This window comes from Pteropus medius, unplaced genomic scaffold (assembly GCF_902729225.1).
Source record: "Pteropus medius unplaced genomic scaffold, Ma_sr-lr_union100, whole genome shotgun sequence".
Classification (NCBI taxonomy): domain Eukaryota; kingdom Metazoa; phylum Chordata; class Mammalia; order Chiroptera; family Pteropodidae; genus Pteropus; species Pteropus medius.
Window position 1 is genome coordinate 68062 of NW_024351091.1, and position 72089 is coordinate 140150.

General features: G+C 37.8%; 3 protein-coding genes and 5 pseudogenes across 3 annotated transcripts; 7 read left to right on the top strand and 1 right to left on the bottom strand.

Moving 5' to 3' along the window:
- Positions 1–214: 214 nt before the first annotated feature.
- LOC120586540 (olfactory receptor 7D4) lies at positions 215–1162 on the top strand. Its single transcript, XM_039842914.1, has one exon. The coding sequence runs from the start codon at positions 224–226 to the stop codon at positions 1160–1162; it is 939 nt and encodes a 312-aa protein (XP_039698848.1). The 5' UTR covers positions 215–223.
- Positions 1163–20456: 19294 nt separating this feature from the next.
- Positions 20457–21531, top strand: LOC120586529 (olfactory receptor 7D2-like; annotated as a pseudogene).
- A 6875-nt stretch (positions 21532–28406) lies between these two features.
- Positions 28407–29553, top strand: LOC120586541 (elongation factor 1-alpha 1-like; annotated as a pseudogene).
- Positions 29554–33890: 4337 nt separating this feature from the next.
- LOC120586530 (olfactory receptor 7D4) lies at positions 33891–34845 on the top strand. Its single transcript, XM_039842908.1, has one exon. It carries the CDS (start codon positions 33891–33893, stop codon positions 34827–34829), a length of 939 nt encoding a protein of 312 aa, XP_039698842.1. The 3' UTR covers positions 34830–34845.
- An 18175-nt stretch (positions 34846–53020) lies between these two features.
- LOC120586542 (uncharacterized) lies at positions 53021–53139 on the bottom strand (annotated as a pseudogene).
- A 2182-nt stretch (positions 53140–55321) lies between these two features.
- LOC120586531 (olfactory receptor 7D2-like) lies at positions 55322–56259 on the top strand (annotated as a pseudogene).
- Positions 56260–62854: 6595 nt separating this feature from the next.
- LOC120586532 (elongation factor 1-alpha 1-like) lies at positions 62855–64205 on the top strand (annotated as a pseudogene).
- Positions 64206–67250: 3045 nt separating this feature from the next.
- Positions 67251–68297, top strand: LOC120586533 (olfactory receptor 7D4-like). The gene has a single exon (XM_039842909.1). The coding sequence runs from the start codon at positions 67356–67358 to the stop codon at positions 68295–68297; it is 942 nt and encodes a 313-aa protein (XP_039698843.1). The 5' UTR covers positions 67251–67355.
- Positions 68298–72089: the final 3792 nt, after the last annotated feature.

A 72089-nucleotide genomic window follows, 5' to 3' on the forward strand; every position in this document is an offset into this window, starting at 1 on the left:
CTAAATCTTATGTGTCTCAATCTAATGTGTCTTCTTATTTTTCTTTCTAAGAATGTGGTTACTGCTATTATTTTCTTTGTGAGGTTTAAATATCATGGGCATCAGAATGAGTAGAGCATAAAAGCTGTAAAGGTAGAATCAAAAGGTGATGATTAGCGAGGTGCCATTTGGCTGTTCATTGAACGTTGCTTTTGACTCCTTCTTCAGCATACACATCAGCTACATGGAAGCCGGAAACCACACTGAAGTATCAGAATTTCTCCTCCTGGGTCTCTCAGGTGATCCTGGATTGCAACCCCTCCTCTATGGAGTGTTTCTGTCCATATACCTGGTCACCATGCTTGGAAACCTGCTCATCATCCTGGCCATTAGCTCTAACTCCCACCTCCACACCCCCATGTACTTCTTCCTCTCCAACCTGTCCTTCGTTGACATCTGTTTCATCTCCACCACTATCCCAAAGATGCTGGTGAACATCCTGGCAGAGAGCAAAAACATCTCCTACATCGGATGCCTCGTTCAGACATGTTTTTTTACAATTTTTGCTGGAATGGATGATTTCCTTCTGACCGTGATGGCCTATGACCGGTATGTGGCCATCTGCCAGCCCCTACACTATGTGGTCATCATGAACCCTCGCTTCTGTGGTTTTCTGGTTCTGATGTCTTGGTTCATCGTTTTCTGGGTCGCCCTGCTTCATATTCTACTGATAATGCGGCTGACCTTCTGTATGGGCACTGAAATTCCACACTTCTTCTGTGAACTGGCTCAGATTCTCGAGGTAGCCTGCTCTGATACCCTCGCTAATAAAATCTTCTTGTATGTAACCACTGTCCTCCTTGGAGTGTTTCCTCTCACTGGAATTCTGTTTTCTTACTATCGGATTATCTCTTCACTAGGGAGGATGGTCTCCACTAAGGGTAGGTATAAAGCATTTTCCACCTGTGGGTCTCACCTCTCTGTGGTCTCCTTGTTCTATGGGACAGGCCTGGGGTTCTATGTCAGTTCTGCTCTAACCCATTCTTCCCAGAGAAGTTTGATTGCCTCAGTAATATACACCGTGGTCACCCCCATGCTGAACCCCTTCATCTACAGCCTGAGGAACAAAGATGTAAAGGGTGCCCTGAGAAGTCTCTTCAGCCGAGCAGCCTCTTGTCCATGATGGGTCATTGGCCTGAGAGCTAAGTGGACATTGTGGTCCCCAGAGGCAATAGCTGCACATTCAAATATCCTGGTTCTGTTTTTCTCCTAAAAGACATGCTTGATTTCCTCTATTCCCAAAGCACCTGTGACCTTATTTTTATTTTTTTGTGTTAGTTTCTTCTCATCAATTCTCTCCAAATTTTCAAAAATTATTCTTCCCTATATGCTGTCCACAGTTCTGCATGTTTGGTCAGCTTTCTTAAAGACATTCTTAAGATTTCTAACTTTAGATTTAAAATACTTTTTACATCAAGTGCTTCCTCGGTTTGTACAAAACTGATACTCTCAAATACTGTTGTTCTTCACCTTAATTTGACTGTGCTTGTCCTTTGAAAATCATAACAAATTGCTTAAAGCCATATCACAATGGTGTTGTTTCTTCACATGTATGGCTTTTGATCATTATGAAAATACTTCTTTGAGATATTTTCTCTAATTCACTCCATTTTTTTCCAAAGAAGAGACTGAGATTGAGTTGGACTATAAGCTGCCAAGCTAACATATATTTTCCTTTCTTACTTTTGATAAGAACTGTGATGAGATTTTCAGCTTCAAAGTAAAAATCTAGACTTGAAAGTTGGTTTGTTCTGATGATTCATAGTAATATGCTGTCTAGAATAATTCTGAAATATAAATTATTGTTTGTGATTTTTCCTTTCTTTAATCTTTCTTCACATCCTTTGTTTCCTCCTTTTATTTGACTTTTATTTCCCATTTTTGCAGCTTTAAAATAACCTCTCTAAAATTCTAAAATGAATAATAATTAATACAATAGAAGAAGAGTTGTTTTCTTACAAGGTTTACTTTATTTCTGAGATTCTTTCATGGTGCCATTAAGAATGAGTCACACACTTGTGCAATTTTTTCAGAACATTGTTCACTTTTGAGAAGAGTGTGAGAGAATTGAGTCAAGGAGGGATGAGGTAGTACATGCCCTCAACACTCCTGCCACGTTCCCTGGGATCCTCTCATCATCTCCATTGCATGACTGTCAACATCCAGCACCAGCTCAAACCTACTTTGCCGCATATGCGGTGGCGGAAGTGACAGGGTATTATGCTTCATCAGAGAGACCTCTTGGTGGAGAGATGTGAGGCGTATCATGCCTCTCACCTGTTAGCTGCGACAATGCTGAAGTTTGGATTTTGTACCAGTTACTAGAATTTCCTCACAGGATAAAACTGCTTATTCACTGTTGTAACTGACTTAGTGCAAGCTTTATTGGATGTGTATTCTTCCCTTATTCACTCTCCTCTCTCCAACCTGTGTTCCTTGCTCCTTTCAATAAAGTGTTTGCACATGAATACTGGCTGAACACCTTCTACAGGAACCAAAATAACACAGGCGATAAAGATCAAAGAGCTATTAAGACAATTCCTAAAAGGAAGTGGGAACTTTTGAGAAGAAAAGGAATCAGTTGCTGAGGACATAGTAAAAACTGCAAAATTACTCAAAAAATTGTTAGAGGAAATTCTTACTTCATGTCACTTTATATCACTTTGATTTTATTACGTTGAAGCCAATGTGCATGTCTTGTCTGCTGTATACATTGGAGACAGTATCTTGGAGATAAAATTATTGCATTGTAGAGTGATAAACATAGCAATATTTGTTTGTAGTAAATCCTGTTGAAAAACTAAAGGAAAAGTCTTTAACTTATCTCAAATAATTCCAGAAAAATCTTCAAATTTTTATTTTTTAAATGTTTTTATTGGGGTATAATTTACATACATTCATTAATTCATTCACTTATAATGAAAAACTCTGATTTTAGTAAATTTATAGTATTGGAATTTTTACCAACAACCAGTTATAAGATATTTCTGTCACCTCAAAAAGTACCCTTGTGCACATTTGCAGTTAATTGCCATTCTTATCTTAGTCTTAGAAAACCACTTACAATTTTCTGTTTTAGAAATTTGCCTTTTCTAGTTTTTTTTTTATAAGTGGAATCTTGCAATATGTGGTTTTTGTGTCTAGATTTTCACTTAACACGTTTTGAGCGTCATCCATGCTGAAGTATGCATCAACATTTTGTTCTTTTTAATTGCAGAAAATTGTTATGTGGTCTTTATATACCACAACTTGCCTATTCATTTACCATTTAATGGGTACTTGGATATTTCTAGTTTGGGGTTATTATAAATAATGCTGCAATGAACATCTGTGTATTTGTCTGTGGGGAGCCGTGGGTCTTCGGGCCGCGGAGGCTTGGTTGCAGGACTGGGTGTTTTGCCTGCCTCCGACATTGCGGAGCCCTACTTCCCTTAACTTTCATCACTTCCTCCCCCTAAGCACACACCCCTTAGGCTGTCAATAACCCTCACCCCATCCCCTTAGACCCAATGGGCGTGTGGCACCGCCTACTCGGACCAACCAAGAGCCAATGCGCTTGTCTTCTGCCAGCTAGCCCCGCCTCCCTTTGTTAGCCCTGTATAAATATCCCCGCTGAAAAATAAAGTTTGAGGCTTGATCAGAATACTGTCTTGCCTCCGTCTCTTTGTGTCTCCTGTCTCGCCTTCATCCTCCATAGGTTCCTCCTCGTCCTGCGTTGTTTTGTCCTGCTGGCTGGGACATTTGTCTTAGTAGTGATGTGTTTTCATTTCTCTTTAGTGCCTTGGAGTACTATTACGGAGCCGTATAATACATTTATCTTTAACTCTTTGAGAAACTGCCAAACTTCCATCACCATGTGTTTGACTTTGGTTGGTGAACCAAATGCAAATAGAGATAATGCAATATAGAGATAATGAATTATTGAATTGTACACTTGAAACTTATATAATTGTATTAACCAATATCACACCCGATAAATTTAATAAAAAATAAAAATTAAAAAACTGCTGAATTATTTTTTCTAAGTGGCTACACTACTTTATATTTCCACAAGGAAAGCATGAAGTTTCCAGTTTTTTTTACATCACTACCAACACTTGGTATCAAGGAAAACCTTCGAATAGGAGAATATGTCTGAGTGTTGAATAACAGATAATGACTAGAAATTTAATGGAGAATGTGTTTGGGTGATATTCAAGAGACATTAAAGAGTGAGGTATATCAGAAAAATATATAGAACATATGACTGAGTTATTAAAAATAAAGTTTGATACCTAGGTGGGAACTGACCATTGAGAATCTAATTTGACATATTAAGGATTTTATAAGCAAATGAGCACTGGGGACCTGCCTTCATCATAGGCATAATGTGAGAACTTTAGCATTTTCCTGAGTGAGAGAAATTTGAGGCACAGGGAACAGTTAGGAAGCTGTCAGAGTGCTCCTGGAGATATCTGATGGAGACCTGATATAAGTCCATGGCAATGAGATGAATATATTTTGAAAGAGAGATTTAGTAGTTTCCTATTGCTGCTGTGACAAATTACCATAGGTCTCATGGCTTTAAATTATACACATTTATTATCTCACAGCTCTGGAGGTCAGAAGTCTATCATGTATCAGCAGGGCTGCTTTCCTTCTCAAAGATCTAGAGGAGAGTCTGTGTCTTCGCCTTTTCCAAATTCTAGGTGTCTCCTGCATTCCTTAGATTTTGTGGTGCCTTACTCCATCCCCAGAGTCAATAGTATAACATCTTGAAATTTCTCACTAGCCCTCCTGACTTTCTCTTATAAGAAAACTTGTAATTACATTGAGCCCACCCCGATAAGTCAGGATAATCTCCTCATCTGATCCTTAACTTAATTACACCTTCAAAGTGCCTTTTACCATCTAAAGTACACATTCACAGATTCTGGAAATTTTTGCAGAGATGTCTTTGGGCGGCTATTATTGATCTCGCCATGGGAGATGTGTGTGAGTTAGAATTTGCCAACAATCAATAAGTCCTTGAGCTGAGCAGGTGGTGGGTCTCACATGGCACTCCTTGCTGATTTTCATTGATCATGATCATCTCATGGTACTGATTTACATAAAGGTGAGGCTGCACTAGACAGTTGTGCTTTGGTGGCAAGTGGCATAAAAGAGAATGTCCGTATCCATCTGAATGTAGCTGAGCAGAGGCTCAGCTATACATGGGTACAGCTGAACATAGGGGCTCAAACACCGTGAGGGTTTCCTTTCAGATAATTGGCTTTACATTCTCAGACCCATTATCTACATAAAGAGACATGGGAAACAGCAGCTGTCACTACACACACCTGGTAGCTTTGCTACTTAATAGGAACTAGATAATTTAAGCTCCTATATGCAAAATGAAATCTCAGCAAGAATTCTGATTGGCATAACCATGTCCTCTTTCCACACTGGCCAATCAGCTATGATCAGCAGACAATGATCCTGGCAGCCCCTTCATTTATTTATTTATTCATTCATTCATTCATTCATTCATTCATTCATTTATTTATTATTCTATTTATTGAATCCACTTTACCGATTATTTGCTATGTGTTAGTCATTATTTTAGGCTTTATAGGATTTAGAGGATCAGGACATGAGAAAGAGGAGGTTGTCATATTACAAATGATGGTCTTAATAAACCTCTTTGAGAAAGTTACATTTGTGAAGATCGTGAATGACTTAGGTGAGTGCATATCTGGGGAAAGTGTGCCCCAGGCAGAGGCTAAGGTTAATACAAAGACCCTGAGGTGGGAGGTTGCCTAGCGGCAAGGTGGCTGGAGCAGAGTGAGTGAAGGGGAGCAGGGAGTGTCAGGTATAAGGGGCTGATCATGAGAGGCTTTCTCTGCCTCTGAAGGACTTTTGCTTTCATTTAGTCTGAGTGACTGGGGAGTCACTGCAAGGTTTTGAGCAGACACATGAGATAATCTGACCTAAGAGTTCAAAACATCATTCTGGCTGCTGGGTTGAATATGGATTGTAATGTGTAAGGCAGCCTGCTTGGAGCTGACTTATGCAAGCCAGGTGTGAGCTAGGTGTTAGGACCAGGGCGGGGATAGTAGTGAAGGGTTGAGAAGTGGTCAGGGGGGCTATAGTTTGAAAGTAGAGCCACCAGAAGTTGTTGCCAGGCAAGATATGAGTGAGAGATAAAGAGAGGTGTCATAAATGACTCTAGGGTTTGGGGCCTGAACAACTGGAAAAATGGAATTGCCTCCACTGAGTGGAGCCCAATTGCGGGGGGTGAGGAGGTGGAGGAGGAACATCAGAAGTTTACTTTTTTAAATGTCCAAATTTAAGATTCTAAATAGAGAAATATTATGTCATTCTACTTATATCAGGTACCAGGAGCAGTCAAATTAATAGAAAGAGAAAGTAGAATGGAGTTTGCTGGGGGCTGGGAGAATAGAGGAATGGGGACTTAGTGTTTAACATGTGCAGAGTCCTAGTTGGGGTAGATGGAAAAGTTTCTGAGACAGATGGTGATGGTTACCTTACCACTGTCTGCATTCCCTAAGCCATGCTCCCCATCGCCGTGACCCTCTATCAACTACTAATTTGTACTTTGACTCGAATAAACTCTTACAAAAATTCTTTACAGGTTTAAATTTTTTATACCAACAACCATTGTAATTAATTATGTGTATAATTTAATTATTTAGTTGTAATGATGTAATTACATAATCGTACTTAAGTAATTATTTATATAATTAATTTTTAATGACTGCTTCTTAATGCCCCACACTGGAACTTTGAATCTCATCACTTTCTAACTTTTGATGGAGCTACACATGCATTTATCTTTCTATTATTCTGTATATTCCAATGTCTGCAATGTTATCATGTCCAGTATCATGGGAACATCCATATTCCCATTTCTTCTAGTGAAAATGAAACTCACTCCTAGACCCACACTCCCCTTTCAGTGTTGCTCCAAACTTTTGGAGATCTGGTCTGTAGTTGTTACTTCAGTTTCCACACTGCTCATTCTGTCTTCAGCGAACTCATCTGGAGTCATTCTACCTCCATCACAATTATTCTCCCTGAGGGCTGCAGTGACCTCATGTGCCCAATAAATTCTAAGGGATATTTCTATTCAAAATGCTTGCTTTTTCAGTAGTAGTGGCATTCTCTTTCTTGATATAGAGACCATTTTCAGGCATTTCATTTTTTTTTACAATGGGATTCTGAGGGTCCTCACTCTTGGGTTCTTTGCAACAATAATACATTCCTTAGGGACTTAAACTCCTAGCTTTGAAATTAAACCTAATGAAGGTGAAGCAAGAATAGGGCACTTATTCTTAAGAAGCCCTAGGAGACATCTTTGAAGGAAAATAAAGGAACGTCTTTAATCTCCAGGAGAATTATTTTGTTGATGGCACATGCTTACAGGTACAAGATAAAGAAGAAATAATGGGAAGAAATAAAAATTTCCATCTCCACAGCTATCTTCAGGGAAACGAATGACAGAAAGTTTTGCTTCTATTATTCTCCTTCTACCCCGAGGGAGCTTAATTGTTTAAAGAGAAAAATGTCAGTAGTACAATTTATTTTATGAAGTCGTCTGAGAATTCAGTCCCCAAGGTACTGGAAAGTTTAAATGACCTTCCAGTGTCCCCAGATCAATCTCTCTTGGGCCTCCCATAGGTATAGGTTATGAATTCCCTGCGTGGAGAATCTCCTTGTACTTTCTGGAGAAAAGTCACTATAGGAGAAAGAGCCAGGGCAACCAGGAGTTTCCATGATGTCATGTGAAAGAGCCAGTGTATCCTGGTAAAGGCTAGGTGCGGGTAGAGGAGAGGAGGTATAAACAGTAGTGGAGAAACGTTATTAAGCAAGAGACCGTAGGACACAAACAAGAAGCGTTTCTCAAAGCACTGTCTCCAGTCCTGCAGCATCACATCACCTGTGAGCTTGTTAAGCATGCAGGTTCTTAACCCTTATGTCAGATCCACTAAACTCTGGGGTCAGGCCCAGCCATCTGTGTGTAATAAGCCATTCAGGTGAATCTTATGCATGGCTAAAATTTTTAAACTGCCACATACATATGGCAGTTAAATGGATGATGGAGGACCCTCACAAGGCTGTATCTGCTGGGATTTGGGGCTCTCAACCTCCAAAATCTTATCTACAAATAATAAGACATTTGTTTTTTACTTTACAATGCTTATGTCCCCTTTATTTTTTCATGTTTGCATCTGTTCCAATGATCAGAATGATATTAAGTCTTTATGGTTCATAGAGCGATTCTTATATGTTCATAAACTGTTATTTCTTAATGCATTCATGAGTATCACAATAAGGTTAGTTAGCACAACCATCCTCTCATTATTACATTTTTTTTTTTTTGTGGCGAGAACACTGACGATACAGTTTCTTAGCAACTTTCAAGTATACAGTACAGTACAGAAATATTAACTATTGTCACCATGCTATACATTAGATCCCCAGAACTTATTCATCTTAACTGGAAGTTTGTGCCCTTCAGCAATATTCCCTAATTTCCCTGCCCCACAACCCCTGGTAACCACCATTCTACTGTCTGTTTCTATGAGTATTTTAAGGTTCCATTCATAAAAAAGATCAGACAATATTTGTCTTTCTCTGACTTGTGTCATTTAGCATAATGCCCTCAAGGGCCGTCCGTGTTGCTGCAAATGGCAGGATTTCCCTTTTTCTCATGGTTGAATCATATTGAAAAGTTGAAATTATAGAACTGTCTCACTACAGAAATATATTTAAGCATGTTTTTTAACCAACGTTGTACTTTCTCCCTATATTATTAATTCATTCCTAATTCTTTGCTCGTTTACAAAAATTTACAATTTCTAAGAGGAAAAAACATCAGATTTCCTAGATATTTTCACTTTTTAATTTAGATATTATTATTTATGTAAGAAGAGCTTTGAAGATTAAATGAGATTGTTACACACATCTTTTTATAATTCATCTATTTGTACTTTCTATTTTTTTCTTAATTAAAACTTGCTAGGCCTTTATATTTCACTAGCTGCTAGTTTTAAAATGGGCACATAATTCAATTGAATAATATAGTGTCTGGTTTTTAATTAATTGATTTCTATATTACCTTGATTATTTTTCTTATGTTTCTTAATATTAGACTTATAACGTTTTACAAATTAAATATTTTTCTGGTGATTAAAATTATTCATGGTGAAAGTTAGAGAGGAATCAAAACCTGTTTAGAATAAAAGTAAAAATCAGTTAGTCTTAATCATTCCATTAAAAAATAACCATCATTATTAATTTATGTGTTTTCTCACAACTTTTTTCCTGTATATATAGTTAATAAAACCTTTATATCCTGAAGTTTTATACTAGTTATATTCCAAAGAGTAGAGTAAGAGTGTGTATTTATTCTTTTATGGCCAGAAAGGGAGATATTATGTTTCAATATTCTTACTGATTTCATATATGGAAATCGCATCTTTTTATATTCTGTTTAAACCTCTTCGATTATTAGTCATCTGAACACTTTCCCTATGTCTTTTATGAACTAGACGTTCATAAACTCTGCCCAGTTTAATATTGATATTTTCGACATTAGTTATTAGAGACCTTAACACCTTTACTTATATAAAAATGTAAACAATTGTCAAATCTCAAACTTGCCTTTTTATTATGATGCTTTGACACATGAGCATTTTGTACTTTTTACAGTTCAATCTATCAATCTTCTTGGAAATTAATTTCATTAATTTTTAAATAATTAATTTTTCAATTTATTGAAAACGTTCAATTGATTTTATTTTTCAGTTGTAGTTGGCCGGCAACATTATATTAGTTTTGGGTGTACAACATAGTGATTAGACACAAAGTGATCACCCGAATAATTCTAGTACCCCTCTGACACTATACATAGTTATTGCAATATTATTGACTATATTCTTTATACTCTACTTTATATCTCCATGACTATTTTGTAACTACCAATTTGTACTTTTTAATCCCTTCCTCCTTTTTCACCAGGCTCCCTCTATCTCCCTCCCAACTGATAACCCACAAAATCTTCTCTGTGTCTGTAAGTTTGTTTTTCTTTTGTTGTTTTGTTGTTGTTTATTTTGTTCTTTAGATTTCACATGAACATAAAGTCATATAGCATTTGTATTTATCTGACTTAGTCCACTCAGCATAATACTTTCTAGGACTATAAAATATTTTTCCATCCCTTTACTTTCTATCTGTGTATGTCTTTTATTCTAAAATAAGTCTCTCATAGTCAGCATATGTAAGGATGGTCTTGTTTTCTTATCTATTCAGCCACCGTATCTTTTGATTGGAGCATTTCATTCTTTTTCATTTGAAGTACATGTTGATAGATATATAGTTACTGCCATTCTTTATTCATAGTTTCAATATATTTTTCTTTTTTTAAATTGAAAAATTTTTTCATTTAGTTTCAAGTATACAGTACATTGGTTAGACATCTACATAGTTCATAGAACAGTTCCTCCAATTGCACCCTCCCTCCCCTGATCCTCCACCTAGCCACTGTATTACTGCTAACTGCATTCCCTATGCCGTGCTCCCCATCCCCGTGACCAACTATCAGCTAATAATTTGTACTTCTTTAGCCCTTCACCCCATTTTCCCAGACCCCAATCCTCTTACCCCTTGTCCGACAGCAAAGTGTCCACTATGCTTGTGAGTCTGTTTTTGATTAGTTTGTTCTTTTTATTCCTTAGATTCCTTATATAAGTGAAGTCATATAGTGTTTATCTCTCTCTGTCTGACGTAAAGAGTTTCTAGGTCCCTCAAAGCAATATCTTTTTCCATCCCCTTCCTTTTCATATGTAGGAGTCTTGTTTTCTTATCCTTTCAGCCACTCTACCTTTTGGTTGGAGCACTTAATTGTTTTCCATTTAAGGTTCTTATGGATAGGAATGTAGTTGTTACCATTCTTTATTCCTGTTTTTGATACATGTTGTTTCTTCTTAACAAAGTTCTTCCAACATTTCCCGTAATACTGGCTTTGTGGTGATAAACTCCCTTAGCTTATTTTTGTCCGGGAAGCTCTTTATCTGTCCTTCAACTCTACATGATAGCTTTGTGGGATAAATTATTCTTGGTTGTAGATCCTTCGTCTTCATCAATTCCCTTATTTTGTGCCATGCCTATCTGTCTTGGATAGTTTCTTTTGAGAAACCAGCTGCCAGTCTTATGGATGTTCCCTTGTAGGTTACTATCTGTTTTTCTCTTGCTGCTTTTAACATTCTTTCTTTGTATTTAACCTTTGGCATTTTAATTAAACTGTGTCTTGCTGAGGGCCTCTTTGGATCCCAGAGTTTGGGAATTCTCTGAGCTTCCTGGGGTTTTATGTTCATTTCTTTCACCAGATTAGGGAAGTTTTCCATCATTATTTCTTCAAACAGCTGTTCAACATTTTGATTTTCTTCAGATATGCTGATCAGACAGATATTTGGACCCTTAATAATGTCTCATATACTCCTTAAATTATTTTTATAGTCTTAGCATCTTATCTCTTGCCATTTTGATTGAGTGTCCTTGACTTTCTCGTCCTCCAGATTGCTCATTTCATGCTTTACTTTATTCACTTTTTAAAATTCCATTTAATATACTTCTCATCTCAAATAATGTGTTCTTCATTTCAGACTGGTTCCCTTTGATAATTTCTACTTCCATTTTTATGTTTTTTATCTCTGTGTTGAAGTTCTCACTGAATTTATCTACACTTCCTAAAAGTTCATTGAGCATCTTTATAACCAGTGTTTTGAACTCTGCGTCTGTTAGATTACTTGGATCTCTGTTCTGTTTTCCATATGGTTTCTGCTTCTTTGTCTTCCCTTTTGGCTGCCTTTCAATGTCTGTTTCTATGAACTAAATAAAATTCCTAAGTTGCTCGGTCTTATTAGTGTGGATTTGTGAAGTAGGTGTCCAGTGGCACAGTCCTGAGAGGGGTTCAGCTGCAAGCCAAATTTAGCCCAGCCACTTCCCCTCCGGGGCCACCTGTAAACATTCATGATGCAATCCACAGATGTTGTGCTTATAGTTGCCTCAAAAGGCCACAGCAGGAAACGAGGCCAGCTGGCTCCAGCGTGAGTCTAGGTGCTGCTCAGCAAGGAGCACCTGATTCGCTGAGGATATATCTGGATGTGGCGGGGTGGGATCGCTAGTATGAAGCAGTGGGATTTCAGGGAATCCTCTAGATGGAGCGACCTCTGTTAACCAGGTTGTTGAGGTCTTCGCTATGGCGGTGCTGTATCCACCCAGTGGGAGGGGAGAAGACTCAATAGGGAACACTGAATACCGCTGGCACTTCTGTACAGAGCAGTCTGGTCTTGGCCCTCTGACAATGTCTCCTTGTAAGTTTCTGGTGCCCCCCCTGCATGCATCCAAATTGGCACTGGTGCTCAGAGCGAGCAGGTCCGTCACCGGGAAAATCCGCTTGTGGATACGGCTCCTTTCAGAGGCGTCTATGGCTGCCACTGCCTTATTCTCACTCAGCTGCTCAGACCTGGCAGCCCCGTGTCCTCACCCTGTCCTACCTTCTGCCATTGCAGGGTGCTTTCTTGGATTTCTCCCTAGTTGTTTAGCTTCTTCTTCTAGATCTCAGGGGATTTTTCCTCGCTGCTTGCTCCTTGTTTCTGTCACGACTCTGATTTGGTCACCAGAGGGAAGAACCAGAGCCTCTATCATCTACGCCATTTTTTTTCCTCCTCTAAAAGATTAGTGTTCTTGATTATAGACTCTTCCAAATGAAAATGACTACACTTTTGACTTTTTGGAATAAACTTTTAAAAATTTATGAAGTTGATATCTAGAATGGAGAACCAACACTTTCATTACTAATGTTACTTGTGACTTCTGATTAAGACTGAAGCTGTTTGCTCTAGGATTTCATTTTTCTAATGGCTGAGTAATATTCCATTATATATATGAACCATAACTTCTTTATCAATCATATGATGATGGACATTCAGGTTGCTTCCATATCTTGGCTATGTTAATTGTGCTGCCATAAACATAGGGGTACACGTACCTTTACAAATTATTGTTTTGTTTTTCTTTTGATAAATACCGAGAAGTGCAATTGTGGGGTCAAAAGGTATATCCAGTTTTAATTTTTTGAGGATCCTCCAGACTGTTTTCCATAGTGGCTGTACCAATATGCAAACCCACCAACAGTGTATGAGGGTTCCCTTTTCTCCATATCCTTGCCAACATTTGTTGTTTTTTGATGTATTGATGATAGCCATTTTGAGAGGTGTGAGGTGATATCTCATTGTAGTTTTAATTTGCATTTCTCTGATGATTAGTGACCTTGAGCATCTTTTTGTATGTCTATTTTTGAATCTTGCCATAATAGAGTTGTTGCTCCCTAAGTCTATCTACTAAAAGGGATGAAGAAATTGCCGATGTAACATTCAAAGGCTTGTAGTTACAGCTGCAATGACTGTTGAATTATACCTTAATGTTGGATTATCACTGAGGTTTTAAGTGATATACATGTGGTAGAAAGCTGTTCATTTAATGATATTATACTTGGCGATGAGAAATTGCTTTTAATTACTCGCCTTGTATAAATACGTCCAACTTTGATTTTACTGCTATAATTCACTCAGCTAATGAAAGAATGATACATTTCATTTAGAATTAAGAATAAATATTTTATAAAATAAATAATTCATTGATTTAAAAATGTATTGCAGAACTCAGGGTTTTGTGGTAAATCATAGACTATATCTTTAATATTCTGCCATCTACTGGAGCATTTGTTTTTGCCATTAAATATTTTCTCATGTCCGAAATGAAAAAAAAAAAAACCTTATAGTACTTCCTCTCATTTTTTCTCTTCACAACCAAAGTTCTTGATAGTGTTCTACACTTATGAGGTCAATTTCCTCACTTCTAAGTCACTCCCAAGCCCACTATACATATACTGCTTCCATCACTCTACTATAATTCCTCTATGTTTTCCTTGTCACTAAATCCAAGACTTATTGTTCAGCCTGTATCATAATTGACCTCGTACCATCATTTTACGCGGTTGACTCTCCCTATCTTGAAACATGACTTTATCTTCACAGCGTGTTCAGCACCACATTGCCTATCCACTTCTGACACAGTCACAAGGGATTCACTGAGACAGATGCATTTCTATTTTCTTCTGTGTTACTTTGAGAATCTAAGTACTATGGCTATAGGGAAATGGGTTTTTGGAGCACAGACACATTCCTGAGGAGGAACTTCTTTTTCTCAAAGCCAAATCAATAGTGATGAAAACTCTTCCAGAAGGAAGTGTCCATGGGGAGCAGAGAGATCCGTCTGGCTCCAAAGCTGCCTTCCTGGAAACAGAATTAGCAAACACGTTCAGTTCTGCAATTAGCTCCTTTCCTCAAAAGAGCTGAATGACTGCAAGAGTAGAACAGCAGAGGAACAATTTATTTAATGAGAAATGATGATAAATTATTCCACTGGGGCTTGAGAAACCATAATACTTCTCTAGCATCCCTGCCCATAGTTCAGTGACACCTGACCAAGAGGAGACTACACCTGTGCCTCTCACAGACATGGCTTTGTGACAGGTTTTATCTCCCCACCATTCCCTGGGAAAGTCTTTCTTCAGCATCCAACACTCAGAGGAGAAAGAGGTTGTGCAAACATTCCTTTAAGCAATTCCAGTGGAGTGACTCGCAGTCCTACTGAGTATTGTGTATGAAACAAAAGATTAAAAAGGTGGCGAGGGAAGGAGGTAATGCAGTTGATAATGTTTCATAACAATTTATTTTTTTAATCTCTAGAATTTATTTCTCTGGTTATTTATGTCTTCTTAGATTCCATTACAGTGGTTTTCTGTCACTGCCAGCTCTGATAGAATCTAGTATCATGCTAGAACCAGTATTTTGCTCAATGTCAGTAGGAATTGGTCCTCCCTCCTGGGTGAAGAGTTTCCAACACATCTGCTAATAGCTTCCTTGTCCTTCCTGAGTATAGTAGTTCTCAAAGTGTCGTTCCTGGAGCAGCAGCATCAGTACCCCTGAGAAGCTTGATAGAAATGCAGATTCTCAGTCCCCACTCAAGACTTGCTGATAGAAACTCTAGCAATAGGACTCAACAAGGGTATTATCAAGCCCTCCAGGTGATTCTGATGCATGCTATAGCAGAGAACCTCTGCTCCAGCAAAGTACCTACTTCTCCACCCAGCCTGATCATCAGTTGGTTTCTATGAGGTTATACATACTCTTCAATTTAACAAATATGTACCAACGCCCACTATGTGCCAAGTGTTATCTGTGATGTCATTGCAATTGCGAATGGACCTTTTTCCCCTCTTACCTTTCCTAATGATTGTTTGCAAAGACATAAAAAACTGATTAGTTCTAATTGTGTTTAAATGGACTTTTTCAGTGTTGGTAGCAGGTAATCAATTGGTAGCTGATAGTGACCAATTTTGTTCTTGGGTTTTGAGGATTATTACCTCATTTACTTTTCTTGTCTTACAGCATTTATTAGGAATTATTACAAACAATGTTAAATAATTATAACAGCAGGAATAATTTCCCCTTTCTACTTCTTGTGAGCTGGTTTTGTTTTTTAGGGATTAATGATGGATCTTGGATCAACACTAGGTTCAACCTAGCTATTTTTATTACATGTGGGCAGTATCTTTCTATTCTCTGTGACTGAAAATTTACTCTGTTCCCTTCCCATCAATGACTGTTAAATTTTACTACATGTGTTTATGTTAAAACTATTATTATTTTCTACATTGCAAATACTTTGTTATCTGACTTTCTAATATTAAATATTTTTATACATTTCAGGTGAACATTGATTCATAAGGAAGTATGCTATTTATCATCTTCTCCTTTTTCCGGTTGCTGCATCTATAGTCACTGTAGGATTGACAATGTAGGATTAACATTTCTTGTTTGTGTTATATATGATTATTTTTTGTTTCAACCTTCATTCAATTTTCCATGCATTTTGAGAACAAAACGCTGAGAATACCAGGACAACTAAATTTTATAACATGTAGTCCGAACTTGTGTAATTTATTATTCAGTTGTGAAAGGGACAGATTTTAATCACATAATTTCATAAGTAAATGCAGAAACAGAAGTATAACTCATGTAATGAAGAACAATGTAGTGCGCTATACAAGCATAGGCTAAGGGGACTGAACAAAGTGGGCAGGGAGAGTTCAGGAAGGCTTCTCTGTGGAAGTGATGTTCTATCTGAGATATAATAACAGGAGTTATCACAGGAGAAAAGGACATGGAGGAGCAGCCCAGCAGGGGATGGGGACAGTACTTACTGCACAGGCATGGCTTGGGGAAGACATAGCACTTTAGGATTCCTAAGAAGGCAAAAGTTTTGGAACTTAGAGAGTAAAAAGATGGTGTTGTTCTTAATAAGACTGGGAGGGTGGAAGAAACCAATATGTCTGGCAAATCTGGAAAGGATGTTAAAAGAAAGATATCACAGACCAGTTTTTCATATGGACAGTGAGGCAAAAATCCTCAGAGCATATATGTGGTTGCTTCTGCCTGGGCCTTATGGTATAATTTATATAGGACCACTTTAGACTAAATTCCTCTTGCTGAGGTTTCTAGGTGAATGTGGGCTCTAAATCTGTGAGTTGTCACCTCAACTGCAGTGTTTTTTAAAGTCTGACTCTCTGACAACATCTTGTAGATGGATTTTCCTCTTTTTCTCTTCCTTTTACTAGTGGGCATTGCGTGAAAGTGCTTTTTAACTTTTAATTTTGACATCACATCAGATTTAAAGAAAAATTGATAAGTGGATGCCCCAAAAGTAAACATTTTACCATGTTTACTTTTTTCATTATGCAGTTTTCTCTCCTCTTCTGTGTGTGTTTTCAGAATCATTTGAGAGTAAGTTGCATTGTAGATATGGTACTTCTTTACCTCCCAATCATCAGCATTCACTAAAAACAAGGACATTTTCCTCATATAACCACAGTACAATAATCAGAATCAGGAAACTACCATTGATATAATACTATTATCGAATGTATAGAACTCGTCATTATTTTTTCAAGTAATAATAACTTTTTATTTTTCAGTTATAGTTTGCATACAATACTATATTAGTTTCATGTGTACAACGTAGTGATCGGACATCTATGTACCTCATAAAGTGATCACCCCAACAACACTAGGGACCCTCTAACACCAATGTTATCGAATGTATTCCTTCTATCTCCACGATTATTTTTAACTACCAACTTATACTTCTTGATTCATTCCCCCTTTTCGCCATTCCCCCAACTCCCTTTCATCTGGTAACCCTCAAAATGTTCTCTGTATCTATGGGTTTGTTTCTGTTTGTTTGTTCTTTAGATTCTACACATACATGCAATCATATGTCATTTGTCTTCTTCTATCTGACTTACTACATCCAGCACAATACCATCTAGGTCGATCAAGAAATATCTTTTTCCATTTCCTTTTTTTCAGTTAGTGTGTGTCTTTTAATGTGAAGTGAGTCTCTTGTAGGCAGGCTATGTAAGGATCTTGTTTTCTTATCCTTTCAGCCACCGTATCTTTCGATTTTTCGTTTGAAGTGCTCATTGATAGATATGTAGTTATTGCCATTCTTTATTCATATATATATATTTTAGGCGAAGCAACCCTTGGTTGACCTCACAGATTGCAAGGACCTTGTCAGCTTACAATTCCCCTTATTTTTGAATTTTTAAATGTTTTTATGCCCATAGCATCATGGTCTTCCTAGGTGGTCTCCTATCCAAGTACTAACCAGGCCGGACCCGGCTTAGCTTCTGAGATCAGACGGGACTGGGCTTGTTCAGGGTGGCATGGCCATAGAGTCTTTATTTATATTTTTGATAATTGCTTTTTTCTTTTTCTTAAAGAAGTTTCGCTAACATTTTCTATAATGGTGGTGATGAACGCCTTTAACTTATTTTTTGTCTGAGAAGCTCTTAATCTGTCCTTCTATTCTAAATGATAACTTTCCTGGATAAAGTAATCTTGGTTGCGGATCCTGGGTTTTCATCACTTTAAATATTTTGTGCCAAGTCCAACTGGCCTGCAAAGTTTCTGTTGAGAAAAATTGGCTGATATTCTTATGGGAGCTCCCATGTAGGTAACTAATTGCCTTTCTCTTGCTGCTTTTAAGATTCTCTCTTAGTCTTTAAGCTTTGCCATTTTAATTATGAGGTGTCTTGGTGTGGGCTTCTTTCAGTTCATCTTGTTTGGGCCTCTCTGAACTTCCTGGGCTTGTACATCTATTTCCTTCACCAGGTTAAGGCAGTTTTCTGTAATCATTTCTTCAAATAGGTTTTCATTTTCTTGCTCTCTCTCTCCTTCCAGTAGCCCTATGATGTGAATATTGTTATGCTTGATGTTGTCCCATAGGCTTCTTAAACTATCCTCATTTGTTTGGATTTTTTTCTTCTTGTGACTATTCTGATTGGATTTCCTCTGCTACTCCTCTCCTCTATGTTGCTGATTCGATCCTCCATTTCATCCAATCTGTTGATTCCCTCTATGGTACTCCTCATCTCAGGTTTATATTCTTTGTGTCTAACTGGATCCCTATATGTTTTCCATCTCCATTTTATAATTTTTATGTCTTTATTAAAGTTTTCCTAGTTCATGTACTCTTTCCCTAAGTTCCTTGAGCATCCTTATAATCAGTGTTCTGAATTCTGCATCTGGTAAATTGCTTATCTCCATTTTGTTGAGTTCTTTTTCTGGAGCTTTGTTTTCTACTTTCAAGTGGGACATGCTTCTCTGTCTCTCCAATTTGGCTGCCTCCCTGTGTTTGTTTCTATGTTGTAGGTAGGGCTCCTAAGTCTCCCAGTCTTAGTAGAGTGGCTTTATTTAGTAGTTGTATTGTGAAGCTCCTTGACACAGACTCAAGATGGGTCCACATGCAGGCCAAGTTCAGCCACAGTCTGTGCACCTCCAGGGTCACCTGGTAAGAGTCACCAAGCTATCCACATATGGCTTCCACCTGTGCCTGGCTTATTCGTACCTCTAGGGGCCAAGTCAGAAACAAGGCAGCAGCCACTGGTATGGGGCTTGGAGCTGCTCAGTAAGAGATACAGAACATGCTGAGGCCAGATGCTGTTATTTTAGGATTTTTTGAGCCTTCGAGAGATTTTAGGAAAGTTTACAGCGGGAGCCAAGACAGCCCATTTGTATGGAATAAATCACTGGAAGCAGCTTGTGTGGGCCCACAAGTTGAGAAAGCTGCTATCTCAGGAAATCCCCTAGGCAGAGCGACCTGTGTTATCCAGATTGACGGCAGCTACATCTGCAGCCTGGGAGCAGGGAGGGCCCAGTAAAGGAACAATGGCTTCTGCCTCCACCTCTGTCCTGTAGCCAGCCTCCACTCCAGTCCTTGCCCTGAAGCTCAACATTTCAGTCCCTCCCAGTATGTGCCTGGTGCCCATCAAGCAGCTACCCCAGCACTGGAGCTCAGAGAAAGCGACTCCATCAGTGTGTAAGGCCAGATGTGGGCTTTTAAGAGGAGTGTCTCCACAGCCGACAGTTCTCTGTATCACTCAGCCTCCACTTTTTCACAGCCAGAAGTTGTAGAAACTTCTCTTCTTGGCACTGGAACCATGAAATGGGCAGCCCAGTGTGTGGCTGGGATCCCTTGCTCCTAGGTGGCGTTGGTGGCTCTTCAGCCAAGATAGCCCTCCCAATTCTTGATTGCCACATATTGTTGTGGGATCAGGCCATTTTGTGTCTCTGCCCCTCCTATCATTTCAAGAGGACATGTTATTTGAGGTGACCTAGTTGTAGAGCTTTGTTCAGCCAGTCCTCTGGTGACTCCACGTACTGGCAGCTCTGTAGTTTTGTTATAATTTTGGTGTGGTCACTAGAGGAGGCGTGTACAGCCTTTATCTTTTACACCATCTTAAATCAAGTTACCTCATTCCTATTTTGACAATCATCATCATAATATTATCTATATGCGTAGCAAAAGAAAATTTAAGGTCATGCATTATGTTTAGTTAACATATCTCTTCAGGCTCCTTTAATCCAGAACAGTTCTTAGACTTTCTTTGAATTTGATAATATTGACATTTTTGAAGGGCGCATGTCAAATATTGTGTAGAATGTTCCTTGGTTTGGGTTTGTCTGATGCTCAACAGTCTTCAGACTGCAGTCCTGTATTTTTGGCAGGAATTCCATGGAAGTGACATTGTACCAGTAAGTATATGATATTATTAGTCCCATATTGAAGCACCACGACCATCCAAATGGTTGTTATTAAATGGATGCTTAAGATATGTGGTCAGGAATTCTAGGCTCCATTCTGTGGGGTTCCTTTTTGGTTTATCATCATAAAATGGATACTTAAGATAGGCATTTGGGATAAGAGACTCCATTTTGTAGGATTCTATTTATGAGTGAATGGAGACCCAACTCAGACAAAATGGCTAACTTTATAAATAGCTTGCATGAATGACATGGATGACATTTATAATATGTGGAGGGTGCTACTTTGTGCTAATTTATGTTTTTCTTATCTCTTCCTTCATAGATATATCAACTACATGGAAGCAGGAAACAAAACAGGAATTTTAGAGTTTCTCCTCCTTGGGTTCTCTGAGGATCCAGAACTACAGCCCTTCATATTTGGGCTGTTCCTGTCCATGTACCTGATCACTGTGCTTGGAAACCTGCTCATCATGCTGGTCATCAGCTCTGACTCCCACCTCCACATACCCATGTACTTCTTCCTCTCCAACCTGTCCTTTGTTGACATGTGTTTCAGCACTACTATAGTGCCTAAGATGCTTGTGCATATCCATACAGAGAACAAAGCCATCTCCTACATGAACTGCCTCATCAGGTATAGTTTTCCATGTTTTTTCCTATCCTGGGCACTCTACTTCTGACTGCTATGGCCTATGACCGGTTTGTGGCCATCTGTCACCCCCTACACTACAAGGTCATCATGAACCCATGCCTCTGTGGCTCACTAGTGTTTATTACTTGATTCATTGGTATTATGACATCCCTCCTCCATGTCTCTCTGATGATGCACCTGAGCTTCTGTAAAGATCTTGAAATTCTACATTTCTTTTGTGAACTGACGCAGATTCTCAAGTTGGCCTGCTCTGATACCTTTCTAAACAGCACATTGATATATTTTATGACTGGTGTGCTGGGTGTTTTCCCCCTCTGGAGGATCCTTTTCTCCTATTCAAGAATTGTGTCATCCATAAAGAAGATGTCCTCATCAGGGGGGAAGCAAAAAGCTTTTTCTACCTGTGGGTCTCAGCTCTCAGTTATTTCTTTATTTCATGGGACAGGTGTTGGTGTCTACTTCACTTGTGCAGTGACTCACTCTTCTGAGAAGGTCTCAGTGGCCTCAGGGATGTTCACTGTGGTTACCCCTATGCTGAACCCTTTCATCTACAGTCTGAGGAACAATGATGTAAAGGGGGCCCTGGGAAGGCTTTTCAGCAGAGCAGCGTCTTGTCTGTGATGGATCTATTGGCTCTGGGACAGAGAAATTTTGTGGGTGCCAGTGGTAAACCCTTTTGTTCTGAAGTTTTTACTCTTGAACCTCTCAAACTATCTTGTTCTTTCAGCCAGTCCTAAAGGATCTATCACTTTGCTCTCTCCTGTTTCATAACACACATTTAAACAACTAATGTCCCAGTAATTTCTTTGATGATCTTTCTACCCTATCTGCTGTCCAAAAATTTTGTCATTGGTCTTCTTTCTTACCTCTACACTAATGAGTTCTAAATTTAGATTTGAAGTATTTACTATATCTTTGTTATCATGAGTGCTGGCCTAGAATGTGTAAATTATTGATTGTTCACCTTAATTTAATTCTATATGTTTGATTGTGGATTCGTATTGTTTGTGTGTGTGTGTGTGTGTGTGTGACCAACAGTGTTTTTTTTTTACTGTATAAAGTATGATTTAAATATATCAAAACATAATTGATGTTTTAGTGCACATTATATGGTAAGCATATGCTAACTGTTCTCTATTATCTTATGTAATCTTCCCAATAGGAAAGATTCCTGTCCCCATTTTAGAGGTGAGGAAATTGAGACTCCAGGAGAGCTAAAACAAAACAAAGCAAAACAAAACAAAAGCCTTCCTCAATGTTACAGAAAGAAGCAGAACCAAGTGGTAAAAGCAGGATTCAAACTCAGAACTCTGACACTGAGTTTATATTTTTATCTAACAGTCTGCACAGTTTTTCCCATGGATTCCGATATTGTTTACATTTCTATGGTAGATTTTCCTGCTGACTGACAATATTTCTGGTTATCCTTTCCTATTGCATACCCCAGAGAATTCCATTTCCTTTCTCTCTTGAAGGTAAATGTGGTAATACATTCTTATCTGTCCAATAAAATATAAGTGGCTCTGAAGTTTCCCTTCTAAGCTAAAACAACTTAAGAGCTGGTATATTATTCTTTATACTCGCTCTTCCCTTAATATGACCATTGTCGAATAAAGCTATTAGAAGATCAAAATAGTGTAGAAAGCTGACCAGTACATGGAAGACCCCACTGGATAGTTGCCCAAGTCTGTATGTAAATGATTTTTCAAATATACAATCCCATAAATTCTGTTAGGGCCATAATTCATAATCTCCTTCTAGTGTGACATGTGATATCTCTGATATAACGTGATAATCATGATCAGGATGAGATGAGAGAAGTATTTTCAGCACAAACAATTGTTACTTTATTTACCCAGAACGTTAGGTTTTTCTTGGAAGGTCTTCTCCTATCTTTTTTTCGTAGTCCTCAGCATCTCTACATCTTTGTCCCTCTTCCATATTCAACTTTAAGAGTTCAAATAGCCAAGTCTTAAGGTTTTACATATCGGCCAGCAATCGTGATATATTCAGTGTTAGAGATCAGATGATCCCATGTCACATTTTTAAAGAAAAAATTAATATTCAAGAAAGAATTTTCAAATGGCTTAGTGCTAGTACATCTAGCAAATCTATATATTTCTGTCTGCATATCTATCTATCTATCTATCTATCTATCTATCTATCTATCTATCTATATCTATCTATCATCTATCTACATGTTTCATAAAATTTCCCACGGCCAAGAGACCAGAGAAAGAGGCCGACAACTCTATCATTGCATTAAGAGTTTATTAAGAGAACTTGCATGTGAAGCTCATCTTGGGCAACAGCTATATGACCTGGATATCCTCCATGCTTCGTGACAGGTGCTGAGGCGTTATATAGGGTAGGTCGAGATGGATGGACATCCTGGGGTGTGACCTGCCCCAGATAAGGGGGGAAAAATTTACATCCTTGCCTTGGGATGGGCAATGGCCTATTCCGGAGCCAACACTTCCGAGTCTGAGGGGATTTATGGGGAGCAATCTCTGTTCTGGCCTGAATCTCACTGGATGTAGATTGAGGGTCTGGCTGTAGTCATGTTATTGAATAGTTTTCTACCCTCTATAAGTCATCTATCTATCCATTCATCCATCCGTACTAAATTTTAGCCTAAGGCACCAATGTGTCTCTGAGCTCTTTTCTCTCAGTGTCTTAGTGAATGAGGAGATTTCAGTGGAGTTTTGTGGAGAAGATGGAGATGAAGACAGGTATTTCTGAATATGGGCAAGCCAGTGGACACAATGGAACTTTTTCAGGGACTAAAGATGACTCAATGATAAGAGAAGAATTACATGGACATATATGGGTGAGAGAAGTGGAAATGTTAGAAGAGTAGAAAGTCTTCTGTTGGCACGTGTATTTAATATCATTTAATATAATAACAACTACCATAACTATATTGACTTTGTAACTACCTATAGTTAATAATATGATCTATATGAATATTTTTTATTTTTAAAATTTCCTTGATATTTTTTCATTTTTAATATTTACTGGCTGAATTTTTCATTAGATTAATTTTCTTAATATTTTGCAGTATTTTTAAGCATTTGATGATAAAAAAGTAATATATAGTGATGTTAGAACAATTGGAAAATGCAAATAAGGGATATGGTAGGAAAGTGTAAGGATAACCACAACTTAAATTTCAGCGCATTTACTTGTGGCCACCTATCCATCCATGTGCACTTATATGTTTACGTACATAACGTTATTTCCTGATTTGACTCTTCCAGGCTATAACCGGTTTAACAAGTGTTCTCCTATCAAAAATGAGTTCTTACCGAAATCAGTTTCAGCTGCTTGCTGCTTGGGAGCCAATAATTGAGAGAAAAGGGTTGGTGTCTGGAAAGTAGGTTTATTCAAAAGCCAGAATCCTGAGAAGATTGTAGACGGCTGGCATAAAGACCATCTTCCTTTTTCAGTGCCCACAGGGGTTATTATAGGAAGGGGGCTGAGTAAAGGACAAGGGAGAAATTCTAAGCCTCATCCTGGAGGGGAGTGAGAAGGTCTCTGGGCCAGCTCTCTTGTCTTCTTAGCCTTGGCTTGTTTCTCAAGCCGCCTGGCAAGGAGGTAAATGGAACAAAGGAATTAGCAAGGAGTGGGTGAGGAGTTCCTCTTTCAGGTGTGAGCCTGTTAAACTATCCTTCACTGCCTGCTCCGATAAGCAATGTGGAGCTGGTCCAGCAGAGGTCTGGTTTGTCTTATTTATTAGTAGGGCCTTTTGCAGTCCGTCTTCTGGCCCAGAAATGTCTGGGAATCGTCAGCTTCCTTTGAAGTCTGTTCCTGGGGTTCTCAAGCAAGCAAGCTCTTTACCTACAAGTTACACATTAGTTAAAAGGCATTTTTATGTACATTGAAATGAGAATAAAATTGTATGGACAAAAAGGGGGGAAATCGTTACAATCATAAAACTACAATAAAACTATGACAATCATAGATACAATTTAAAGGACAAAAATGGTTACAATGTTACATTATGAGATTATAATCATAAAGCTACAATAATCACAGTTACAGTTTGACAAATTTGATTATTGTTATATGTTAAAATACTTGTACTTTCAGAGATGACAAAGGGAATTTTGATTTTGTTTCCATTCACCGTTATTTTTAATGAAATTGCACAATGTTTATTACTAGTCGAAGTATGGAAAGTCTACTTAAAGTAGGCACAAGCCACAATGCTGGGGATTAAATCTCCACTTTGCATCTTACTGGTTATGTGACTTTAGGGAAGGCATCTCACCTCCCTGGACCTCAAAACCCTCAGAGATGAAGGTCAGGACCACCCCAACAGTTAATCCATCTAGACTAGCTGATATATTATTCAAAGTTGAGGAGAATTGAGAGTGCATATTAGAGGAAAAGGACACTGAAGGTCAGTTCTGACCGCGAGACCACCTACAGCGGCAGAAGCTCTAGTTCTTCCCACAGACCCTCCTCTTTTTAGTGCCTCTCACTCACCCTCTCCTCTGAAAAAGACCCATTGAAACCACAGAAAAGTTTTGCCCCAAAATTAGGCAAAATAGTTGATCCAAGTAAAGGCAAAACATGTAAGATAAAATAAACAAGCGAGATCATATTCTACTAAGAAGCTTCTGCACAGCAAAGGAAACTATCAAGAAAATAAAAAGACAATCTACCGAATGGGAGAAAATATTTGTAAATCATATATCTGCCAAGGGGTTAATATCTAAAATATATAAACAATTTATATATTTCAATAGCAAAAAGATAAACAATCCGATTACAAAATAGGCAGAGAATCTGAATAGACATTTTTGCAAACAAGACATACAAATGGCCGACAGGCACATGAATAGGTGTCAGCACCACTAATCTTCAAAGAAATGGAAATCAAAAGCACAGTGAGATATCAACTCACACCTGTTAGAATAGCTACCATCAAAAGACAAGAAATAACAAATGTTGGCTAGGATGTGGATATCAGGGAACCCTAATGCATCGTTAATGGGAATGTAAATTGGTACAGCCACTATGGAAAACAATGCGGATGTTCCTCAAAAACTTGCATAAAGAACTACCATATGATCTAGTAATTTCAGTTCTGGGTATTTATCCAGAGGAAATGGAATCATTAACTTGAGAATATATCTGCAGTCCCTTGTTCATTGCCGCATTATTTACAATAGCGAAGCATATACGGAATGGGAAGAACCTAAGTGTTACCTATGAATGAATGGATAAAGAATATGTGATAGATAGAGGATAGATAGATAGATAGATAGAAAGATAGATAGATAATAGATAGAGATACAAATAATGGAATATTATTCATCCATAAGAAATTCTGTCATTCATCACAACGTAGATAAAACTTGAACATTCTACTAATTCGTAGTAAGTCTGAAAGAAAAACAAATACCATATAATCTCACTTATATGGGAATTCTCATAAACAACAACAACAACAACAACAACAACTGAACTCATAGATATAGACAACCGAATGAGAGTTTCCAGAAGTGAGAGGGTAGATGTAATGGCTGATGGTGGTCAAAAGGCACAAGCTTTTAATTACAATATGCTCAAGTCCTGGGTATTTAATGTACAGCATGGTGACTATAGTTTTAAGACTGTATTGTATATTTGAAAGTTGCTAACAGAGTAAATCTTTTTTTCCGCATTTTAAATTGTGACATTGGTTAACAAAATCTAATAAGTTTCAGCTGTACACTTTAACAGTAAGATATATATATATATATATACACACATATATATATATGTATGTATGTATGTATGTGTATATATATATTTTATTTTAAAGTGTATGTTCACCTCCCATAGTTAGATTTCTTTCTGTCACCACATAGTTGACCCCCTTTACCCTGTCAACTTTCCCCCTTTCCCCTCCCCTCTGGTAACCACTAGTCTATTGTCCATGTCCATGAGTCTCTGTTTGTTTGTCCTGTTCATTTGTTGCCTTTAGGTTGATATCCCACATATAAGTGGCATTATGTGATTTTCAACTTTTTCTGTCTGACTTATTTCGCTTAGCATGATTATCTCTAGGTCCATCCAAGTTGTTGCAAATGGCAGTAATTCATTTCTTCTTATGGATAGGTAATATTCTATTGTATATATGTACCACAGCTTATTTAGCCCATCATCTATGGTAGGACACTTCGGTTGCCTCCACGTCCTGTACACTGTGAATAATGCTGCTACGAACATCGATGTGCAAATATCTTTTTGGATATGAGTTTTCAAGTCTTTGGGGGTAAATATCTTGTAGAAGAATTGCTGGATCATAGGCTAGATCAATTCTTAGTCTTTTGAGGAAAGTCCATATAAGAGAGTAAATCTCAAAAGTTCTCATCACAAGAGAAAACAAGTTGTAACTATAGGTGATGATGGATGTTAACTTATTGAGGTGATCACTTCACACAATTATACAAATATCAAACCATTATGCTGTGTAGCTGAAACTATGTAAGGTTATATGTCAATTATATCTCCAATTTTAAAAGTTCATCCAAATGTCCCTAAGGATGGACTACAGTGAATGCTGTGCTGGACTGCAGGATTAGGGGCCTATTTTTCCAGATGCGGAGAGTGCTTTTGACAGCCCTCAGCCTTCTTTGAGAATAACCCTCAGTTAAAGGAAGTTGGCTCCCCCAGGGTCCCAATACTTAGTTCTTTTGCATTGGGGAGCATAACTAGCCAAAATCCATCTGCATCTACCACTGTGTTTGTATTAAGCTGCTCCCAGCGAGTTACTGAAAATAGTGATGTGCCAGTCCATGCCCATTGCCATAGTCACACAATGACACTGATGACCAGGATCAGTTACTCCTGCTGGGATGGTGACTTCTCTACCGAGCACGAGGGACCTGAAGTATCAGGCAGCAGCACAGCAGGAAGTTTAATATGGCCTTGCCATGTCTCTGGAAGTGTATCCTGCAAAGGCCTGTGGAGACATGAAGCATAAACTTACCAAGTGACCACTTCTGCTTCCAACCCTTGATTTATGGACCCATGTATTCTATTAAAGATACAGTATACTATGATTGTTATTGATTTAGAATATATATTGCATCCTGTCGATTATGTAGTCAACACTTCCTGTGTGTCAAATTCCTTGGTAAACATGATCATTCTTTTTTAATCTAATTTTTTCCTCTATTTTCTCATAAATTTTTAAAATTTCTCCCATGTTTCATACTCCCTTTACACCATGCTTTACTCTCTCCTCCCCTTCCCTGACAAACATTATAAGTGGTTTATATTTGTCACCTATATTTCCCCAATACTCACTCTTCAGCTACTCTACATGGATTATTTATTCCCTATACTTAGATGTAATAATAAATAGAGCCCTCACTAAAGTCAATAAAGTGTCCATGTCAACAGCAAATGTCAAGAATATTTTTCTCTTTTTTTATTTCACATTGGGTTTGTCTCCAGAACACGGGGGTTGTGAAAACTACCACTAAATCTAAGCCAAAATGCAAGAGGAGAAGACACATATCAACATCGCTGTCATTGGACATGTAGATTCCGGCAAGTCTCCCACAACTTGTCATCTGACCTACAAGTGCATTGAGATTGACAAAAAAATAAATAAATAAAATAAAAATAAAAAAAATGGGAGAAGAAGGCTGCTGAGATGGGGAAGGCTCCTTCAAGTATTCCTGGATCTTGGATAAACTTAAAGCTGAACATGAAAATGGCATCACCTTTGATATCAAGGCCAGCATGTATCATGTAACCATCATTGATGCCCCAGGACACACTTTACCAAAAGCATGATTACAGGCACATCTCGGGCTAACCGATTATTGTTGCTGGTGTTGGTGAATTTGAAGCAGGTATCTCCAAGGGTTGGCAGGCCGATGAGCATGCCCTTCTGGCTTACACACTGATATCAAACAATTAATTATGGGTGTTATCAAGATGGATTCCACTGAACCACACTACCACCAGAAGACATATGAGGAAATCAATAAGGACGTCAGCACCTACACTGAGAAAACTGGCGACAACCCTGACAGGGTAGCATTTGTGCCAATTTCTGGTTGGAAAGGTGACAACATACTGAAGTCAAGTGCTAACATCCCTCGGTTCAGGGGATGGAATGTCACCCACAAAGATGGTAATGCTACTGGCACCACACTTCTTGAAGCTCTGGATTACATCCTGCCACCGACTCGTCCAACTGACAAGTCTTTGCATCTGCTCCTCCAGGTCATCTACAAAATTGGTGGTATTTGTACTGTCCCTATGGGCCAAATAGAGACTGGTGCTCTCAAACCTGGCATGGTGGTCAGCTTTGCTTCAGTCACCATAACAACTCAAGTAAAGTCTGTTGAAATGCACCATGAAGCTTTGAGTGAAGCTCTTCCTGGGAATAATGTGGGCTTCAATGTCAAGAAGGTGTCTGTCAAAGATATTCTATGTGGCAATGTGTCTGGTGATGGCAAAAATGACCCGTCAATAATAGCAGTTGTCCTTATGACTCAGGTGATTATCCAGAACCATCCAAGCCAAATCAGTGCCAGATACACACCTGTGATGGATTGTCACAGAGTTCATATTGCTTGCAAATTTGCTGAGCTGAAGAACATTAATCATTGTTCTGGGAAAAAACTATAAGATGGCCTGAAGGTTTGAATCCTGGTGATGCCTCCATCATTGATATGGTACCTGGCAAGCCCACATGTGTTGAGAGCTTCTCCCATGAGTCATTTTGCTGTTCGTGACATGAGACACTTGCTGTGGGTGTCATCGAAGCAGTGGAGAAGAAGGGAGCTGGAGCTGGCAAAGTAACCACGTCTGTTCAGAAAACTCAGAAGCTAAATATATAGTATCCCCAATAACTATCATGCAGTCTTAATCAGTGGTGGAAGGATGGTCACAGAACTGTTTGTCTTGGTCATTTAACTGTGAAAGACTTGTTAATGATTATAATGCATCGTAAAAGTTTCAGAAGGCAAGGAGAATGTTTGTGAACCATTTCGTTTTTTGTATGTGTAGCAGTTTTTAAGTTATTAGTTTTAAAATCAGTAATTTTTAATGGAAACTACTTGACCAAAATCGTCACAGAATTTCAGACCCACTAAAAGAATTTAATGAGAAACTTTGTTCTTTTGGTAAACACTGCAACTTCCTCCAGTACTACTTTGGTAAAAGACTGCTGAAACTTTAGAATTTTCTAATTCTGGGTTAACATTTATTTTCTGGATGGGAACTTAGGATTTTTTCACCTTGTCTTAAAGGGAGGAATCATGTTTACATAGTGAAAAGCTATGGGAGGAATCTGTTGGTACAACACTTCATAGGTCAGGACAGATAAGCAAAGAGTAACTTTGTTTATGTATATGCTAGTTTACATATGCCAAATTTTGTAATAGTAAAGTCCATGTGTTGCATATAAAAGTTTGCATAGTCACATCAATTTTAAGTAAATTTGCTGGTATGTCGAATTTTAGTTTTCCAGTTACTGAAATGTGAATTCTCAAATTTACAAATTGTGAGATACTTTATAAAGAACCTAAAATGAGGTTTAAATAGTATTGAGAACAGTTAAATGTATTCAGATTTTCAGAAAAAAATGATCCTGAAAGTTGAAAAACATTTTTTCAGTCTTCATTTTGTCAGTCTTTTCATCAGAACCCAAACTCTTAATTGAGGTGCTTGATTTAGAAAAAACATCTTTGCCTCCGTGACACTGTGGACATGAAGAGATGCATAAAATCTCCAAAGATTATTCAAGGGAAGAACATCACAGAAAGATGGTTCTTGGGTTTGATTCCTGTAGCAATTAAACTTACCTTAGGGACAATTTGTAATTATAAGTTAAACCAAAGAAAAAAGAGTTTCTCCTTGGAGGAAACTACTATATCTCCCTCACTTCACTTCTTGCACAGACACAACATCAATGAAAACTTTTCATTTTTAATTTTTTACTCTAAGGGAGCTGAATTGTTTGGACAGTGGAAAGATAATAAAACAATTTACTTAATGAGGAGCTCTGAGAATTCAACTCTTGAGATGCTGGAAACTTTAAGCATGTTCTTGTTGCCCTTTGCCAATATTCATCTGCTTCCAGTCAAATAAAAATGCAATTGGGCTTTCCAGGGTCAGACCTTGGAGAACAGAAAGCTTCAGTGATAACCTTCAGAGAGGGTCACGGTGTCCCAGTGAGGGCTGGTGGAATAAAAAGGAAGAGAGAGAAAGCAGGTACTGGGCTTTATCTCTACAATAGTGAGATTAAGACAATCTCATGCTTGTTTAGTCAAACGATGAAGTCTCCCTGTTTTCAATGTCGATTAGTGTACCCTGAATGTGTCTTTTCTGTCCTTTGATCTGTTTCCTTTTCTCTAGGAATCTAGAGCCTCTCTCCAATAAGAGTTATTTTCTGGAGAGTCTCCATCTCTTATCTACTCTTTTCCATAATTGTAGGGTCCTCTCAATTTCCTGTGTTCAGTTATTTATTCATTAACTACTAACTGGAGATCCACTATGCATGAGGAATTATGTATTTTGTTTCTCGTGTGATTGGGTTTTTCTATTACATTTCCTAACTCTTTTTGAAGTAGATTTGACTCGCCGATAGCACTTAATAGTTCCATATTGTTATCGTTGTTTCACCTTACTGTCCACAAAGTTATCTACAAATAATATAATTATTTTAGACATTTGGTACTCAGGCTAATTTTCTTTCATCATCTTAGTAATCTCTTTAAGTGTTCAGGAGAATATCAAATGACTAATTTGAGTAGTCTGTCTTGGTCTGTTTGTGAATTTAATACAAACATTTTAGTGTTTTAATGTCAATATTATGTTGTCTGCAGCTTTAAGTAATGATTCTTTATTGAGTTAAGAAATTGACATTGGTTTCCTTATTTAGTAAAAAAAAAACAATTGTATGGTGAGCTTGAAGATTTCTTTTTTGTGTTATACTTGATGCTTTCAGTCTGAATCTTTAATATGCATCTAAGATTTGTGTATGTTGAGCGCCTACTCTGTGCCAGGCACCACATAGGTTTCTCAAATGACAATGGTGAGCCCAAACACTCATGACCACTAGCCCACAAATATACATAAAATTATCAGTATGAGAGGCACATCAAGAAATAGTACAGGAAACTCATATTGCATGTTTCATACACTCTGTCTCCTCCTGACCTTAATGATAAGTTATCTATGTCACTGACCTCTCCAGTTTGTTCTATTACCAATCTCAGCAACCAACAGGACAACTGGCAACTCTGTTCCCTGAGCCCTGATTCTTACCTTTTTTAACTCTCTCTTGAATAACCTTTAGCCATCCTTCTCACAACTTAAATATTCATATTCTGGAAAAGCCATTTTTACCCACTTCCCCAGACTAAACTGATCCTCAGTGATTTTTTTCTCTTCTCAACTAATTAGCATTCTATAAACATTTAAACTTTATCATGGGGAATGTAAAAATTTATTTTTACAGCTTAAATTTGACACTCATTTATTAAGTGAGATGGTTTATCGAAGCTTTGAATGTTGTTTATCAAATTTATCAATCTATTTTTGCAATTAACTCCATCAATTTTAATACAACACATCCCCACTTGAGAGCATGTACGCGTGAGCACATGCTTTCTTACATGCTTTGTATTTTACCTTAATGGTTCTGTGCTTTTGTTCCCCCTCTTAGCTATGTTGCCCACATGCTTTTCCTTCTCCTTGGAAGAATTCACTTGGCAGGCTGTCTCTGAAAGAGGAGCCACAGGGATCTTCATTAATTACAAGTGCTTCATGGTAGTCAAAGAGGTAACAGACATATTGTGTTTATAATGACCAGAAGTGCTTCATAATTCATTGCTTCCCCAGTTAAAGGGGAGTATTGATCAATGATGGCCATGCAAGACTGATTCGTTTTCACATTAAGAACAGAAGCTCACTTTTATCAAGTGTCCCTGCATTTCGCAGCAACCACACCAGAATAATTATATGCATCATTTCATTTAATTCACTCATCAGTCTTAAAATGTAAAAAATATTTACTACTTCCATTGCAGAAGGGAGGTAGCTGCAGCTGAGATAGATTAAAGAACTTTGTCAAGGTTACACAGGTAGGAAGTTGGTGGACCAAAATTCTATTCCAGGAGGTCTAACTCAGGATCTGATTTTCTAAATCACATCTATATACTACACTTTAGAAGTGTTATACCAAAAAAAAGTCATTTAAAAATATTAATAATAATAGCTATCATTTGTTGAAGTCCTACTGTGCATAGACATTTTTAAATCTCACAAAGAAGATAATAACACTAACCACGATCTTCGACAGAAAAAAATAAGACACACTAGAGTTAACTGTCACATCAGTAGGAAGCATGGAGTCACAAATTAATGTGGTTTGAGTTAAAAACCCATGTCTTTATTAGTATTATGGAGCTAGTAGAAGAAAGAAGTATAGAGATTATCAGAAAATAGACCTTAAATATCTTTAATTATTTTTGAAGTGTCATATCAAAAAAAATTGGCTTATGTCCATAGATTTGAATAGAGAATTAGAACCAGTGGGAGATAGAAAGAGAGGCAGGTTTCTTTTAAATTAAAGAAAATCTGAATAATTATGCACATTTAAAATAAAAATGGGCTACCACCCAAATGATAATCCCTACACTTCTTTCATTCCAATAGCTCCATAATAGTAATAAAGACATGGGTTTTTAACTCAAACCACCTTAATTTGTAATTCCATGCTTCCTAATGAATCTAAATCTAACGTGTCTAAATCTAATGTGTCTAATTATTTTTCTTTCTAAGAATGTGGTTACTGCTATTATTTTCTTTGTGAGGTTTAAAAATCACTGGCATCAGAATGATGGCTAGAGCATAAAAGATGTAAAGGTAGAATCAAAAGGTGATGATTAGCTGAGGTGCCATTTAGTTGTTCATTAAACGTTGCTTTTGACTCCTTCTTCAGCAGAAACACCAGCTACATGGAAGCTGGAAACCACACAAAAGTATCAGAATGCTTCCTCCTGGGGCTCTCAGATGATCCAGGACTGCAGCCCGTGCTCTGTGGAGTGTTTCTATCCATATACCTGGTCACCATGCTTGGAAACCTGCTCATCATCCTGGTAATTAGCTCTGATTCCCACCTCCACACCCCCATGTACTTCTTCCTCTCCAACTTGTCTTTCGTTGACATCTGTTTCATCTCCACCACTATCCCAAAGATGCTGGTGAACATCCTGGCAGAGAGCAAAAACATCTCCTACATCGGATGCCTCGTTCAGACATGTTTTTTTACAATTTTTGTTGGGATGGATGATTTCCTTCTGACCGTGATGGCCTATGACCGGTATGTGGCCATCTGCCAGCCCCTACACTATGCGGTCATCATGAACCCTCGCTTCTGTGGTTTTCTGGTTCTGATGTCTTGGTTCATCATTTTCTGGGTCGCCCTGCTTCATATTCTACTGATAATGCGGCTGACCTTCTGTATGGGCACTGAAATTCCACACTTCTTCTGTGGACTGGCTCAGATTCTCGAGGTAGCCTCCTCTGACACCCTCGCTAATAAAATCTTCTTGTATGTAGCCACTGTGCTCCTTGGTGTGTTTCCTCTCACTGGAATTCTGTTTTCTTACTATCAAATTATCTCCTCACTAGGGAGGATGGCCTCCACTATGGGCAGGTATAAAGCATTTTCCACCTGTGGGTCTCACCTCTCTGTGGTCTCCTTGTTCTATGGGACAGGAGTGGGGGTCTATCTCAGTTCTGCTCTAACCCATTCTTCTCAGAGAAGTTCGATTGCCTCAGTAATGTTCACCGTGGTCACTCCCATGCTGAACCCCTTCATCTACAGCCTGAGGAACAAGGATGTAAAAGGGGCTCTGAGAAATCTCTTTGGCCGAGCAGCCTCTTGTCCATGATGGGTCATTGGCCTGAGAGCTAAGTGGACATTGTGGTCCCCAAAGGCAATAGCTGCCCATTGAAATATCCTGGTTTTGTTTTTCTCCTAAAAGACATGCTTGATTTCTTCTATTCCCAAAGCACCTGTGACCTTATTTTTATTTTTTTGTGTTAGTTTCTTCTCAACAATTCTCTCCAAATTTTCAAAAGAAATTCTTCCCTATATGCTGTCTATAGCTCTGCATATTTCGTCAGCTTTCTTAAAGACATTCTTAAGATTTCTAGCTTTAGGTTTAAAATACTTTTTACATCAAGCTCTTCCTTGGTTTCTACAAAATGCACACTCTCTAATATTGTTGTTCTTCACCTTAGTTTGACTGTGCTTGTCCTTTGAAAATCATACAGTAGTCATAACAAAGTGCTTAAAGCCATATCAGAATGGTGTTATTTCTTCACATGTATGACTTTTGATCATTTTGAAAATATTTCTTTGAGATTTTTTTCTCTAATTCACTCCATTTTTCAAAAGAAGAGACTGAGATTGAGTTGGATTATAAGCTGACAAGCTAACACTTATTTTCCTATCTTACTTTTGATAGGAGCTGTGATGAGATTTTCAGCTTCAAAGTAAAAATCTAGACTTGAAAGTTGGTTTGTTCCGATGATTCATAGTAATATGCTGTCTAGAATAATTCTGAAATATGAATTGTTGTTTATGATCTTTCCTTTCTTTCATCTTTCTTCACTTCCTTTGTTTCCTCCTTTTATTTGACTTTTATTTCCCATTATTGCAGCTTTAAAATACACCCTCTAAAATTCTAAAATGAATAATAATTAATACAATAGAAGAAGAGTTGTTTTCATACAGGGTTTACGTTTTTTCTGAGATTCTCTCATGGTGCCATTAAGAATGAGTTACACCCTTGTGCAAATTTTCAGAATATTGTTCACTTTTGAGAAGAGTGTGAGAGAATTGAGTCAAGGAGGGATGAGGTAGTACATGCCCTCAACACTTCTGCCACGTTCCCAGGGATCCTCTCACCATCTCCATTGCACGACTGTCAACATCCAGCACCAGCTGAAACCTATTTTGCTGCATATGTGGTGGCGGAAGTGACAGGAAATTATGCTTCATCAGAGACAGCTCTTGATGGAGAGATGTGAGGCCTATCATGTCTCTCACCTGGTAGCTGGGATAATGCTGAAGTTTGGATTTTGTAGCAGTTACCAGAATTTCCCCACAGAATAAAACTGCTTCTTCCCTGTTGTAGCTGACTTAGTGCAAGCTTTATTGGATGTGTATTCTTCCCTTATTCACTCTCCTCTCTCCAACCCGTGTTCCTTGCTCCTTTCAATAAAGTGTTTGCACATGAATACTGGCTGAACAACTTCTGCAGGAACCAAAATAACACAGGCGATAAAGATTGAAGAGATATTAAGACAATACCTAAAAAGAAGTGGGAACTTTTGAGAAGAAAAGGAATCAGTTGCTGAGGACATAGTAAAAACTGCAAAATTACTCAAAAAATTGTTAGAAGAAAGTCTTACTTCATGTCACTTTAATTCACTTTGATTTTATTAAGTTGAATCCAATGGGCATTTCTTGTCTACTGTATACATTGGGGAGGGTATCTTGGAGACAAAATTATTGCATTGTAGAGTGATAAGCATAACAATATTTGTGTGTAGTAAATCCTGTTGAAAACTAAAGTAAAAGTCTTCAACTTATCTCAAATAATTCGAGAAAAATCTTCAAATTTTTATTTTTTAAACATTTTTATTGGGGTATGACTTACATACATTGATTAATTCATGCACTGATAATGAAAAATTCTCTGATTTTAGTAAATTTATAGTATTGGAATTATTACCAACATCAAGTTATAGCATATTTCGGTCACCTCAAATAGTACTCTTGTGCACATTTGCAGTTAATTCCCATTCTTACCTCAGTCTTAGAAAACCGCTTACCATTTTCTGTCTTTAGAAATTTGCCTTTTCTAGATTATTTTTATAAATGGAATCTTACAATATGTGTTTTTTTGTGTCTAGATTTTCTCTTAACATGTTTTGAGCCTCATCCATGCTGAAGTATGTATCAACATTTTGTTCTTTTTAATTGCAGAAAAGTGTTATGTTGTCTTTATATACCACAACTTGCCTACTCATTTACCATTTAATGGGTACTTGGATATTTCTAGTTTGGGGTTATTATAAATAATGCTGCAATGAACATGTGTGTATTTTCATTTGTATTGACGTGTTTTCATTTCTCTTTAGTGCCTTCGAGTACTATTACGGAGCTGTATAATACATTTATCTTTAACTCTTTGAAAAACTGCCAAACTTCCATCACCATGTATTTGACTTTGGTTGGTGAACATACAATACAATATAGAGATAATGTATTATTGAATTGTACGCTAGAAACATATATAATTTTATTAACCAATATCACACCCAATAAATATAATAATAAATAAAAATTAAAAAACTGCTGAATTATTTTTTCAAAGTGGCTGCACCACTTTATATTTCCACAAGAAAAGCATGAAGTTTCCAGTTTTTTTCACATCTCTACCAACACTTGGTATCAAGGAAAACCTTTGAATAGGAGAATATGTCTGAGTGTTGAATAACAGATAATGACTAGAAATTCAATGGAGAATGTGTTTGGGTGATATTCAAGAGACATTAAAGAGTGAGGTATATCAGAAAAATATATAGAACATATGACTGAGTCATTAAAAATGAGGTTGGATACCTAGGTGGGAACTGACCATTGAGAATCGAATTTGACCTATTAAGGATTTTATAAGCAAACGAGCACTGGGGACCTGCATTCATCATAGGGATAATGTGAGGACTTTAGCATTCCCCTGAGTGAGAGAAATTTGAGGTACAGGGAACAGTTAGGAAGCTGTCAGAGTGCTCCTGGAGATATCTGATGGAGACCCGATATAAGTCCATGGCAATGAGATGAATATATTTTGAAAGAGAGATGTAGTAGCTTCCTATTGCTGCTGTGACAAATTACTATAAGTCTAGTGGCTTTAAATGACACACATTTATTATCTTACAGCTCTGGAGGTCAGAAGTCTATCATGTGTCAGCAGGGCTGCTTTCCTTCTCAAAGATCTAGAGGAGAATCTGTGTCTTTGCCTTTTCCAAATTCTAGGTGTCTCCTGCATTCCTTAGATTTTGTGGTGCCTTCCTCCATCATCAGAGACAACAGTATAACATCTTCAAATTTCTCTCTAGCTCTCCTGACTTTCTGTTATAAGAAAACTTGTAATTACATTGAGCCCACCCAGATAAGTCAGGATAATGACTTATCTGGGTGGGCTCAATGTAATTACACTTAGGTGTACCTTCAAAATGCCTTTTACCATCTAAAGTACACATCCCGAGATTCTGGAAAACTTTGCAGAGATGTCTTTGGGCGGCTATTATTCATCTCACCATGGGAGATGTGTGTGAGTTAGAATTTGCCAACGATCAATTAATAAGGCCTTGAGCTGAGCAGGTAGTGGATCTCTCATGGCACTCCTTGCTGATTTTCATTGATCATGATCACCTCATGATACTGATTTACATAAAGGTGAGGCTGCACTAGACAGTTGTGCTTTGGTGGCAAGTGGCATAAAAGAGAATGTCCTTATCCATCTAAATGTAGCTGAGCAGAGACTCAGCTCTACATGAATACATCTCAACATAGGGGCTCAAACAGTGTGAGGATTTCCTTTCAGATAATTGGCTTTACATTCTCATACCCTTTATCTACCTAAGGAGGCATGGGAGACAGTAGCTGTCACTACACACGCCTGGTAGGTTTACTACTTAATAGGGACTAGATAATTTAAGCTCCTGTATGGAAAATAAAATCTCAGAAAGTATTCTGGTCGGCATAACCATGTCCTCTTTCCACATTGGCCAATCAACTATTATCACCAGACAATGATCCTGGCAGCCTATTCAGAGCCACATTTGTTTATTCTATTTATTTAATCCACTTTACTGATTATTTGCTATGTGTCAGTCATTATTTGAGGCTCAGCTCCCACAGGACTTAGAGGACCAGGGGCATGAGAAGAAGCAGGTTGTCATATTACAAATGATAGTCTTAATAAAACTCTGAGAAAGTTATACTTTTGAAGATGGCAATTGACTTAGGCGAGTGCATCTGGGGAAAGAGTGCCCAGAGGCAGAGGCTAAGGTTAATACAAAGACCCTGAGGTGGGAGGTTGCCTAGGGGCAAGGTGGCTGGACCAGAGTGAGTGACGGGGAGCAGGGAGTGTCAGGTATCAGGGGCTGATCATGTGAGGCTTTCTCTGCCTCTGAAGGACTTTTGCTTTCATTTAGTCTGAGTGACTGGGGAGTCACTGCAGGGTTTTGAGCAGACACATGAGATAATCTGACCTAAGAGTTCAAAACATCATTCTGGCTGCTGGGTTGAATATGGATTGTAATGTGTAAGGCAGCCTGCTTGGAGCTCACTTATGCAAGCCAAGTGTGAGCTAGGTGTTAGGACCAGGGCGGGGATAGTAGTGAAGGGTTGACAAGTGGTCAGATGGGCTATATTTTGAAGGTAGAGCCACCAGAAGTTGTTGCCAGGCAGGATATGGGTGAGAGATAAAGAGAGGAGTCAGAAATGACTCTAGGGTTTGGGGCCTGAACAACTGGAAAAATGGAATCGCCTCCACTGAGACAGGTAGAATTCTGAGTGGAGCCCAATTGTGGGGGGTGAGGAGGTGGGGGAGGAATATCAGAAGTTTACTTTTTTAAATGTCCAAATTTAAGATTCTAAATAGAGAAATATTATGTCATTCTACTTATATATTGACAGCCTGCTGAAATGTGAAAGAGTTAAAGGATAATTAAAACCTGAAACTGGACAAAGGAGGTCTATACCTTGGGCCTAGTTTCTGGAACCCCTACTCGCATTCTGTCAATCTTCAAACTTTTAACAATGAGTTCATACGCTAACTGCCAATTTTAGCCCGTGTAACCCTGCTTGCTTGCGTGGCATGAAAAATAATCAATTGTATATAAGCTGAGAATTACTGTTTGGCCATCGCCCATGAGAATACTGGCTATTGCCCATGGGAACATAGGCACCCATAGGAACATAACATTCTTACAACAAGCTTTCTTCTTCTCTACTCCCCGCTTGCACACCTGACCAGTGGGTTGACAGGTAGTGAATAAGAGAAAAATAGACCTTTGTGTTTAATATAGAAGGAAGAATGGGATTTAGGGTTTAAAAACCTTGTATCTTGGCATTTCGGGGCTGCTCCTTTGTACAGGACAGCCACCGGCTCATAAACAGCCTTTCAGAGCATACTTGGGTTGGTCTATTCTACACAGGCCACTACAATATCAGGTACCAAGAGCAGTCAAATTAATAGAAGGAAAAAGTAGAATGGAGTTTGCTGGGGGCTGGGAGAATAGAGGAATGGGGACTTAGTGTTTAACATGTGCAGAGTTTCAGTTGGGGCAGATGGAAAAGTTCCTGAGACAGATGGTGATGGTTAACCAGCCACGTAAATGTACTTAATGCCAAGTGTACAAAATTGTACATTTAAAAATTGTTTAAATGGTACATTTTATGATATATAAATTTAACCACAAGAAAAAATATTACATAGCGTGCAATAATGGAGAAATTTGAGATTTATTTCAGATAATGTTTTTAATATCATTGTAAGATAATAGAGAATGATTGGGTTTTTTTTAGATAGAACATTTAATATTATTCTTCAACAATCTAGAGCAGGTTTGTCAACCTTCACAATATTGACACTTTTTGGTCCATATAATTTGTCGCAGGGAACTGTGCTATGTACTGTAAGATGTTTAACAGATCCCTGTCTTCTGCCCACTGGAAGCCAACACCGAGTTGTGATAACCAGAAATTTCTTCAGACATTGCTAATTGCCCTACGAGGGGATAAAATCAACCTGATTGAGAACTCTTGGAGTAAAATAATTCCAGAGTTGGTGGTGTTAGCTTCAAAGAGAAGGAGAAACAGAAGGAGAAACAACACTCAAGGAGGATAAAACATCAGTTTAATCTTGGAAAGGTTGAGTTGAAGGGCCTGTAGAACACCCTGATGGTGCTATTATCTCAAGTCAAATATATTGGTGTGGCATTCATTGGTCTGCACTGGTGGTAGCATAAATAAAGGAATTGTACAGAAAGAGGGAGAAGTTCCTGTTGAGAGAGTTGGGAGTTAGAAAGACAAGCTGATGCTTGGCTGAATCCTACCCATGATCCTTCAGTTCTCAGTTATAGTTTCCCCGCAGCCTGTATGTGCTCTCATTGGACATGATACCATCCATCATGTTAAGCACCTATAAAGGAAAAGGGCTCTGTGATAAATCAGTGACCAAGAGTAACCTTACAGACTGATCGGATCATAAATTCCTAACTAGGCAGTTCGTGGCGGGTAGTCACAGCCTAGGCCTATAACTTCTTTAGGAAGAGGTTTATCTTTGCTTTAAGTGAGCCCTGTTCATTTTTTCTTCTTCACTTAGGTTAACACATCAGAAGAATCTTTTTTCCAGCACCTCAGAGGTATAACCACCCCGAAGAGAGCATATAACCTTGTTAATTATCCTGTAATCCAATCATAGAAAATTCACCCACCCTGCTTTCTTCCACCTTCATAAAATCTTCCTTACATTTCCTCCTGAACTGCAAGTGTAGAAAAGGAACTGCAAAACCGTCATTCCTCTGGAGAACTTTCGAGACCTCATTTCCCAGCAATTGTTGTCAGTTTGGCTCAAAGAAACTCTGAATTTAAGTATTTTTTTATTAGTTTCAAGTATGCGGTATGTTGGTTGGACATTTATATAGTTTATGAAATGATCTCCCTGATTGCTCTACCTTCCCTCTGGCTCTATACCCAGCCATTACCTTACTGCTGTCTGCATTCCCTATGCCATGCTCCCCATCGCTGTGACCCTCTATCAACTACTAATTTGTACTTTGACTCGAATAAACTCTTACAAAAATTCTTTACAGATTTAAAAGTTCTTACACCAACAAGCATTGTAATTAATTATTTGTATAATGTAATTATTTAGTTGTAATTGATTATGTAATTAAATAATTGTAATTAAGTAATTATTACATAATTATTTTTAAATGACTGCTTCTTAATGCCCCACACTGGAACTTCCAATCTCATCTCTTTCTAACATTTGATGGAGCTACACATGCATTTATCTTTCTATTATTCTGTATATTCCAATGTCTGCAATGTTATCATGTCCAGTATCATGGGAACATTCCATATTCCCATTTCTTCTAGTGAAAATGAAACTCACTCCTAGACCCACATTCCCCTTTCAGTGTTGCTCCAAACTTTTGGAGATCTGGTCTGTAGCTGTTACTTCAGTTTCCACACTGCTCATTCTGTCTTCAGCGAACTCATCTGGAGTCATTCTACCTCCATCACAATTACTCTCCCTGAGGGCTGCAGTGACCTCATGTGCCCGATAAATTCTAAGGGATATTTCTATTCAAAATGCTTGCTTTTTCAGTAGTAGTGGCATTCTCTTTCTTGATATAGAGACTATTTTCAGGCATTTCATTTTTTTTTACAATGGGATTCTGAGGGTCCTCACTCTTGGGTTCTTTGCAACAATAACACATTCCTCAGGGACTTAAACTCCTAGCTTTGAAATTAAACCTCATGAAGGTGAAGCAAGAATAGGGCACTTATTCTTAAGAAGCCCTAGGAGACATCTTTGAAGGAAAATAAAGGAACGTCTTTAATCTCCAGGAGAATTATTTTGTTGATGGCACGTGCTTACAGGTACAAGATAAAGAAGAAATAATGGGAAGAAATAAAAATTTCCATCTCCACAGCTATCTTCAGGGAAACGAATGACAGAAAGTTTTGCTTCTATTATTCTCCTTCTACCCTGAGGGAGCTTAATTGTTTAAAGAGAAAAATGTCAGTAGTACAATTTATTTTATGAAGTCGTCTGAGAATTCAGTCCCCAAGGTACTGGAAAGTTTAAATGACCTTCCAGTGTCCCCAGTTCAATCTCTCTTGGGCCTCCCATAGGTATAGGTTATGAATTCCCTGCGTGGAGAATCTCTCTGTACTTTCTGGGGAAAAGTCACTATAGGAGAAAGAGCCAGGGCAACCAGGAGTTTCCATGATGTCATGTGAAAGAGCCAGTGTATCCTGGTAAAGGCTAGGTGCGGGTAGAGGAGAGGAGGTATAAACAGTAGTGGAGAAACGTTATTAAGCAAGAGACCGTAGGACACAAACAAGAAGCTTTTCTCAAAGCACTGTCTCCAGTCCTGCAGCATCACATCACCTGTGAGCTTGTTAAGCATGCAGGTTCTTAACCTTTATGTCAGATCCACTAAACTCTGGGGCCAGGCCCAGCCATCTGTGTGTAATAAGCCATTCAGGTGAATCTTATGCATGGCTAAAATTTTTAAACTGCCACATACATATGGCAGTTGAAATGGATGATGAAGGACCCTCACAAGGCTGCATGTGCTGGGATTTGGGGCTCTCAACCTCCAAAGTCTTATCTACAAATAATAATACATTTGTTTTTTACTTTACAATGCTTATGTCCCCTTTATTTTTTCATGTTTGCATCTGTTCCAATGATCAGAATGATACTAAATCTTTATGGTTCATAGAGCAATTCTAAAATGTTCATTAACTGTTATTTCTTAATGCTTTCATGAATACCACAACACTGAAAGGTTTCAGGGAATGTTCTGGGTGCAGCAACCTCTGTTATCCAGGTTGTTGAGGTCTTCGCTACAATAAGGTTAGTTAGCACAATCATCCTCTCATTATTACATTTTTTTTTTTTTGTGGCGAGAACACTGAAGATACAGTTTCTTAGCAACTTTCAAGTATACAGTACAGTACGGAATTATTAACTATTGTCACCATGCTATACATTAGATACCCAGAACTTATTCGTCTTAATAAGTTTATGCCCTTCAGCAATATTCCCTAAGTTCCCTGCCCCCCAGCCCCTGGTAACCACCATTCTACTGTCTGTTTCTATGCGTATTGTAAGGTTCCATTCATAAAAAAGATCAGACAATATTTGTCTTTCTCTGACTTGTTTCATTTAGCATAATGCCTTCAAGGTCCGTCCGTGTTGCTGCAAATGACAGAATTTTGTTTTTTCTTATGGTTGAATAATATTGAACAGTTGAAATTATAGAACTGGCTCACTACAGTATTTTATTTTAGCATGTTTTCTAAACCAACGTTGTACTTTTTTCCTATATTATTAATTCTTTCCTAATTCCTTGCTCATTTACAAAAATTTACAATTTCTAAGAGGAAAAAAAGTCTGATTTCCTTGATATGTTCACATTTTAACTTAGATATAATTATGTATGCATGAATGACATTGATGATTAAATGAGATTGTTATACACAACTTTTAAAAACTTCTTCTGTTTGTATTTACTTACTATTTTTTTCTAAAATGTATCTTGCTAGGCCTTTATGTTTCAATAGCTGTTAGTTTTTAAATGGCCACATAATTCAATTGATTAATATATTGACTCTGGTTTTTAATTAATTGATTTCTATTTTACCTCGATTATTTTTTTTATGTTTCTAACATTAGACATAACTTTTTACAGATTAAATATTTTTCTGGTGATTAAAAGTATTCATTTCTGACAATTAGGAAGGAAACGAAACCTGTTTAGAATAAAAGTAAAAATCCGTTAGTCTTAATCATTCTATTAAAAAATAACCATCATTATTAATTTATCTCTTTTCTTCCAATGTTTTTCCTGTATATATAGTTAATAAAATCTTTATATCCTGAAGTTTTATATTAGTTATATTCCAACAGTAGAGTAAGAGTGTGTATTTATTCTTTTATGGCCAGAAAGGGAGATATTATGTTTCAATTTCTTACTGATTTCATATATGGAAATTGCATCTTTTTATATTTTGTTTAAACCTCTTTGATTATTAGTCAGTCTGAACATTTTCCCTATGTTTTTTATGAACTAGATGTTTATAAACATTGCCCAGTTTAATATTGATATTTTCAACATTAGTTATTAGAGACCTTAGCACCTTTACTTATATAAAAATGTAAACAATTTTTGAATCTCAAACTTGCCTTTTTATTATGATGCTTTGACACATGAGCATTTTGTACTTTTTACAGTTCAATCTATCAATCATCTTGGAAATTAATTTCATTAATTTTAAATAATTAATTTTCAATTTATTGAAAATGTTCAATTGATTTTATTTTTCAATTGTATTTGGCAGACAACATTATGTTAGTTTTGGGTGTACAACATAGTGATTAGACACAAAGTGATCACCCCAATAATTCTAGTACCCCTCTGACACTATACATAGTTATTGCAATATTATTGATTATATTCCTTATACTATATATCTCCGTGACTATTTTGTAACTACCAATTTGTACTTTTTAATCTCTTCTTCCTTTTTCACCAGGCTCCCTCTATCTCCCTCCCAACTGATAACCCTCAAAATCTTCTCTGTGTCTATAAGTTTGTTTTTCTTTTGTTGTTTTGTTGTTGTTTATTTTGTTCTTTAGATTTCACAGGAACGTGAAGTTATATAGCATTTGAAGTTATATATAGCTTAGTCCACTCAGCATAATACTTTCTAGGACTATGAAATATTTTTCCATCCCTTTACTTTCCATCTGTGTATGTCTTTTATTTTAAAATAAGTCTCTCATAGTCAGCATATGTAAGGGAAGTCTTGTTTTCTTATCTATTCAGCCACCGTATCTTTTGATTGGAGCATTTCATTCTTTTTCATTTGAAGTACTTGTTGATAGATACATAGTTACTGCCATTCTTTATTCATAGTTTCGATATATTTTTCTTCTTTTTTTTAATTTAAAAATTTTTTCATTTAGTTTGAAGTATACAGTACATTGGTTAGACATCTACATAGTTCATAGAACAATTCCTCCAATTGCACCCTCCCTCCCCCGACCCTCCACTTAACCAATGGACTAATGCTAACTGCATTCTGTATGCCGTGCACCCCATCCCGGTGACCATCCATCAGCTAATAATTTGTACTTCTTTTGTCCTTCACCCCATTTTCCCAGATCCCAAACACCTTACACTCTGTCCGACACCAAATCGTCCACTATATTTGTGAGATGTTTTTCATTAGTTTGTTCTTTTTATTCCTTAGATTCCTCATATAAGTGAAGTCATATAGTCTTTATCTCTCTCTGTCTGACTTAAACACTTTCTAGGTTCCTCAAAACAGTATCTTTTTACATCCCCTTCCTTTTCATATGTAGGAGTCTTGTTTTCTTATCCTTTCAGCCACTCTATCTTTTGGTTGGTGCACTTAATTCTTTTCCATTTAAGGTTCTTATGGATAGGAATGTAGTTGTTACCATTCTTTATTCCTGTTTTTGATACATGTTTTTTCTTCTTAAAGAAGTCCCTCCAACATTTCCTGTAATACTGGCTTTGCGGTGATAAACTCCTTTAGCTTATTTTTGTCTGAGAAGTTCTTTCTTTATCTGTCTTTCAATTCTAAATGATAGCTTTGCTGGAGAAATTATTCTTGGTTGTAGATCCCTGGTCTTCATCAAGTCGCCTATTTTGTGCCCAGCCCCTCTGTCTTGGATAGTTTCTTTTGAGAAACCAGCTGCCAGTCTTATGGATGTTCCCTTGTAGGTTACTATCTGTTTTTCTCTTGCTGCTTTTAACATTCATTCTTTGTAGTTAACTTTTGGCATTTTAATTAAACTGTGTCTTGCTGAGGGCCTCTTTAGATCCCAGAGTTTGGGAATTCTCTGAGCTTCCTGGGATTTTATGTCCATTTCCTTCACCAGGTTAGGCATGTTTTCCATCCTTATTTCTTCAAACAGCTGTTCAACATTTTGATTTTCTTCAGATATGCTGATCAGACAGATATTTGGACCCTTAATAATGTCTCATATGCTCCTTAAATTATTTTTATAGTCTTGGCATCTTGTCTCTAGCCATTCCGATTGAGTGTCCTTGACTTTCTCGTCCTCCAGAGAGTTCATTTCATCTTTTCTTTATTCAAGTTTTAAAATTCCGTTTAATATATTTCTGATCTCAAATAATGTGTTCTTCATTTCAGACTGGTTCCCTTTGATAATTTCCACTTCCATTTCTATGTTTTTTATCTCTGTGTTGAAGTTCTCACTGAATTTATTTACACTTCCTAAAAGTTCATTGAGCATCTTTATAACCAGTGTTTTGAACTCTGCATCTGTTAGATTACTTGGATCTCTTTTCTGTTCTCTCATTTGGTTTCTGCTTCTTTGTCTTCCCTTTTGGCTGCCTTTCAATGTCTGTTTCTATGAACTAAATAAAATTCCTAAGTTGCTCGGTCTTATTAGTGTGGATTTGTGTGGTTGGTGTCCAGTGGCACAGGCCTGAGAGGGATTCAGCAGCAAGCCAAATTTAGTCCCAGACTCTGCCCCTCCGGGGCCACCTGTTAACATTCATGATACAATCCACAGATGTTGTGCTTATAGTTGCCTCAAAAGGCCCCAATGGTAAAGGATGCCAGCTGGCTCTAGCGTGAGTCTAGGTGATGCTCAGCAAGAAGCAGCAGATTCGCTGAGGGTATACCTGGATGGGGCTTGGGCTGGGCTGGTAGTATGGGGAGGTGGGGTTTCAGGGAATGTTCTGGGAGGAGCGACATCTGTTATCCAGGTTGTTGAGGTCTTCGCTATGGCGGTGCTGTATTCACTCACTGGGAGAGAGGAGGACGCAACAAGGAACACAATACTGCTGGCATTTCTGTACAGAGCAATCTCTCCTCGGCCCTGCGACAATGTCTCCTTGTAAGTTTCTGGTGCCCCCTGCATGCATCCAAACTGGCACTGGTGCTCAGAGCGAGCAGGTCCGTCACCGGGAAAATCCACTTGCACATATGGCTCCTTTAAGAGGCATCTACTGCTGCCACTGCCTTGGTCCTACTCAGCTGCTCAGGCACGGCAGCCCCGTGTCCTCACCCTGTCCTACCTTCTGCCATTGCAGAATGCTTTCTTGCATTTCTCCCTAGTTGTTTGGCTTCTTCTTCTAGATCTCAGGGGATTTTTCCTTAGTGCTTGTTCCTTGTTTCTCTCACAACTTTGATTTGGTCACCAGAGGGAAGAATCAGAGCCTCTATCATCTACGCCATTTTTTTTTCCTCCTCCAAAAGATTAGTGTTCTTGATTATAGACTCTTCCAAATGAAAATGACTGCATTTTTGACTTTTTGGAATAAAATTTTAAAAGTTTATGAAGTTGATATCTAGAGTGGAGAACCAACACTTTCATTACTAATGTTACTTGTGACTTCTGATTAATACAGAAGCTGTTTGCTCTAGGATTTCATTTTTCTAATGGCTGAGTAATATTCCATTATATATATGAACCATAACTTCTTTATCAATCATATGTTGATGGACATTTAGGTTGCTTCCATATCTTGGCTATGTTAATTGTGCTGCCATTAACATAGGGGTACACATATCTTTACGAATTATTGTTTTGGTTTTCTTTGGATAAATACCCAGAAGTGCAATTGGTGGGTCAAAAGATCTACTCAGTTTTAATTTTTTTGAGGAACCTCCAGACTGTTTCCATAGTGGCTGTACCAACATGCAATCCCACCAACAGTGTATGAGGGTTCCCTTTTCTCCGTATCATTGCCAACATTTGTTGGTTTTTGATGTATTGATGATAGCCATTCTGAGAGGTGTGAGGTGATATCTCATTGTGGTATTAATTTGCATTGCTCTGATGATTAGTGACCGTGAGCATCTTTTTGTATGTCTATTTTTGAATCTTGGCATAATAGAGTTGTTGTTCCCTAAGTCTATCTACTAAAAGGGATGAAGAAATTGCCTATGTAATATTCAAAGTCTTGTATTTATAGTTGCAACGACTGTTGAATTATACCTCAATGTTGGATTATCACTGAGGTTTAAAGCGATATACATGTGATAGAAAGCTGTTCATTTAATGATATTATACTTGGCAATGAGAAATTGCTTTTAATTACTCGCCTTGTATGAATATATCCAATTTTGATTTTACTGCTCTAATTCAATCAGCTAATGAAAGAATGATACATTTCACTTAGAACTAAGAATAAATATTTTATAAAATAAATAATTCATTGATTTAAAAATGTATTGCAGAACTCAGGTTTTTGTGGTAAATCATAGACTATATCTTTAATATTCTACAATCTACTAGAGCATTTCGTTTTGCCATTTAAATATTTTCTCATGTCTGAAATGAAAAAAAAAATCTTATAGTACTTCCTCTCATTTTTTCTCTTCACAACCAAAGTTTTCGATAGTGTTCTACACTTATGAGGTCAATTTCCTCACTGCTAAGTCATTCCTATGCCCACTATAAATACACTGCTTCCATCTCTCTATCATAATTCATCTACTGTTTTCTATGTCTCTAAATCCAAGACTTATTATTCAGCCTGTATTATATTTGACCCACGTACTATCATTTTACGTGGTTGACTCTCCCTATCTTGAATCTTGACTTTATCTTTACAGTGTGTTCAGCACCACATTGCCTATCCACTTCTGACACTGTCACAAGGGATTCACTGAGACAGATGCATTTCAATTTCTTCTGTGTTACTTTGAGAATCTAAGTGCTATGGCTATAGGGAAATGGGTTTTTGGAGCACAGACACATTCATGAGGGGGAATTTCTTTTTCTCAAAGCCAAATCAATAGTGATGAAAACTCTTCCAAGAAGGAAGTGTCCATGGGGAGCAGAGAGATCCGTCTGGCTCCAAAGCTGCCTACCTGGAAACAGAATTAGCAAACATATACAGTTATGCAATTAGCTCCTTTCCTCAAAGGAGCTGAATGACTTCAAGCATAGAACATCAGGGGAACAATTTGTTTAATGAGAAATGATGATAAATTATTCCACTGGGGCTTGAGAAACCATAATACTTCTCTAGCATCCCTGCCCATAGTTCAGTGACACCTGACCAGGAGGAGACTACACCTATGACTCTCACAGACATGGCTTTGTGACAAGTTTTATCTCCCCACCATTCCCTGGGAAAGTCTGTCTTCAGCATCCAACACTCAGAGGAGAAAGAGGTTGTGCAAACATTCCTTTAAGCAATGCCAGTGGAGTGACTCGCAGTCCTACTGAGTACTGTGTATGAAACAAAAGATTAAAAAGGTGGTGAGGGAAAGAGGTAATGCAGTTGATAATGTTTCATAACAATTTATTTTTTTAATCTCTAGAATTTATTTCTCTGGTTATTTATGTCTTCTTAGATTCCATTGCAGTGGTTTTCTGTCGCTGCCAGCTCTGATAGAATCTAGTATCATTCTAGAACTAGTATCTTGCTCAATGTCAGTAGGAATTGGCACTCCCTCATATGTGAAGTTTCCAACACATCTGCTAATAGCTTCCTTGTCCTTCTTGACTATAGTAGTTCTCAAGGTGTGGTTCCTGGAGCAGCAGCATCAGCACCCCTGAGGAGCTTGATGGAAATGCAGATTCTCAGTCCCCACTCAAGACTTGCTGACAGAAACTCTAGCAATAGGACTCAACAAGGGTATTATCAAGCCCTCCAGGTGATTCTGATGCATGCTATAATGGAGAACCTCTGCTCCAGCAAAGTACCTACCTCTCCACACGGCGTGATCATCAGTTGGTTTCTATGAGGTTATATATACTCTTCAATTTAACAAATATGTACCAACGCCCACTATGTGCCGGGTGTTATCGGTGATGGCATTGCAATGGCGAATGGACCGTTTTTCCTCTTACCTTTCGTAATGATTGTTTGCAAAGACATAAAAAACTGATTAATTCTAATTGTGTTTAAATGGACTTTTTTCAGTGTTGCAAGCAGGTAATCAATTGGTAGCTGATAGTGACCAATTTTGTTCTTGGCTTTTGAGCATTATTACCTCATTTAATTTTCTTGTCTTATGGCATTTATTAGGAATTATTAGAAACAATGTTAAATAATTATAACAACAGGAATAATTTCCCCTTTTTATTTCTTGTGAGTTGGTTTTGCTTTTTAGGGATTAATGATGGATTTGGATCAACACTATGTTCAACCTAGCTATTTTTATTACATGTGGGCAGTATCCTTCTATTCTCTGTGACTGAAAATTTACTCTGTTCCCTTCCCATCAATGACTGTTAAATTTTATTACTTGTGTTTATGTTAAAACTATTATTATTTTCTGCATTGCAAATACTTTGTTATCTGACTTTCTAATATTAAATATTTTTATACATTTCAAGTGAACATGAATTCATAAGGAAGTATGTTATTTATCATCTTCTCCTTTTTCCGTTGCTGCATCTATAGTCAATGTAGGATTAACTTGTACATTTCTTGTTTGCGTTATATATGATTATTTTTTGTTTCAACTTTCATTCAATTTTCCATGCATTTTGAGAACAAAACGCTGAGAATACCAGGACAACTAAATTTTATAACATGTGGTCGGAACTTGTGTATTTTATTATTCAGTTGTGAAAGGAACAGATTTTAATCAAATAATTTCATAAGTAAATGCAGAATCAGAAGTGTAACTCAAGTAATGAAGAAAAATGCAGTGAGTTATTCAAGCACAGGCTAAGGGGACTGAACAGAGTGGGCAGGGAGAGTTCAGGAAGGCTTCTTTGAGGAAGTGATGTTCTATCTGAGATATAATAACAGGAGTTATCACAGGAGAAAAGGGCATGGAGGAGCAGCACAGCAGGGGATGGGGGCAGTCCTTGCTGCACAGGCATGGCTGGGGGAAGACATAGCATTTTAGGATTCCTAAGAAGGCAAAAGTTTTGGAACTTAGAGAGTAAAAAGCCGGTGTTGTTCTTAATAAGACTGGGAGGTGGGAAGAAACCAACGTGTCTGGCAAATCTGGAAAGGATGTTAAAAGAAAGAAATCTCACAGACCAGTTTCCATAATGGACACTGAGGCAAAAATCCTCAGAGCATATATGTGGTTGCTTCTGCCTGGGCTTTATGGTATAATTCATATAGGACCACTTTTGACTAAATTCCTCTTGCTGAGGTTTCTAGGCCAATGTGGGCTCTAAATCTGTGAGTTGTCACCTCAGCTGCAGTGTTTTTTAAAGTCTGACTCTCTGACAACATCTTGTAGATGGATTTTCTTCTTTTTTTCTTCCTTGTGCTAGTGGGCTTTGTGTGAAACTGCTTTTTATCTTTTAATTTTGACATCACATCAGATTTAAAGAAAAATTGATTACTGGATGCCCAAATGTTAACATTTTACCATGTTTACTTTTTTCTTTATGTGGTTTTCTCTCCTTTCCTGTGTGTGTTGTCAGAACCATTTGAGAGTAAGTTGCATTGTAGATATGGTACCTCTTTACCTCTCAATCATCAGTATTCACTAAAAACAAGGACATTTTCCCCATATACCAAAATACAATAGTCAGAATCAGGACACTACCATTGATATAATACTATTATCAAATGTATAGAACTCATCCCTATTTTTAAAAGTAATAATAACTTTTTTTTTCAGTTATAGTTGGCATAGAATACTGTATTAGTTTCATGTGTACACCGTAGTGATCAGTCATCTATGTGACTCATAAAGTGATCACCCCAACAACTCTAGGGACCCTCTAACACCAATGTTATCGAATGTATTCCTTCTATCTCCACGATAATTTTCAACTACCAACTTCTACTTCTTGATTCCTTCCCCCTTTTCTCCAGTCCCCCCAACTCCCTTTCATTTGGTAACCCTCAAAATGTTCTCTTTATCTGTGAGTTTGTTTCTGTTTGTTTGGTCTTTAGATTCCACACATACATGCAATCATATGACATTTGTCTTCTTCTATCTGACTTAGTTCATTCAGCACAATACCATCTAGGTCGATCATGAAATATCTTTTTCCATTTCCTTTTTTTAGTTGGTGTGTGTGTTTTAATCTGAAGTGAGTCTCTTGTAGGCAGCCTATGTAAAGGTCTTGTTTTCTTATCCTTTCAGCCCCCCTATCTTTCGATTATTTCTCATTTGAAGTGCTCATTGATAGATATGTAGTTATTGCCATTCTTTCTTTATATATATTTTTTATAGGTGAGGCAGCCCTTGGTTGACCTCGCAGATTGCAAAGACATTGTCAGCTTACAATCCCCCTTATTTTTGAATTTTTAAATGTTTTTACGCCCATAGCATCTGGTCTTCCTAGGTGTTCCCCTATCCAAGTACTAACCAGGCCCGACCCTGCTTAGCTTCTGAGATCAGATGGGACCGGGCTTATTCAGGGCGGCGTGGCCATGGAATCTTTATTTTTATTTTTGATACATGCTTTTTTCTTTTTCTTAAAGAAGTTCCTCTAACATTTTCTATAATGGTGGTGATGAACACCTTCAACTTATTTTTGTCTAGGAAGCTCTTAATCTGTCTTTCTATTCTAAATGATAACTTTGCTGGATAAAGTAATCTTGGTTGTGAATCCCGGGTTTTCATCACTTTAAATATTTTGTGCCAAGCCCACCTGGCCTGAAAAGATTCTGTTTAGAAAACTTGGCTGATATTCTTATGGGAGCTCCCATGTAGGTAACTAATTGCCTTTCTCTTGCTGCTTTTAAGATTCTCTCTTTGTCTTTAAGCTTTTCCATTTTAATTATGAGGTGTCTTGGTGTGGGCCTCTTTGGGTTCATCTTGTTTGGAACTCTGAACTTCCTGGGCTTGTACATCTATTTCCTTCACCAGGTTAAGGCAGTTTTCTGTCATCATTTCTTCAAATAGGTTTTCATTTTCTTGCTCTCTCTCTTCTCCTTCCAGTAGCCCTATGATGCGAATATTGTTATGCTTGATGTTGTCCCATAGGCTTCTTAAACTATCCTCATTTGTTTGGATATTTTTCCTTCTTGTGACTATTCTGATTGGATTTCCTCTGCTACTCCTATCCTCTATGTTGCTGATTCGATCCTCCATTTCACCCAATCTGTTGATTCCCTCTAATGTACTCTTCATCACAGATATTGTATTCTTTGTTTCTAACTGGATCCCTATGTTTTCCATCTCCATTTAATAGATTTTACATCTTTATTAAAGATTTTTAGGAAAGTTTAGAGCAGGAGCCAAGAGCCATTTGTATGGAATAAATCACTGGAAGCAGCTTGTGTGGGACCACAAGTTGAGAAAGCTGGAATCTCAGGAAATTCCCTAGGCAGAAAGACCTGTATTATCCAGGTTGATGGCAAGTACATGTGCAGGCTGGGAGCAGGAAGGGCCCAGTAAAGGAACAAGGGCTTCTGCCTGCACCTCTATCCTGTAGCCTGCCACTCCTCCAGTCTTCACCCTGTAGCCCAACAGTTTAGTCCCTCCCAGTATGTGCCTGGTGCTCATCAAGCAGCTCACCCAGCACTGGAGCTCAGAAAAAGTGGCTCCATCAGTGTGTAAGGCCAGACGTGGGCTTCTTAAGAGGAAGGTCTCCACAGCCCACAGTCCTCTGTATCACTCAGTCTCCATTTTTTCACAGCCAGAGGTTGTAGAAACTTCTCTTCTTGGCACTGGAACCGTGAGCTGGGCAGCCCAGTGTGTGGCTGGGATCCCTTTCTCCTAAGATGGGGTTGGTGGCTCTTCAGCCAAGATAACCCTCCCTATTCTTGATTGCCACACATGGTTGTGAGATCAGGCCATTTTGTGTCTCTGCCCCTCCTATCAGATTGAGAAGACCTGTCATTTGAGGTGACCTAGTTGTAGAGATTTGTTCAGCCAATCCTCTGGTGATTCCATGTACTGGCGTCTCTAGTTTTGCTATAATTTTGGTGTGGTCACTAGAGGAGGTGCGTACAGCCTTTATCTTCTACACCACCTTAAATCGAGTTACCTTATTCCTATTTTGACAATCAACCTAACAATATTATCTATAGGTATAGCAAAAGAAAATTTAAGATCATCCATTGTGTTTGGTTGACATATGTCTTCAGGCTCCTTTAATCCAGAATAGTTCTTAGACTTTCTTTGAATTTGATGACATTGACATTTTTGAAGGGCACATGTAAAATATTTTGTAGAATGTTCCTTGGTTTGGGTTTGTCTGATGTTCCACAGTCTTTAGACAGCGGTCCTGTATTTTTGGCAGGAATTCCATGGAAGTGACATTGTACCAGTAACTATGTATTATTAGTCTTATTTTGATGCACCATGACCATCCGAATGGTTGTTATTAAATGGATGCTTAAGGTACGTGATCAGGAATTCTAGGATCCATTCTGTGGGGTCCATTTTGGTGTTATCATCACAAAATGGATACTTAAGATAGGTGTTTGGTTGGAGAGACTCCATTTTGTAGGATTCTATATATGAGTGAATGGAGACTCAACTCAGACAAAATGGCTAACTTTATAAATAACTTGCATGAATGTCATAGATGACATTTATAATATGTGGAGGGTGCTACTTTGTGCTAATTTATGTTTTTCTTATCTCTTCCTTCATAGATATATCAACTACATGGAAGCAGGAAGCAAAACAGGAATTTTAGAGTTTCTCCTCCTTGGGTTCTCTGAGGATCCAGAACTACAGCCCTTCATATTTGGGCTGTTCCTGTCCATGTACCTGATCACTGTGCTTGGAAACCTGCTCATCATGCTGGTCATCAGCTCTGACTCCCACCTCCACACACCCATGTACTTCTTCCTCTTCAACCTGTCCTTTGTTGAGATCTGTTTCAGCGCTACTATAGTGCCTAAGATGCTTGTGATATCCATACAGAGAACAAAGCCATCTCTTACATGAACTGCCTCACTCAGGTATATTTTTCCATGTTTTTATCCTATTCTGGACACACTACTTCTGATCGCGATGGCCTATGACCGGTTTGTGGCCATCTGTCAACCCCTGCACTACATTGTCATCATGAACCCACACCTCTGTGGCTTACTAGTTTTATTACTTGTTTCTTTGGTATTATGACATCCCTCCTCCATGTCTCTCTGATGATGCACTTGAACTTCTGTAAAGATCTTGAAATTTCATATTTCTTTTGTGAACTGAAACATATGCTCAAGTTATCCTGCTCTGATACCTTTCTAAACAGCACATTGATATATTTTATGACTGGTGTGCTGGGTGTTTTCCTCCTCTGGGGGATCCTTTTCTCCTATTCAAGAATTGTTTCATCCATAAAGAAGATGTCCTCATCTGAGGGGAAGCCAAAAGCTTTTTCCACCTATAGGTCTCACCTCTCAGTTATTTCTTTATTTTATGGGACAGGTGTTGGGGTCTACTTCACTTCTGCAGTGACTCACTCTTCTGAGAATGTCTCAGAGGCCTCAGTGATGTACACTGTGGTTACCCCCAAGCTGAACCCTTTCATCTACAGTCTGAGGAACAAGGATATGAAGAGGGCCCTGAGAAGGCTTTTCAGCAGAGCTGCATCTTATCTGTGATGGATCCATTGGCTCTGGGACTGAGAAATATTTTGCGTGCCAGTGGCTAAACCTATTCTGAAGTTCTTACTCTTGAATCTCTCAAACTATCTTGTTCTTTCAGCCAGTCCTAAAGGATCTATGACTTTACCCTCTCTTGATACATAACACATATTTAAACAAGTAATGTCCCGGTATTTTCTTTGTTGACCTTTCTACCCTATCTGCTGTCCAAAAATTTTGTCCTTTGTCTTCTTTCTTACCTCTACACTAATGAATTCTAAATTTAGATTTGAAGTATTTCCTATATCTTTGTTATCGCAAGTGTTGGCCTAGAATGTGTAAATTATTGATTTTTACCTTGATTTATTTCTATGTGTTTGATAGTGGATTCGTATTGTTTGTGTAAGTGTGTGTGTGTGTGACCAACAGTGTTTATTTCTTTTTAGTGAATAAAGTACGATTGAAAAATATCAAAATATAATGGATGTTTTAGTGCATATTGTATGGTAAGCATATATTAACTGTTCTCTATTATCTTATGTAATCTTCCCAATAGGAAAGATTACTCTCCCCATTTTAGAGGTGAGGAAATTGAGACTCTAAGAGAGCTAAAACAAAACAAAAGAAAAGAAAAACCTTCCTCAAACTTACAGAAGGAAGAGAACCAAGTGGTAAAAGCAGGATTCAAACTCAGAACTCTGACACTGAGTTTATATTTTTATCTAACAGTGTGCCCAGTTTTTCACATGGATTCCCATGTTGTTTACATTTCTATGGTAGATTTTCCTGCTGACTGACAATATTTCTGGTTATCCTTTCCTATTGCATACCCCAGAGAATTCCATTTCCTTTCTCTCTTGAAGGTAAATGTGGTAATACATTCTTATCTGTCCAATAAAATATGAGTGGCAGTGATGTTTCCCTTCTAAGCTAAAACAACTTAAGAGCTTGTACATTATTCTTTATACTCGCTGTTCCCTTAACATGACCATTGTCGAATAAAGCTATTAGAAGATCAAAATAGTGTAGAAAGCTGACTAGTACATGGAAGACCCCCCTGGATAGTTGCCCAAGTCTGTATTTAAATGATTTTTCAAATATACAATCCCATAAATTCTGTTAGGGCCATAATTCATAATCTCCTTCCAGTGTGACATGTGATATCTGTGATATAATGTGATAATCATGATCAGGATGACAGGAGAGGAGTATTTTCAGCACAAACAATTGCTACTTTATTTACCCAGAATACTATTCGTTTTTTCTTGGAAGGTCTTCTCCTATTTTTTCTTTGTAGTTTTCAGCACCTCTACATCTTTGTCCCTCTTCCATGTTCAACTTTAAGAGTTCAAATAGCCAAGTCTTAAGATTTTACATATCGCCCAGTGATGGTGATATATTCAGTGTTAGATATCAGATCACCTTATTAATAAAAAAATTAATATTCAGGTCACCTTATTAATAAAAAAATTAATATTCAAGAAATAATTTTCAAATGGCTTAGTGCTAGTACATCTAGCATATCTGTATATTTCTGTCTGCATATCTATCTATCTATCTATCTATCTACCTATCTATCATGTATCTACGTGTTTCATAAAATTTCCCAGGGCCAAGAGACCAGAGAAAGAGGCTGACAACTCTATCATTACATCAAGTGTTTATTATGGGAACTTGCATATGATGCTCACCTTGGGCAACAGCTATATGACGTGGATATCCTCCATGCCTTGTGACAGTTGCTGAGCCATTATATAGGGCAGGGCGAGATGGATGGAGTTCCTGGGGTGTGACCTGCCCCAGATAAGGGGGGAAAAACTTACATACTTTACTTGGGAAGGGCAATGGCCTATTCTGGAGCCAACACTCCTGGATCTGAGGGCATTTATGGGGAGCAATCTCTGTTCTGGCCTGAATCTCAATGGATCTAGATTGAGGGTCTGGTTGCGGTCATGTTATTGAATAGTTCTCTACCCTGTATAAATGATCTATCTATCCATTCATCCATCCGTACTAGATTTTAGCCTAAGGCACCAATGTGTTTCTGAGCTCTTTTCTCTCAGTGTCTTAGTGAATGAGGAGATTTCAGTGGAGTTTTGTGGAGAAGATGGAGATGAAGACAGGTATTTCTGAATAAGGGTGAGCCAGTGGACACAATGGAACATTTTCAGGGACTAAAGATGGCTCAATGATAAGAGAAGAATTACAAGGACATATATGGGTGAGAGAAGTGGAAATGGTAGAAGAGTAGAAAGTCTTCTGTTGGCACGTGTATTTAATATCATTTAATATAATAACAACTACCATAACTATATTGACTTTGTAACTATGCATAGTTAATAATATAGTCGATGTGAATATTTTTTATTTTTAAAAGTTCCTTAATTTATACTTTCATTTTTAATATTTATTGGCTGATGTTTTCATTAGATTAATTTTCTTAATTTTTTCAGTATTTTTAAGTGTTTGATGATAAAAAAGTAATATATAGTGATGTTAGAAAATTGGAAAATGCAAATAAGAGATATGGTAGGAAAGCCAAAGTATAACCACAACTTACATTTTGATATATTTACTAGTGGCCACCTATCTGTCCATGTGCACTTATATGTTTACATAAAAAATGTTATTTCCTGATTTGAACCTTCCAGGCTGTAATCGGATTAACAAGTGTTCTCCCATCAAAGATGAGTTGTTCCAAAGTCAGTTTCAGCTGCTTGCTGCTGGGAGCCAATAATTGTGAAAACGGGTTGGTGGCGGGAAACTAGGTTTATTCAAAATCCAGAATCCTGAGAAGATGATAGATTGCTGGCTAAAGACCATCTTCTTGTGGCAGTGCCCGCAGGGCTTATTATAGGAAGGGAGCTGAGTATAGGACAAGGCAGAAAATGTCAGCCACATCCTGGAGGGGAGCAAGAATGTCTCTGGGCCAGGTATCTTGTCTTCATAGCCTTGGTTTGTTTCTCAAGCCACCTGGAGAGGAGGTAAGTGGAACAAAGGAATTAGCAAGGAGTGGGTGAGGAGTTCCTCTTTTCAGGTGTGAGCCTGTTAAACTATCCTTCACTGCCTGCTCTGATAAGCAATCTGGAGCTGGTCCAGCAGAGATCTGGTTTGTCTCATTTATTAGTAGGGCCTTTTGCAGTCCATCTTCTGGCCCAGAAATGTCTGGGAATCAAGTCAGCTTCCTTTGAAGTCTGTTCCTGGGGTTCTCAAGCAAGCAAGCTCTTTATCTACAGGTTACACATTAGTTAAAAGACATTTTTATGTACATTAAAATGAGAATAAAATTGTAAGGTTAAAAAGGGGGAAAATAGTTACATCATAAAACTTCAATAAAACCAGGACAGTCATAGATAGAATTTTAAGGACAAAAATGGTTACAATGTTACATTATGAGGTTATAATCATAAAGCTACAATAATCACAGTTTACAGTTTGACAAATTTGATTATTGTTATATTTTTAAATACTTGTACTTTCAGAGATGACAAAGGGAATTTTGATTTTGTTTCCATTCACTGTTATTTTTAATGAAATTACACAATGTTTAATACTAGTCGAAGTATGGAAGACCACTAAAGTAGGCACAAGCCACAGTGCTGTGGATCAAATCCCCACTTTGTATCTTACTGGCTATGTGACTTTAGGCAAGGCATCTCACCTCCCTGGACCTCAAAACCCTCAGAGATGAAGGTCAGGATCACCCCAACAGTTAATCCATCTGGACTAGCTGATATATTATTCAAAGGTGAGGGGAATTGAGAGTGGATAGTAGAGGAAAAAGACACTGAGTATCCGTTCTGACCACGAGACCACCTACAGTGGCAGAAGCTCTAGTTCTTCCCACGGACCTACCTCTTTTTCATGTATCTCACTCATCCTCTCCTCTGAAAAAGATCCATTGAAACCACAGAAAAGCTTTGCCCCAAAATTATGCAAAATAGTTGATCCAAGTAAAGGCAAAACATATAAGATAAAATAAACATGCGAGATCATATCCTACTAAGAAGCTTCTGCACAGCAAAGGAAACCATCAACAAAATAAAAAGACCATCTACCAAATGGGAGAAAATATTTGTATATCATATATCTCCCAAGGGGTTAATATCTAAAATATATAAACAATTTATGTAATTCAATAGCAAAAAGATAAAAAAATCCGATTTAAAAATAGACGGAGGATCTGAACAGACACTTTTGCAAACAAGACATATATATACTGACAGGCACATGAATAGGTGTCAACACCACTAATCTTCAAAGAAATGTCAATCAAAACCACAGTGAGATATCAACTCATACCTGTTAGAATAGCTACAATCAAAAAGACAAGAAATAACAAATGTTGGCCAGGATGTGGAGATCACAGAACCCTAATGCACCGTTAATGGGAATGTAAATTGGTAGAGCCACTATGGAAAACAGTGTGGATGTTCCTCAAAAACTTGAATATCGAACTACCATATGATCTAGTAATTTCACTTCTGGGTATTTATCCAGAGGAAACGGACACATTAACTTGAAAATATATCTGCAGTCCCTTGTTCACTGCAGCATTATTTACAATAGCGAAGCATATATAGAATGAGAAGAACCTAAGTGTTACCTATGAATGAATGGATAAAGAATGTGATAGATAGGTGATAGATAGATAGATAAATGGATAATAGATGATAGATAGAGATATAAATAATGGAATATATTCAACCATAAGAAATTCTGTCATTTGTGACAGCATAGATATAACTTGAGGACGTTCTACTAATTTGTAGTAAGTCTGAAAGAGAAAAACACATACCGTATAGTCTCACTTATATGGGAATTCTCAAAAACAACAGCAACAACAAGAACAACTGAACTCATATATACAGAGAACAAAATGAGAGTTTCCAGAAGTGAGAGGGTGGATGAAATGGCCGATGGTGGTCAAAAGGCACAAGCTTTCAGTTACAAAATGCCTAAGTCCTGGATATTTAATGTACAGCATGGAGACACTAGTTTTAAGATTGTATTGTATATTTGAAAGTTGCTAAGAAAGTAAATCTTTTTTCCTGCTTTTCAAATGGTGACATTGGTTAACAAAATCTAATAAATTTCAGTTGTACACTTTAACAGTAAGGCATATATATATTTACACTGTGTGTTCACCTCCCATAGTTAGATTTCTTTCTGTCACCATATTGTTGACCCCCTTTACCCTGTCAACTTTCCCCCTTTCCCATTCCCTCTGGTAAACACTAGTCTGTTGTCCATGTCCATGAGTCTCCGTTTGTTTGTCCTGTTCATTTGTTGCCTTTAGGTTTATATCCCACATATAAGTGGCATCATGTGCTTTACAACTTTTCCTGTCTGGCTTATTTCGCTTAGCATGATTATCTCGACGTCCATCCAAATTGTTGCAAATGGCAGTATTTCATTTCTTCTTAAGGATGAGTAATATTCTATTGTATATATGCACCACAGCTTCTTTAGCCCATCGTCTATGGCAGGACACTTTGGTTGCCTCCACGTCCTGTCCACTGTGAATAATGCTGCTATGAATATCGATGTGCAAATATCTTTTTGGATATGAGTTTTCAAGTCTTTGGGGTAAATATCCAGTAGAAAAATTGCTGGATCACAGCTAGATTAATTCTTAGTCTTTTGAGGAACCTCCATATAAGAGAATAAATCTCAAAAATTCTCATCACAAGAAAAAACAAGTAACTACATGTGGTGATGGATGTTAACTTATTGAGGTGATCTCTTCACACAATTATACAAATATCAAACCATTATGCTGTGTACCTCAAACTATGTAACGTTATATGTCAATTATATTTCCAATTTTAAAAGTTCATCCAAATGTCTCAAGGGATGGAGTACAGTGAATGTTGTGCTGTATTGCAGGATTAGGGACTTATTTTTCCAGGTGCAGGGAGTGCAGCCAACTGACAGCCTTCAACTCTCTTTGAGAATAACCCTCAGCTAAAGGCAGCTGGCTCACCCAGGGTCCCACAACTTAGATATTATGATGTGTGGAGCATAACTAGCCAAAATCCACCTGCATCTACCACTGTGTTTGTATTAAGCTGCTCCCAGTGACTTACTGAAAATAGTGGTTTGCCAGTCCATGCCCATTGCCATAAGAAGGGGCCACACAATAACACTGATGACCAGGATCAGTTACTCCTGCTGGGATGGTGACTTTTCTACGTGGCACGAGGACCTGAAGTATCAGGCAGCAGCACAACAGGAAGTTAAATAGGGCCTTGCCATATCTCTGGACGTGTATCCTGCAAAGGCCTGTGGAGACTTGAAGCATAAACTTCCCAAGTGGCTCAGTGGAAGTGTCATAAGAAGGGGCCACATCTGATTTCAACACTTGATTTATGGACCCATGTATTCTATTAAAGATACAGCATATTATTTGCCCAATACTCACTCTTCAGCCCACTCTACATGGATTATTTTTTCCCTCTAGTTAGATGTAACAATAAATAGAGCCCTCACTAAAGTCAATTAAGTGTCTGTGTCAACCGCAAATGTCAAGAATATTTTTCCCTTTTTTTTCACATTGGGTTTGTTGCCAGAACATGGGAGTTGTGAAAACTACCATTAAATCTAAGCTAGAATGTAAGAGGAGAAGACTCATATCAACATCGCTGTCATTGGACACGTAGATTCTGGCAAGTCTACCACAACTTGTCATCTGATCTATAAATGCATTGAGATTGACAAAAAAATAAAATATAATAAAAAATGTGAGAAGAAGGCTGCTGAGATGGGGAAGGGCTCCTTCAGGTATGCCTGGATCTTCGATAAACTGAAAGCTGAACATTAACATGGTGTCACCTTTGATATCAAGGCAGCAAGTATCATGTAACCATCACTGATGCCCCAGGACGCACTTTATCAAAAGCATGATTACAGGCACATCTCGGCCTAACCGATTGTTGCTGCTGGTGTTGGTGAATTTGAAGCAGGTATCTCCAAGGATGGGCAGGCCCATGACCATGCCCTTCTGGCTTACACACTGGGTGTAAAACAACTAATTATGGGTGTTATCAAGATGGATTCCACTGAGGCATGCTACCGCCAGAAAATATATGAGGAAATCAATAAGAAAGTCAGCACCTACACTGAGAAAACTGGCTACAACCCTGACATGGTAGCATTTGTGCCAATTTCTGGTTGGAATGGTGACAACATACTGAAGTCAAATGCTAACGTCCCTCAGTTCGAGGGATGGAAAGTCACCTATAAAGATGGCAATGCTACTGGCACCACACTTCTTGAAGCTCTGGATTACATCCTGCCACCGACTCGTCTAACTGACAAGTCTTTGCATCTGCTTCTCCAGGTCGTCTACAAAGTTGGTGGTATTTGTACTGTCCCTATGTGCCAAGTAGAGACTGTTGTGCTCAAAGCTGGCATGGTGGTCAGCTTTGCTTTAGTCAACATAACAACTGAAGTAAAGTCTGTTGAAATGCACCATGAAGGTTTGAGTGAAGCTCTTCCTGGAAATAATGTGGGCTTCAATGTCAAGAAAGTGTGTGTCAAAGATGATCTATGTGGCAATGTGGCTGGTGAAAGGAAAAATGATCCGCCAATAAAAGCAATTGGCCTTATGACTCAGGTGATTATCCGGAACCATCCAAGCCAAATCGGTGCCAGATACACACCTGTCATACATTGTCACACAGTTCACATTGGTTGCAAATTTGCTGAGCTGAAGGGGAAGATTAATCATCGTTTTGGAAAAAAGCTGTAAGAAGTCTCGAAGTTTTGAAATCTGGTGATGCCTCCATCATTAATATGGTACCTGGCAAGTTCACGTGTATTGAGAGCTTCTCCCATGGGCCATTTTCTGTTCGTGACATGAGACAGTTGCAGTGGTTGTCATCGAAGCAGTGGACAAGAAGGGAGCTGGAGCTGGCAAAGTCACCAAGTCTGTTCAGAAAACTCAGAAGCTAAATAAATAGTATCCCCAATACCTGTCATCCAGTCTTAATCAGTGGTGGAAGGATGGTCACAGAACTGTTTGTCTCAGTCATTTAACTGTGAAAGACTGGTGAATGATTACAATGCATCTTAAAACTTTCAGAAGGCAAGGAGAATGTTTGTGAACCATTTGGTTTTTGTATGTGTGGCAGTTTTTAAGTTATTCGTTTTTAAAATCAGTAAATTTTAATGGAAACAATTTGTCCAAAAATCTGTCACAGAATTTGAGACCCACTATAACAATTTAATGAGAAACTTTGTTCTTTTGGCCGGCACTGCAACTTCCTCCAGTACTACTTAGGTAAAAGACTGCTGAAACTTTAGAATTTGATAATTCTGGGTTAACATTTAATTCTGCATGGGAACTTAGGATTTTTTCACCTTGTCTTAAGGGCAGGAATCATGTTTACATAGTGAAAAGCTATGGGGGGAATCTGTTGGTACAACACTTCATAGGTCAGGACAGATAACCAAAGAGTAACTTTGTTTATGTAATAGCCAGTTTACACAGGCCAAATTCTGTAATAGTAAAGTCCATGTGTTGCATATAAAATTTTGCATAGTCATATCAATTTGAAGTAAATATGCTGGCATGTTGAATGTTAGTTTTCCAGTTACTGAAATGTGAATTCTCAAATTTACAAAAAGTGAGGTACTTTATAAAGAACCTAAAATGAGGCTTAGATAGAATTGAGCACAGTTAATTGTATTCAGATTCCAAGAGAAAAGTAAATGATCCTGAAAATTAAAAAACATTTTTTTCAGTCTTCATTTTGTCAGTCTTTTCATCAGAACCCAAACTCTTAATTGCTGTGCTTGTCTTTAGAAAGAACATCTTTGCCTCCGTGACACTGTGGACATGAAGAGATGCATAAAACCTCCAAAGATTATTCAAGGGAAGAACATCACAGAAAGTTGGTTCCTAGTTTGGTTCCTGTAGCAATTAAACTTATCTTAGGGACACTTTGTAATTTTAAGTTAAACCAAAGAAAGAAGAGTTTCTCCTTGGAGGAAATTAATATATCTCCCTCACTTCACTTCTTGCACAGACACAATATCGATGAAAACTTTTCATTTTCAATTTTTTATTCCAAGGAGGCTGAATTGTTTGGACAGTGGAAAGACAATAAAACAATTTACTTAATGAGGAGCTCTGAGAATTCAACCCTTGAGATGCTGGAAACATTAAGCGTGTTCTTGTTGCCTTTTGCCAATAATCATGTGCTCCCAGTCAAATAAAAATGCAATTGGGCTTTCCAGGGTCAGACCTTGGAGAACAGAAAGCTTCAGTGATAACCTTCAGAGAGGGTCACGGTGTCCCAGTGAGGGCTGGTGGAATAAAAAGGAAGAGAGAGAAAGCAGGTACTGGGCTTTATCTCTACAATAATGAGATTAAGACAATCTCATGCTTGTTTAGTCCAACGATGAAGTCTCCCTATTTTCAAGGTACATTAGTGTCCCCTGAACCTGTCTTTTCTGGCCTTTGATCTGTTTCCTTTTCTCTCTTCTTGGAATCTAGAGCCTCTCTCCAATAAGAGTTATTTTCTGGAGAGTCTCCATCTCTTATCTACTCTTTTCCATAATTGTAGGGTCCTCTCAATTTCCTGTGTTCAGTTATTTATTCATTAACTACTAACTGGAGATCCACTATGCATGAGGTGTTATCTATTTTGTTTCTCGTGTGATTGGGTTTTTCTATTACATTTCCTAACTCTTTTTGAAGTAGATTTGACTCTCTGATAGCACTTAATATTTCCATATTGTTATTGTTATTTCACCTTACTGTCCACAAAGTTATCTACAAATAATATAATTATTTCAGACATTTGGTACTCAGGTTAATTTTCTTTCATCATCTTAGTAATTTCTTTAAGTGTTCAGGAGAATATCAAATGACTAATTTGAGTGGTCTGCCTTGGTCTGTTTGTGAATTTAACACAAACATTTTAGTGTGTTAATGTCCATATCCTGTTGTCTGCAGCTTTAAGTAACGATTCTTTATTGGGTTAAGAAATTGACATCGGTTTCCTTATTTAGTGAGAAAAAAACAATTGGATGATGAGCTTGAAGATTTCTTTTTTGTGTTATAGTTGATGTTTTCAGTCTCAATCTTTAATATACATCTAAGATTTGTATATGTTGAGCACCTACTCTGTGCCAGGCACCACTTAAATTTCTCAAATGACGATGGTGAGCCCAAACACTCATGACCACTAGCCCACAAATAGACATAAAATTATTAGTATGAGAGGCACATCAGGAAATAGTACAGGAAACTCATATTGTGTGTTTCATACACTCTGTTTCCTCCTGACCTTAATGATATGTTCTCTATGTCACTGACCTCTCCATTTTCTTCTATTACCAATCTCAGCAACCCACAGGAGAATTGGGATCTCTGTTCCCGCAGCCCAGATGCTTACCATTCTTAAATGTCTCCTGATTAACCTTTACCTATCCTTCTCACAGCTCAAATATTCATATTCTGGAAAAGCCATTTCTACCCACTTCCCCAGATTAAATTGATCCTCAATGATTTTTTTCTCTTCTCAAATAATTAGCATTCTATAAACATTTAAACTTTATCATGGAGAATGTAAAAATTTATTTTTGGATCAGAGAATAGATCTTAAATATCTTCAATTATTTTTGAAGTGTCATATCAATAAAAAAATTGGCTTATGTCTATAGATTTGAATAGAGAATTAAAACCAGTGAGTGGGAGATAAAAAGAGAAGAATGTTCATTTTAAAATAAAGAAAACCTGAATAAATGCACACATTTAAAATAAAAATAGGTTACCACCCAAATGATAATCTCTACACTTTCATTCCAATAGCTCCACAATAATAATAAAGACATGGGTTTTTAACTCAAACCACCTTAATTTGTGATCCCATGCTTCCTAATGATGAAAGACTTAAATGTAATGTGTCTTCTTATTTTTCTTTCTAAGAATGCGGTTACTGCTATTATTTTCTTTTGATGTTTAAAAATCACTGGCATCAGAATGATGGCTAGAGAATAAAAGATGTAAAGGTAGAATCAAAAGGTGATGATTAGCTGAGGTGACGTTTGGCTGTTCATTGAACGTTGTTTTTGACTCCTTCTTCAGCACACACATCAGCTAAATGGAAGCCAGAAACCGCACAGAAGTATCAGAATTCCTCCTCCTGGGTCTCTCAGATGATCCTGGATTGCAGCTCCTCCTCTGTGGAGTGTTTCTGTCCATGTACCTGGTCACCATTCTTGGAAACCTGCTCATCATCCTGGCCATTAGCTCTGACTCCCACCTCCACACTCCCATGTACTTCTTCCTCTCCAACCTGTCCTTCGTTGACATCTGTTTCATCTCCACCACTATCCCAAAGATGCTGGTGAACATCCAGGCAGAGAGCAAAAACATCTCTTACATCGGATGCCTTGTTCAGGCGTGTTTTTTTACAATTTTTCTTGGGATGGATGATTTCCTTCTGACCGTGATGGCCTATGACCGGTATGTGGCCATCTGCCAGCCCCTACACTATGCGTTCATCATGAACCCTCGCTTCTGTGGTTTTCTGGTTCTGATGTCTTGGTTCATCATTCTCTGGGTTGCCCTGCTTCATATTCTACTGATAATGCGGCTGACCTTCTGTATGGGCACCGAAATTCCACACTTCTTCTGTGAACTGGCTCAGATCATCAAGGTAGCCTGCTCTGACACCCTCGCTAATAAAATCTTCTTGTATGTAGCCACTGTCCTACTTGGTGTGTTTCCTCTCACTGGAATTCTGTTTTCTTACTATCGGATCATCTCCTCACTAGTGAGGATGGCCTCCGCTAAGGGCAAGTATAAAGCATTTTCTACCTGTGGGTCTCACCTCACTGTGGTCTCCCTATTCTATGGGACAGGTCTGGGGGTCTATCTCAGTTCTGCTCTAACCCATTCTTCCCAGAGAAGTTTGATTGCCTCAGTAATAATGTACACCATGGTCACCCCCATGCTGAACCCCTTCATCTACAGCCTGAGGAACAAGGATGTAAAAGGGGCCCTGAGAGGTCTCTTCGGCCGAGCAGCCTCTTGTCCATGATGGGTCATTGGCCTGAGAGTTAAGTGGACATTGTTGTCCCCAAAGGCAATAGCTGCACATTCAGATATCCTGGTTCTGTTTTTTTCCTAAAGACAGGTTTGATTTCTTCTATTCCCAAAGCACCTGTGACATTATTTTTATTTTTTACCTTAATTTGATTGTGCTTGTCCTTTGAAAATCATACAGTACTCATAACAAAGTGCTTAAAGCCACATCAGAATGGTGTTGTTTCTTCACATATATGACTTTTGATCATTGTGAAAATATTTCTTTGAGATTTTTTCTCTAATTCACTCCATTTTTTCAAAAGAAGAGACTGAGATTGAGTTGGACTATAAGCTGCCAAGCTAACACTTATTTTCCTATCTTACTTTTGATAGGAACTGTGATGAGATTTTCAGCTTCAAAGTAAAAATCTAGACTTGAATGTTGGTTTGTTCCGATGATTCATAGTAATATGCTGTCTAGAATAATTCTAAAATATGAATTATTGTTTATGATCTTTCGTTTCTTTCATCTTTCTTCACTTCCTTTGTTTCCTCCTTTTATTTGACTTTTATTTCCCATTATTGCAGCTTTAAAATACACCCTCTAAAATTCTAAAATGAATAGTAATTAATACAATAGAAGAAGAGTTGTTTTCTTACAGGGTTTACTTTATTTCTGAGATTCTCTCATGGTGCCATTAAGAATGAGTTACACACTTGTGCAATTTTTTCAGGACGTTGTTCACTTTTGAGAAGAGTGTGAGAGAATTGAGTCAAGGAGGGATGAGGTAGTACATGCCCTCAACGCTCCTGCCACTTTCCCTGGGATCCTCTCACCATCTACATTGCTCGACTGTCAACATCCAGCACCAGCTGAAACCTACTTTGTCCCATATGTGGTGGCGGAAGTGACAGGGAATTATGCTTCATCAGAGACAGCTCTTGATGGAGAGATGTGAGGCGTATCATGCCTCTCACCTGTTAGCTAGGATAATGCTGAAGTTTGGATTTTGTAGCAGTTACCAGAATTTCCCCACAGGATAAAACTGCTTATTCACTGTTGTAGCTGACTTAGTGCAAGCTTTATTGGATGTGTGTTCTTCCCTTATTCACTCTCCTCTCTCCAACCCGTGTTCCTTGCTCTTTTCAATAAAGTGTTTGCACATGAATACTGGCTGAACACCTTCTGCAGGAACCAAAATAACACAGGCGATAAAGATTGAAGAGGTATTAAGACAATACTTAAAAGTAAGTGAGAACTTTTGAGAAGAAAAGGAATCAGTTGCTCAGGACATAGTAAAACCTGCAAAATTTCTCAAAAAATTATTAGAGGAAAGTCTTACTTCATGTCACTTTAATTCACTTTGATTTTATTAAGTTGAATCCAATGTGCATTTCTTGTGCACTGTATATATTGGGGAGGGTATCTTGGAGATAAATTATTGCATTGTAGAGTGATAAGCATAACAATATTTGTGTGTAGTAAATCCTACACACAAAAGAAAACTAAACTAAAAGAAAAACTAAAAGAAAAGTCTTCAACTTATCTCAAAGAATTCGAGAAAATCTTCAAATTTTTATTTTTTAAACATTTTTATTGGGGTATAATTTACATACACTGATTAATTCATGCACTGATATTAAATAATTCTCTGATTTTAGTTAATTTATAGTTATAGAATTATTACCAACATGCAGTTATAGAATATTTCTGTCACCTCAAAAAGTACCCTTGTGCCCATTTGCAGTTAATTCCCATTCCCACCTCAGTCTTAGAAAAACCACTTAGCATTTTCTTTCTTTAGAAATTTGCCTTTTCTAGTTTTTTTTTATAAATGGAATCTTGCAATATGTTGTCTCTTGTGTCTAGCTTTTTTCACTTAACATATGTTTTGAGTGTCATCTGAAGTATGTATCAACATTTTGTTCTTTTTAATTGCTAAAAAGTGTTATGTTGTCTTTATATACCACAACTTGCCTATTCATTTACCATTTAATGGGTACTTGGATATTTCTAGTTCAGGATTATTATAAATAATGCTGCTATGAACATCTGTGTACTTGTCTTTGTATTGATGTGTTTTCATTTCTCTTTAGTGCCTTGAAGTAGTATTACTGAGCTGTATAATAAATTTATCTTTGATTCTTTGAAAAACTGCCGGACTTTCATCATTATGTATTTGACTTTGATTGGTGAACATACTATGCAATATAAAGATAATGTATTATTAAATTGTACACTAATATAATTTTATTAATCAATATGACACCCAATAAATGTAATAATAAATAAAAATAAAAAAAACCTGCTGAATTATTTCTTCAAAGTGGCTGCACCACTTTATATTTCCACAAGAAAAGCATGAAGTTTCCAGTTTTTTTCACATCACTACCAACAATGGTATCAAGGAAAACCTTCAAATAGGAGAATATGTCTGAGTGCTGAATAACAGATAATGACTAGAAATTTAATGGAGAATGGGTTCAGGTGATATTCAAGAGACATTAAAGAGTGAGGCTTATCAGAAAAATATATAGAACATATGACTGAGTTATTAAAATAAGGTTGGATACCTAGGTGGAAACAAATCATTGAGAATCTAATTTGACCTATTAAAGATTTTATAAGAAACGAGCACTGGGGACCTGCAATCATCATAGATATAATGTGAGGACTTTAGGATTTCCCTGAGTGAGAGAAATTTGAAGCACAGAGAACAGTTAGGAAACTGTCAAAGTGCTCCTAGAAATATCTGATGGGGACCTGATATAAGTCCATGGCAATGAGATGAATATATTTTGAGAGAGATGTAGTAGCTTCCTATTGCTGCTGTGACAAATTACCATAAGTCTTGTGGCTTTAAATGACACACATTATCTTACAACTCTGGAGGTCAGAAGTCTACCAGGTTTCAGCAGGCCTGCTTTCCTTCTCAAAGATCTAGAGGAGAGTCTGTGTCTTTGCCTTTCCAAATTCTAAGGGGCTCCTGCATTTCTTAGATTTTGTGGTGCCTTCCTCCATCCTCAGTGTCAACAGTATAACATCTTCAAATTTCTCTCTAGCTCTCCTGACTTCTCTTATAAGAAAACTTGTAATTACATTGAGCCCACCCAGATAAGTCAGGATAATCTCCTCATCTGATCCTTAACTTAATTACACCTTCAAAGTGCCTTTTACCATCTAAAGTACACATTCAGAGATTCTGGAAAACTTTGCAGAGATGTCTTTGGGCGGCTATTATTCATCTCACCATGGGAGATGTGTGTGAGTTAGAATTTGCCAACAAACAATTAATAAGGCCTTGAGCTGAGCAGGTGGTGGATCTCTCATGGCACTCCTTGCTGATTTTCATTGATCATGATCATCTCATGGTACTGATTTACATAAAGGTGAGGCTGCACTAGACAGTTGTGCTTTGATGGCAAGTGGCATAAAAGAGAATGTCCTTATCCATCTGAATGTAGCTGAGCAGGGGCTCAGCTCTACATGGATACATCTCAGCATAGGAGCTCAAACACCATGAGAGTTTCCTTTCAGATAATTGGCTTTACATTCTCATACCCATTATCTACATAATGAGACATGGGAAACAGCAGCTGTCACTACACACACCTGGTAGCTTTACTACTTAATAGGAACTAGATAATTTAAGCTCCTATATGCAAAAGGAAATCTCAGCAAGAATTCTGATTGGCATAACCATGTCCTCTTTCCACATTGGCCAATCAACTATGATCAGCAGGCAATGATCTTGGCAGCCCCTTCAGAGCCACATTTGTTTATTCTATTTATTAAATCCATTTT

Coding starts and splice junctions, on each gene's coding strand:
- LOC120586540 (XM_039842914.1), top strand. CDS start 224: ATGGAAGCCGGAAACCACACTGAAGTATCAGAATTTCTCCTCCTGGGT.
- LOC120586533 (XM_039842909.1), top strand. CDS start 67,356: ATGGAAGCCAGAAACCGCACAGAAGTATCAGAATTCCTCCTCCTGGGT.
- LOC120586530 (XM_039842908.1), top strand. CDS start 33,891: ATGGAAGCTGGAAACCACACAAAAGTATCAGAATGCTTCCTCCTGGGG.